Raw genomic sequence first — 67,297 nt, 5'->3', positions numbered from 1 at the left:
GTTTTTAGAATGAGTCCGGCAGAAGGGACTTTAGCAGTTTTACTCGTGACAGTCTGAATTTCGTTGAACTGTTGATTGTGGCTGCTGCTTTGTTCTGATGAGGTTGTTTGTACTATCTTGTAGAAAAAGCAGTAGATTAGGCTGATGAAGTCTGAAGTGTGAATGTGATAAGCATTAGATTTCGCTTAAGAAGTGGCAGCTATGGACTGTTTGTCATGGGTCCCAGTACTTTCTGGTGTTTACTTTTATGGATTCGATTAAGGATACAAGGGCGGTGGTTCCATGGTGAACTCCATGATATAGCACGCATCTTGAAGATTTTTCTTAATCTTGCATAAGTCCAGTGGCTTTGACCTCATCTTGTACTCTCTGCAGATTGTGTGGATGATAAGTTAAATCACCTCGTTTGATTCTCATATTAGTCATCTGCCCTTTGAGGAAAAATGTTTTCTCTAGCATCAAGTTGACCGTGTTAACTGCTCTGTTAGGCGCTTCTTCATTCTCAGTCTCCAAAAAAATGATGTTCTTTATTTAGAAACTTGTCTGAAGACTTTGGGCTGGCACATCAGAGTTTGACAATGTTACTTAAGCTGCAAGAGTTAGAGATGGTGATTGTTTTTGTGGAAGCCACGAGAAGAAAAGAGGCCTATGCTTTGTTTTTTATTTTTAGGAAACACGTGCTTATATTTTGTATGAGTTTTCAAAAGGTTCACATACTGGTCATATTCCCAATTTCTTCTGAAGAGCGTTCTAAGGAATCGTGGGCGGGGGTTGGGGGGTATTTTTCCCTTTATACAGAATAGATAAGGTTTTTGCAGATTTTGTGATTGAATGGCATACCTCTACTGGTTTTTGCTTTGTTCTAGCTGCTTATCTTCAGTTATCTTTCACAGCTATGAGCTGAGGTCTGATTTAAACTGGGTAATCTACCTTATGTATGCATTAAAACTACAGTTTAAAGGGAATTAGTTTCTGTTTAGAATAAAGATCAGCTCAGTAAGTGAGGGTTCAGTTTGCTGAGGCAATTGTTTCTGAAGAGACATCCTCAGAATTGGTCAGTGTGTAGGCTGTTGCCTTTCATTTGGTTTGGAGAGCTTTTGTAGGAGGTCAACAAGAACGAAGCTTCTGGAAGTTTCCCTGCTTCATCCTGCGGAATAACTTTGAATGTGTATGCTCAATGGGCGTTCTCTGTTAAGCATGTTGTTACTACTTTGCAAAGTGCCGGTATGATGCAAAAAGGGAAATATTTGGTGTAGAAAGCTTGTGCTTAGGTTGCTGTGTCTTCAAGATTTTGGTATTCAGGAGATCTAGAGCCAATATTCTTTCTTTGAGATCTTCTATAGCAGACAGGTCAAGTTCTTGAGACTTTAGGATGATATACAAGATATGTATGAAAGAGCAATCCTTCACAAAAGTGAACACCAGAGTTTGGAATCTCTATTTTAGTGGGGTTTTTCCACTGATTATCTATTGACAACAGAATGTGTGTTTAAGTAACTTTTCTGCTCATCCAGCCTGTTTCTGACTATAGTACTCATGCTGTTAATAATTGGAATGAATTGTCAGAGAAAATGGTCACTTTTCAGTTGCTATTCAGCACTTTATTTCTATATCATATTAAACACTGGAGTTAGTAACAAAATAAAGCAATAAATTCTGGCACAAATTTCAAAATATGTGGATAAGCCACTGACTGGATTCTATGAGTTAATTGCTGTTGGGAAGAGCTTTGAAGGTGAAGTTTTGTATGCAAAGGTTCTTGGACATGTCTATGAATCATTGAGCCCTTTCTTTGGTTGCAAGGTGAAGCTTTTTAGTGGCCTGTGGATTTGGTGTCCTGTTATGTAATTGCTTGAAATGCAATGATGCAGCCGTAAGATAAGATGTATTGAGTAGGGTACAATCAATATTAAGTGGCCTTCTGATAGATTGTCGTCTGATTAAGATTCAATCCTTGTTTGGTTGCATGATTTTTCTGTTACTGGTCTTTGTCTGCGGAGTTTGAGGCCTGAGTAAGAACTAATGTCAGATGATGGAATCTGCAATTCTGTGGATTTTCTACTCATGTAAGAGCTCCTTGCACTGTAAACATAGTATTATATGAAATATATATGGACTCTGCTCAACTTATCTTTAATGGCTTTAGGCATCTGTGGAACTAATGTGGCGAATTATAAACAATGGATAAATTTCCATTCTTTTGTTGATTTGCATGCTTGGCTTTACATGATTGCTTTGGAGGTTCTTGGTAACCTTATGTTTATAGTTAGCTTAGTTTCAGTAAATACTTTGTTGTTAATGAAGATTTTGTGGTTTAATTGTTTCATCGAACTTTTATTCCTTGATGTTCTATCTGTAGTTGTCTGTAGTTTCATTTGATGGCATATGCATTACATTCAGGTTAATGTTTGTCTAGCATTTAGAAATCCGGTCATCTGTGCCAGAAGGCAGTAACTTGTAACAAATGATTTTTCAGATAATTAGTTATGTCTGTGCATGAGATTTTGCTGAAAACAAATAAATCCAGGGGATGTGTCCAGTGTGGTGCTCAATTAACAAAACATCAGTTTGCGTTAACTTACATGTTTAAAGAGTAAACTCCAGGTATGCAGCTTCATAATCATGTTGAATGCTGGTGTGAAGTATAATGACCAATTGACAAAGTATTTAGTGTTGTTTATTTAATGGTAAGACTAGATAAGCGGAAAAAAACATAGTAAACTCAGTAGAACTTACAAAGCCAGTGAAATGTAAGAATTCAAGTGATGAGACTCGGGCAGATTGAACTGAATGGAACTTAGAACTTCAGACTAAAAAAATTATGGATTGTTCAGTGGTTTTTACTTAAGAAGTGATTAAAAACTTGGTAGAATGATCCATTTTTACATGAAAAGTTATGTTGTTGAGTGCACTAGTAGATATTAAGTGAGTGGATCTTTCCCCCTCTTATTGCTCATTTCATGCAATGAGGTATACACAACCAGTCGTTATGTGCATTATTCATTTTACATGTATTGGATGCATATTTATTAATATAAACTACAGAACTGATTTACATTAAAATCCTAGGAAAGATTTTGACTAAATTGATCTTGTTTTCTTTGGTGCACTGATTTGCATCTAACATCATAGAAAAGATTTTGCAAGTTGATTATGTTGATATCACTCCACAGTGATTCTTTCATAAGTTACACTGCCTCAGTTTTGTGGTGTTAAATCATGTTGATACACAGTTCATAGCTCGTGGTATTCTTTAATTAATTCTAAAATTCACATGTCCAATGCATTATGCTCACCCTTTTTCTGCTGTCTGTACTATGTAGGTATTAACAAAATCTAGTCTTCTTGTAGGTTATGCTGGAAAGAGATACAGGCCGTCCTCGTGGATTTGGGTTTTTGACCTTTGCTGATCGACGGGCAATGGAGGATGCTATCAGGGATATGCATGGTCGAGAGTTTGGAGAGCGAGTCATCTCAGTTAACAAGGCCCAACCGAAAATGGGTGGTGATGATCCAGGACATGGCTATGGAAGTTATTCATCAGGTGGGAGGGGCGGTTATGGAGGAGATAGGTCAGCAGGGCAGGATGATTGCTTCAAATGCGGCCGACCAGGACACTGGGCCCGAGATTGTCCATCAGCAGGTGGTGGCCGAGGTGCACGTCCATTCTCACCTCCACGTTCAAGGTATGGGGGAGCTGGTGCCCGTGGGGATCGCTATGCAGCAGATTATCGTGATCGGTATGAGGATGATCGATACGACAGGGGTCGTTATGGTGATAGAGATCGATATGAAATCAGAGATGATCGATATGGGAGCCGTGATCGATATGTTACCGACAGGTATCCTAATGTTAACCTAGCACTTTTGAGGGATATTAAGATGGAAATCTTTGTAGGACATCCTCCTTTTCCTGTGAGAAGTAGCAAGATCACTCAGTATACTTCTGTTCTGTTTGCTGTTCCTTCCCTCTCCTTTTAGTTTGAAGGAATATCTAAATCTAAATGTCAATTGATTATGGTTTACTGGTACTGGCATGAATTTCGGTTTAATCTTTGACTATTTTAGGAGTATCTAGTGTTTGCTTACTAATTTTGCCCTAAATCCATCTAATCAGGTATCCACCACCACCTGGAGACCGTTTTCCTGTAGATAGGTACGGGGCATCAGACCGGTACCCTCACAATGGATATGGCAAAGACAGGGCTTATGATAGGGATGGAGGCCCCAGAGGTAGCAGTGACAGGTATGGAGGTGGTGCAGGACTGGGGCCTGCTCGATATGAAGGAAGAAGCTATAGGGGACGGCCTGGCCCCTACGACCGCCCTAGGAGGGGAGGGCGACCCCCTTCCTTGGAACGCTATTGAAAGGTCTTGTGTATTTTCTGCTGTTTCAACAAAATTCTGCAGTCGTACTAACTAACAAATATGAATTTAAGCTTGCTCTCTGTAGGATTCTGCTGTTAATATGGATTAGATTCTGAAGTAGTACAACTTTCACTATGCTTTTATGATTATGTTTATGGATATTAGCGGTATGCCTATACACATTCCATTTCATTTGCCTGATGAGATCACTGCCGAGTAAACTAAAATTTCAAGGGTGGTTTACAATGGATTTTGTGTAGTATATATTACTTTCGGTGAATTGGAGTTTGGCAAGAATTTGGTACGAGTAGTTGGCTCATATATGATGTAGCGAGTAATGAAGAAACGAAAAGGAATGGTATCTTTGCCAAAAGGGGAATCATGATTCTGAGGCGTTGAGGGGGTTGACGTTTTAGTGCATGTATACGTCCCTGTACATCTTATGCTTATTACTTCAACCAATGGGATAAATAAGTGATTGATAAATTAGACAAAGGTACTTTAATGTTGTTTATTCGTTTTGTAGGTATAAGGTATAATAATATATGATCTCATTGTTGAGTTGGTTGGACATGAATAAGGATTATGTTTCAATGTTCAAAATTGCCTCCACGAGTAGATCAATGTTTGGTCTGTGTTTTATTCTCCACATTTGGCAGCCGATCAATTGATTAATACGTGTAAAAGTGGAGGATAAATGTGAAGGTGTATTGGGGGTTAATAGATGACGTGGACTGTTTGAAATAAATAAGTATGATGATACAAATATGTAAAAGTGCTATTATAAAGTTTGGTGAAGCAGTGTATCAATTCACCGATTGTTAGTGAGAATTGACTTTTCTTTTTTATATATTTTTATAGCCATTGTGGTATTTTATTTTTGCGTGCATACAATAAATAATTTTTATATTTTAAAATATATTATAATAAGAATAATATACAACCAAAGAGTAATGTCACATATCATTTTTTGCGAGGGAAAAGTGTTCTTTATTATAATAGCATAGACAATTATGTATATTATTCTTTTAATTGTATAAATTAGCCATTGTGGTATGTTATCCTTATGTACATACAACAAATATTTTTTCTATCTTAGAATATATTATAAATAAAAATAAAATATGCAAACTGACAAATCATATTTAAAAAAATAAAAAAATCAACGTATCGCCCAGATAACAAAAAAATAAGGATTATTTAAATAAAAAAACAAAACTAATGCAAACTTCAAGTTTGTAACAAAAATAATGTCGTTATTGTCATTAGCGGTTTTTTTTTTTTTTAGTGGAAGCAGTCAATTGTGATGATGACATCAATAATTTGTTTTGTCAATGGCGTTCTTTTGAAGTCGTCAACGTTATAATTTTTTTTCTTTTCAATTTTATTTATTATTCATTATAATTATTTATTAATTAATAATTATAAAAATTTAAATATTTCATAATTATAATAATTAAAAATTTAAAATTATGAGCTATTACAAATATTTACTATCTACAACCCCGGATTGACACATTAGGTTGGCTCGAAGTAGCTTCGCTTTGTCGATTTCGAATTTATTGTCTTTCATGCGCCTGTGGTAGTCTATGAATGCATGCAGTTTTCTTCAACCAGACAAGTGGGGATACAAAAAGTAATATAGTGGATCAACTCAAATTTCAGAATATCTAATTTCTCTTTCGCTATTAAATGATTGAAGGCTTAGAGTATGTATATAACAATTAAAAGATAATAATGATTAACCATTAATGTAGCGTTAAGCATGCAACGCGTACTTTTGAGCGTGTAAGCAAGAGATCCCAAATTGAGTTTATTTGCATCGCGTGCCAAATTTGAGAACATAGGTATTTAGCCACTGTCCATGATGACGATTTGTAACGATCGTGGCAAATTTTATGGACTAACTGATAGTTTTTTCTTTATAATTTTTAAAATTTTTTCATCCACTCCGTTCAATTTTTTTATAAGTTCTTATTTCTTAAAAAGATAAAAAAATACAATTAGAGCAAAGTTGATAATTTCATAGTTTCATCCAATTATTACATAATTTCTTCAAATATCATAGGGGTGTTTGTAATTTTTCAAACAATTATGGGATATTCGTATTTATAACAAATATCAAGGGTTGTCGTTCTAATTTTATTCTTTTTCTTATTTGTATGTAATTTTTAATTTTATTACTTGTTAAAATTAATTTAAAAATCAATATATTTATTAACATTTTTTAATTATAAAAGTTAAAATATTATAAAATTAAAAATAATAACTATTAATTAGTTAGTATATGTTATCATAATTAAGTATAACATGAATATAAATTTTAAAATAAAAAAAAGTGTGCCCAAGTTGTTAATAGTACTAACGACTTGGGCACAATTTTCACAAAAAAATAAAAATAAAAAAAGTGGGGAGTCGTTAATAGCACTAACGCCTTATTTTTGCAACTTTATCCATTTTGGGTATAATTGCAAATTATTATTTTTTATAATATTATTATAAATAACTCAATTGTTAGTAGCACTAACGATTTCCCTTAATTTTACAACAGTATTTATCTTGTGGTAGAGTTGCAATTTTTAAATTGTTAATAATATTTTAATAAATAACTCGTTTGGTACATTTGTTGTGTGTGTATAAATATATTTTTTAAATAAATAAAGAGGTTAATACATAAATAATATATTATTTGTAATTAATAGTTAGAAAGAAAAAAAGTAATTTATGGAAAAAAGAATAATACATAAAATATTTATGAAAGTGCCATTTTCTCACATTTTCAGCATAGGAATTAAAGGGCAATATTGGAATATGAATATTTGGTGTTGTGGAATAAAAATCGTCACTTGCTGCCTTCTTTTTTAATGTAGTACAGACTACAGAAGATAAAAGAAAAGATTCTATTTCATTTTACCAAACCCTAGCGTAGATTCGCACTACTGGTAACCCTAAATTTCTTCTCTGGCGCGGGCGCGCACGGATTTTTCTGTATATTTCTGTTTGTTCAGATTAGTTGGTCATATATTTTTTCGTTTCTTTTCGAATTTACTTTGATCTTTTACGTATTTCTTTATTGTGTTGATTTTAGCGGCTTTTTCTGAGGGAGGAAGTTCCTAAAGATGGCGGACAAGGATCAAGATAACCGTATTTTTGTGGGAGGTTTATCGTATGACGTCACCGAGCGGCAGCTCGAAAATGCTTTCAGCCGTTTCGGCAAAATTGTCGAATGCCAGGTTTAAATTTGATCAATTGTGTAATATGAGACCGTCTTGATATATGTATATATATGTGTGTGTACATATATGCGTGTGCTATCTTTTTGCTGGAAATTTTTGTTATGTGAGGGGTTCTGTGTTTGAGTAATACTAGACTGTCTAGTTGGAGTTATACGCCTGTTCCTCGATTGGTTTTACTTGTTGACTGTTGTTGGATATTCACTGCTTCAGTGTGTGTCTCATAATTTTTCTTTTGATAAGATGAAAGGTCCATTTCGGTTTTCTGTTGGGTTGATTTTGATTCTGAAACTCGTTTATACAGTAATTTAACCTTTTAGTGCGCACAAAATCTTGTACGGGTAGCGAATGCTGATTTAAGAAGAATATTATGGGGAGATATCTTTGGGAGTTTTATCAAAGGAACATTTTTAGCTGTTATTGCATCATTTACATATCAGGTTATGTGGTTCACATGATTTTGTGACTGGGCTCTTTGTAGTTTAAGTTGTTCGAAGTTGATTAAGGAAGCTTTTATTTGATTCAGTTTAATGGATGCTGCCATTCTCATTTTGTGAGGCAGTTAAGAATATACATTTATTTTCACTATTATCTTTTTTCTCTCTTGTCACTACTAATGTCCAGTATTCTGTTCCATCTTTATGTTGCTATGACTTCTGAAATGCTTTAATGGGATTTGGAGGAACTTTTGACTTCATTGGGATTTCGGAGAATGCTGAAGCATGAATTATATTGTGTTTTTGACAAGGCTGAGGTAGCTTTCTTTAATCGTTTATGCACAATGGCTTCAGCCGTTTTACTCAGGACTGGATGAATTTGTTGCTGTCCATCGTGACTGCTACTTTGTTCCAATGAGGCTATTTTTGACATCTTCCGAGAAAAACAATAGGTTTGGCCGTCTAAAAGTGCACATTGGATTGCCTTTAAGAGTGGTAGCTGTGAACTGTATGCCCTTGCTGCCAATATTTTGTGATCTATTTCTGTGGGATCCTGCTAGGGATGCGCTCATGATGATTTAGTGGCCAGGTTCCTCATGTAGCCCAATTCTTGAATCGTCTTACACTTGTATAAACGCAGTGGATTTGACCACATTTGGTAATGTCTACAGATTTTGTGGATTAAAATTAAATCACCCTCTTTGAGTGCAGCACATTTGGTCATCTGCTGTTTGAGAAAAGAATGGGGTTTTTGAGCATGAACTTGATCATGCTTAGTGCCTGTCATGTGCTTCTTCATTCCTCAGTGTCCAAACTTTTAAGTTGATATTTCTCTTATTAACCTGCCTGAAGTCTTCGTAATCTGGCACAGCAGTGTCTGGGAACATCACTTAAAATAAGCTGCAAGAGTTACAGATGGTTACTGTTATGGTAGAAGCCACAAGAAGAAAGCTGCATCTGCTTTGCTATTAAGTTTTATAGGAAGTTGTGGTTATCCCATGAATGAGTTTCAAAAAGGTTCAAATACCAGATTTGGCCCAAGGTCTTCTGGAGAATGCTGTCGGTGCTTGGCGGGGAATATTTTATGCCTTTCATCAGACTTCAGAAAGTCTTTTATTGTTTTCTTCCTGTGATTGAGATTGATGCCTCCATTAGTATTTGTTTTGTAAGTCAGTCCATCTTCAATAGTCTTTTAGAACTCAGAGCTTAGTGTCCTGATTAACCGGGGGAATCTGATCATTGCATCTTCTATGTGAAAGTGAAATTCCAAAGAATTTGGTTTTTATTTGAAACAAAGATCAGCTGAGGTCAGTGAACATTCAGTTGGCGGAGGCAATTATAGTCTTAGAAATATCCTGTTTAGTTGTTGTCCGTATTTAGGCTAATGTAGTTCATAATTGGGTCTAGCAGGCCTTTGTAGCTGGTGAGAAAAATCAAGCTTCTGGAAATTCCCCTGCTTCATGCTGCAGAGTACCTTTGACTCTCAATGTTGACCGGGTGTTCTGTATTAAGCCTATTGTTTACTGTTGAACAGAGCGGTTGTATGATGTAAAAGAAAATGTTTTGTGTGAAAAGGTTGCTTGGTCGCCCACTTGCTCTGTTTTCGAGTTCTTGTTTTTCGCGGAGATGCAGAGCCAATATTCTAGAAAAGTCTGGACAAATTCCAGTGACTTTTAGGTTGATGTGATGGCAATATTTGTATGAAGAGAAATTCTTCATGAAAGTGAAGACCACAATTTGGAATGTCCTTCTTGCTGGATGTTATCACTAAATATCCATTTAGAGAGGATATATGTTTAAGAAGCTTTTTCCGCTAATCCAGCCTGTCTCTGATAATATTATTCTGTGCCCATGTTTCCGCGTATAATTGGAGTAAATTGTCAGAAAATGGTCTCATTCTGGTTGAGTTCTAGCACTTTATCTCTACTCACATTAAATACTGGATTTAGTAACAAAACCATAATTTCTGGCACAATTGTCTTCATGTGGATGTACCATTGGCGGATCCATGAATTTGTTGCTTTTGAATGTGGCAAGACCTTTGAAGGTGGAATTTGATATGAAAAGATTTACAACAATATTAAGCTCTTGCTGTGGCTGCAAGGTCAAGCTTTTAACAGTTGGTGGATACTTTCCTGTTATGTTATTGCTGGAAATGCAATGGTTTACAGCCATGAACGGAAGTATAATGAGTACAATACGGTTATTATAAGAGAGATCAAGTGGTCATCTAATAGATTATATTCTGATTGAGAACCCATCCTTGTTTGGTTGCATGATTTTTCTGTTATCGGTCTTTGTTCTGCGGAAGGCCTGAGTAAAAACTAATATCAGACGATGATTCTACAATTCCACAGAGCTACTCATGTAAGAGCTCCTTGCACTACAACCATGCTATTTAATATGAAGTCTATGTGAGCTCTGATAGTAGAAGTAAAGTGGTAAATAAAGAGTACTATATTAACCTCACGTCTTCGGTTGTCTTGCATGGTTTACTTTTCATGGTTGCATTTTGTTAGTTGTAAATGTTTTCTTTATAATTAGTTTAATTTCCATTAATTTGTTTGTGGTTAGTTTAGCTTATTTTATGTGTTATTTCTAATTGTTTTACTTAATTTCTTATTTAATTTTCTATTTGTGCTTGCTTATATTTTCATTTCTAGCAATGCTTCTGTATCTTTGTTTAATGTTTGCCTGGTATAAAAAGCAAATTTAAATGAATGATTTTCCATATTATGGATTATATAATACCTATGTATCATTTTATCCTAACATCAAATATATCCAAGAGAGACTTAGGATGGGGTTCTAAGTTAACAAACAATTCAGTTTCTTATTTACTTAAATTTTATACATGTGAAGAAACAAAGAGTTATTATATAAATCTTAAGTGAAGTATGATGAGCAATTGACAAATCTTTCAGTGTCGGTTTGAATGATCAGACTAGACAAGTGGGAATTACCAGTGTGAAACTGAGTAAACCTTACAAAGTGAATAGTTATAAGAATTCAGGTGATGAGGCTCAGGCAGTTTGAAATGACTGGAAGTTTGGAACGTCAAAACAAAACTTATGGCATGTTTATGGTTCTGTTGCTTATAGAATGATGAAAGAGTCAAGTAGAACATTCTATTTGCACATGAAAAGTTTTATTGCTGAACTTGATCATTAGATGTTAAGTACTATAACTGACACAACATTTCGTTTTGCCCCGCTTTTTGCTCATTCCTCTCGATAAGTTATGCACTATACCAATCTTTATTTGCATTATCCCTGAAAGTTCATGGTAATTTATTTTTATGCATATGTACTAAAGTAATTAATGTGACTGATGTACACCTAACATCCTAGAGAAGATGCTTATGAAGTTGATCATATTTTCTTCTCTCAACTTATTACATCTAACATGTAAGATTTCTCTACTAAGTTGATTATGTTGAAACTCCTCTGTAATAATTATTTCTTAAGTTACGATACCTGAGTTTTGTCTGTTAAACACCATATAGATACATAGTTGCTAGCTTTCAATATTCTGTAATGCCATTTTCTTGTTTGCATGTATTATACTCAACCTTTTGAATTGGCTGTTCTCCTTTTTGGTTAGGCCTTCTGAGATCTAGTCTTCTTGTAGGTTATGCTGGAAAGAGATACAGGCCGTCCTCGTGGATTTGGCTTTCTGACCTTTGCTGATCGACGGGCAATGGAGGATGCAATCAGGGATATGCATGGTAGAGAGTTTGGAGAGCGAGTCATCTCAGTTAACAAGGCCCAACCGAAAATGGGAGGTGATGATCCAGGACATGGCTATGGAGGTTATTCATCAGGTGGAAGAGGGGGCTACGGTGGAGATAGATCAGCACGGCAGGATGATTGCTTCAAATGCGGCCGACCAGGACACTGGGCCCGAGATTGTCCATCAGCAGGTGCTGGTCGAGGTGCTCGTCCATTCTCGCCTCCACGTGCTAGGTATGCCGGAACTGGTGGCCGTGGGGATCGCCATGCAGATTATCGTGACAGATATGTGGATGACAGATATGACAGAGGTCGTTATGGTGATAGAGATCGTTATGACATCAGAGATGATCGATATGGAAGCCGTGATCGATATGTGACTGACAGGTATCCTTATGTAAATCTTAATATTTTTCAGGGATGTTACAATGAGTCTTTATAGACCATTTTCCTTTTTGTGTGAGTAGCAGTAGTAAGATCATGAGTTGATTGGATCTAAGAGTTAATGGTCAGTTAATTACTGGTCGATTGGTGCTGTCATGAGTTCAGTTTAAGTTCTAACTATCGCACAAGCATTAATTGTCTAGTTGTAAGCTCGCTTACTAATTTTGTCTTAAATCCATCTAATCAGGTACCCCCCAGCTGGAGACCGCTTTCCCGCGGATAGGTATGGGGCACCTGATCGTTACCCTCAGAATGTATACGGCAAAGACAGGGCTTATGATAGAGATGCGGGACCCCGAGGTAGCAGTGACAGATATGGAGGTGCTGCAGGTATGGGGCCCCCTCGATATGAGGGAAGAAGCTACAGGGACAGGCCCGGTCCCTATGACCGCCCTAGGAGGGGAGGGCGACCCCCTTCCTTGGAACGCTACTGAAAGGTCTTGCGAAGTTTCTTCTGTTTAACAAGATCATTTAGACATTCTGACATGAATTCAGTTTTAAGCTACCTTGCTTTAGCATTGTACCCTTGTTATCAATTAGAATTGGCGGATGAAGTAGCCTGTTATTTGCTTTCATCATAAACTATCATGGTTTACAGTTATATTTATGTGTATGGTGGCAGTTTGTGTCTGGATGCGAATTACACTCCATTTCACTTGCCTGGACTGTTGGTATTGAGTAGATTGTAAACTTCACAGGTTTCGTGTAGTTTGGAATAGTTAAAATATCAGCCTTTTTTCTACGCATGTGCGGTGAACCAATTATCTTATTATAAGGATGAAGTAGGATTTAGGAAGACTTGAAGATGTAGTGAGTGATAGAGACATCAGACGATAATGGTCATTGTGTCGAGGAGTTTCAACAGGGAACAATAGAACTTGGCAGTGGAGCGATCCAAGTCAGCCTCCTGGCTTGATTACTAGGTTTGATTGGCTGTGTTTGGCGAGCTCAATGTCCCAATCTTACTGAAGTTAAGCTGGAAAGAGGTGGAGCTGTGCTTTGTTGTCATTGATCTGAAAATCCTTAAATGAGGTGGCCTATGGAGCTCATGAGTTGCTCCACATTTCATAGTTATCTTTGCAATTTTAGGAAAGTATAAGCTTTTGGTAAAGTTCTTCAAAGGAAATTCAATCACGATATGTGAAGGACTTACCAATTTCTTTTTTTAAAGGCTAAAATGCATAAAATTTTCTCTGTATTTTAAAAAGTCGGCTAAAAATTTTCTTGTGTTTTAGATATAGCTTAAAATTCTTCCTGTGTTTTGTAAAATTCAATAAAAAACACCAATTCTGTTAGTAATTAATAGAAGTTGCAATATACGTGTCCTTTGTGCCTGTAACTATTTTTGACTTTTTTCTTAGGTGTTTTTTTTTATTAAAATGCTTTTTTTTGTTTGTATTTTGTTTTGTATTTGTTTATAATTTAATTAAAATATTAAATTAAATTATATTTAAATGCAAATAATTTTATAATTGTTAATTGTTAAGTCTAAAATTATTTCTAATTAATTCAAATATATATTTAATTACAATAATTATCATTATATTTGTTCTTAATTAGCCAAAATATTTAACTATTATAATTATTTAAGATATTTTTAATTAATTAAAATATATTTTGATTAATACAATTAAAATTAATTAAAAAAATAAAAAAAATAAAGATTGAAGTCGCTCCCCTTTTTGCCGGAAACTTGTTCTAAGTTTCCGGCGCCGTCCAGACGAGTTTCCTACCGTCAGTGGTATCATTATAATCCTATCTTTAAGAGGAATATTTTCATACCTTCAATTTGAGTTTTCGTCAACCGGAGAGACTGAGCTCAAGCCACGACAACCGAACATGTCTGCCATCGATTTATTGCCGTCCGGTCGAATCTCGATGCATACCACCACCATCAGACTTGTCTCTTCAAGTCGATTCTATATATTTTATAATTTTAAATTATATATATAATATGAGTTAAATAATTTGTTGAATCTATACCTTTCATTTTTTTTTAAAATCTAACGGTTGTGATTAATTGATTAGATCTAATGATCAAATATATAATCAAAGAAGATTCAAAAATCATTAAAATAAGAAATAATATATATTAAGGGTATAAGGGTCATTTAAAAAAAATTAACACTGATAGTTAAATTAATGGAGAAAGGGCGGCTACACTTAACTTAAGAAATACAGGAAACTTTTAGTCTATTTTAAAACAGAAAAGAGTTTGTAACCGACTTTTTAGAACACATAAAATTTTATGCATTTTAGTCGTTTTTTTAATGCCAACATAATTTACAAGTTCCGCATTCCATATTGACTGGGAGAGAAGTCCTAGGCGTATTTATACTATTCCCCCTCAACAATCAGTCTTTAAGGAATGATGTGAATCCGTGATAATTAATTTATTATTATTATTATTACTACTATTATTATTTTTCCAATCAAATTGTAGAATTTGTATTTTCCTTGTTGGGATGTACATATATATATATATGTATATATTTATATTCTTTTTAATATTAAATTTAATGCTAAGCAACAACTGTTATTTATTATTTTTGCAAGCGAAATCAAAATATTAGTTACAGTTAATAATTATAGCAAATATTTTGCTATAGATGAAACCATAACAAATATTGATCGACTGTGGTCAAAATTTATGTTTTTGTATCAATTTTATTTGAACGTGTAGATACTATTTTTTTGGTAATGATGTGATAAAATATCATAGTAGATTTTTCTCAGTTTTTCCTTCCAATATATATATATAATTGCTTTCAAATTTCGTCATCATCATGGATTTGTCTGCCTAATTTTGCGATCCATTTCAAGGAAAGTTTATCTAATCAATCAAAAAATTTAAAGTCTAATCAAAATTGAACTAATTATATTATGACCATCAGTTCGTTAGAATCAAACTTGATTAAAAAGTTTTTCCGATTTGAATTTAGTTCTAACAAACCAGACACACACTCCCTCTCTCTCTATATAGTGTGTGTACACTATTATGTATTCTTGTCTTTCTGTGGTTGCACGCAAACATCGTAAAGACAACACAATCTACATATTGTAGTTGTGCAAACAAGCCATAGCACCAACACAACTTAAACATAGGCCTAACACTAGCAATATTGTGAAATATACCTAACTACTACAACTCATAAATAAGTAACCCTCGTATCTATTTAATTTGTACATACATATATAGCTTGGAGAAATTACCAACACGAAGATGGTTCTTGCCGGCAACCACGTCCGCCCTAGGTGGCCGAGCACTCTAGCACTCACCTTGCAAGTCCTAACGGGACGGTGGTTCATGGTGTTCGCCACCACCCTAATCATGTTAACATCGGGGGCCACCTATATGTTCGGCTTGTATTCTACTGAAATCAAGTCCAATCTAGGATATGACCAAACCACCCTCAATATCCTCAGCTTTTTCAAAGACCTAGGCTCCAATGTTGGCTTGCTCTCCAGCCTAATCAACGAGGTCACCTCGCCGTGGGTGGTACTATCTATTGGCGCTGCCCTCAACTTTTTCGGATACTTCATGATTTGGCTAGCCATCTCAAAGAAAATCTCGAGGCCCCATGTTTGGCACATGTGCTTGTACATCTTTATTGGCGCCAACTCACAATCATCCGCGAACACTGGCGCCCTGATCACTGCCGTAAAAAACTTCCCGGAGAGTCGGGGGGCCGTTTTAGGGCTATTAAAGGGGTTTGTTGCCTTGAGTGGCGCTATAATAGCCCAAATATACCATGCAATATATGGAAACGATTCTAAGTCTCTGATTCTCCTCATAGGCTGGCTTCCTACAGCAGTATCATTGGTGTTCTTGCGAACGATACGGACAATTGAGGCAGTTAGGGTTGCACATGAACTCAAGGTTTTCTACCGGTTCTTGTACGTATCACTGGGGCTGGCCGGATTTCTCATGGCGACTATCATATTGCAAAAAAGGGTTACTTTTACTCGGAGTGAGCTTGGGGCTAGTGCAGCCACAATTCTGTTCTTGCTATTTTTACCAGTAGCAATCGTTGTCAAAGAAGAAATTCATCTACGGAGGAGGAAAAGAGATGATCATAACTTGGGCAATTTCTCTCAGTTAAAGTTTGAGAATCCCCCACCAATCTCTGCATCAACTACTAATGATCAGGCCCGAAATCAAGAAATCTCTTGCTGGAGTGTTGAGAGCATTTTCGGGCCGCCCGGTAGAGGAGAAAACTACACGATTTTGCAAGCCCTTTTCAGCATAGACATGTTGGTTCTGTTCTTTGCAACAACTTGTGGGGTTGGGGGTACCCTAACCGCCATTGACAATTTAGGGCAGATTGGGACTTCATTAGGGTACCCTACAAACAGCATTAGCACATTTGTTTCTCTTGTAAGCATATGGAACTATCTGGGGAGGGTGGTTTCGGGCTTTCTATCAGAGCATTTCTTGGACAAGTACAAGTTCCCAAGGCCCGTTATGCTGACTCTAATCCTCGTGATGTCGTGTATCGGCCACTTGTTAATCGCCTTGGACGTTCCAAACGGGCTTTACGTGGCCTCCGTGATCATAGGGTTTTGCTTCGGTGCTCAGTGGCCATTGCTCTTCGCCATCATTTCCGAGCTTTTCGGGCTTAAGTACTACTCCACATTGTACAACTTCGGGTCTGCAGCAAGCCCGATTGGATCGTATTTGCTCAATGTGAGGGTGGCAGGGTACTTGTACGACAAGGAGGCTGAGGAGCAGTTGAGGGCCTTGGGCCGGGCTCGGAAGCCCGGGGAGGACTTGAATTGTGTAGGGGTGGAGTGCTTTAAGATGGCTTTCGTTATAATCACTTTTGTAACATTGTTTGGTGCATTTGTTTCACTTGTTTTAGTGGTTAGGACAAGGGAGTTCTATAAGAGTGACATATACAAGAAGTTTCGGCAGGAGAAGGTGGCGGAGGTGGATGTGGCGGCGACGGCGGCCGCCGAAGGTGGGAATGATAGTGTTCATGGTAAATAACTGGTGACATTTTTGTATAATGATCATGAAATAACATAAAGAAAAGAAATACAAAAAATATATATAAGAAAAAAGAAATACAAAAAATAAATGTAGGAAGAAGGGATTGTAATATTTATACCGGAAAATTGTATTTTTAATCTTATATGTTAGGATTTTTTTTAATTTAGTCTCATTTATTACGATTTTCTTATATTATATTGCATATCTTGAAATGCTTATTAGTTTAAAATGGACATTAATAAATTTAAATGAGCATGGAAATTGTGATTCACATAAAGATGATTGTTGATTGTCATCTTTCATTACCTACATATATATTTTTGGAAATTCTCCTTTTTTAGCTTCTCTTGATCTTTCATAAATGGGAAAGGTTTCTTATGATCAAAATATCTAGTTTATATTTATTTTTTAATTTTTATTTTCATAGCAGCTAACAAACAAAATTAATTCATTAATTTGAGGCAATTCTACCAAATGATTCAAGAAAATTTTCATCTTTGTGACTTATTTAGGTCTTTTTGGAAAATTTTCTTTGCCTAACTTTAATTTAGGCCTAGATAGATTTTTGGTCCTTTAATTTTGACACTTTAATATTTTTATTTTTTATCTTTCTAAGGTTGCAAAATAGTATTATAACTTTTTTATATTTTGAGATTTTGATCCTTTCAATGATGGATTTTGCAAAAATTATCGGAACAAATCATGTGCTCCACTCAATCTTGGCATTTTTATCCTTTATTTTTCTAAAAGTTGCAAAAGACTCCTTTAACTTTGTAACATTTTGTAATTTTGGTCCTTAAGGTGCTGAATTTCACAAAAAATTTCGAAATAAATCATGTGCTATGTTATTAATTTTTTTTAAAATTTCATTCATATTGGCAAAAATAATTAAAGCATTTGGAATGAAATCCGGCAAAGGAAGCTCCAAATTTAAATGAACCACGTAAAACACACATGATTTATTCTGACGTCTTTTGCAAAATTCGACATTAGAAAGACCAAGTTTACGAAATATCAAAAAGTTATTAGACTCTTTTGCAATTCTAGAAAAACAAAGAAAAATTATCAAAATGCCAAACTTACCGAACCAAAAATATATTTAAACCCTTTAATTTATTGACCTTGCTTTTAATAAATGGGAAAATTTTTTAGTTGCTTTTAATGAAAATAATTCTTAAAAGGTTACTTTTTGTTATATATAATCTTTTATGTTAGAGTTTTTGAAGGGCAAATATAATTCAAATAACATTTGATATTTCAAGAAATCTTAGTTGGAAACTATTAATATGAATAATACTCAAAATTTTGGTTTTTGAGAAACAATTCTTACACAAATTCCATAAAATGTAATTAATTAATGGTCCAACAACCCAATTAATTAATATTTACAGAATCGAAGAATTGGCATGTTTATTATTTAAGATAAGAAATGGAACTTGTGATTAGGTTCTTTATTTTTCTGGCCAACTTTCAAATTTCTGCCAGACTATCCTAAAATAACAAAATTCACAAGAATAATAGTCCGAATCGCAAATTCCATTTTTTAAATGACTAGAATGCATGCCAAATATCTATAATTACAGGACAAAAATTATAATAAAGTCTTATTTTTAGTATCAATATATGATTGGTTTGTATAAACTCTTAAAAGATGTATATACGAAAAAAAAAAAATTAATTCTTATCCAACCATGTTCACTTAATTAATAAAAACCATGAAACAAAAAAGATTGTAATGGACATATATGTAACTAAAAATAGGTAAACCACTATTATAAACAACCAGCAATCCCAAAAAATCTAACAAGAAAAAGCCTAGTCACCAAACAAATTAATAGCTGAATGAAAAGTTAAATCTCTACATCCTATACATAACTATGACTATGACGACTGTTTTTTATCAGAATCACAATCAATGGTTTTCATCATCATCATCTCCTTCTCGTTAGCTTCCATTTCATCCCTAAACCTCTTGTAGATATCGGTCTTGTAGTATTGCCTAGTCCTCACCACCAATATCAATGAAACAAGGGCTCCAAACAAGTTAACTCCGGCCAATATCAAGAACGATCTCCGGTAACAGTCCTTGCCGATGCACGTCAACTCACGCACCATGGATCGGGTCATGCCTCTGCGACTAAGCTGCTTCAACGCCTCTCTATCGTACAATTTCCCCACGATTCTCACGTTGAGTATGTAGGATCCAAGAGGGCTCGCCAATTGACCGCAGTTGAAGAGGGTGGAGTAGTACTTCAATCCGAAGAGTTCCGATATGATGATGAAGAGTAGGGTTAATTGGACACCGTATGAAAACCCTATTAGCAACGATGCAATGTAGACCGAACCAGGGAAAGGGATTGCGATGAGTAGGTCACCGATGCTAGGTAGTAAGAGGGCAAACGTCATCATAAGGGTTCTTGGGATTTTCCACTTTAGTAAAAGCTTCTCAGAGACGAATCCTGAGAAAACCCTACCGAAATAGTTCCATATGCTCACGAGAGACACGAATGTGCTAATCGTGCGTTGTGGATACCCTAAAGATTCGCCGATCTGGCCTAGGTTGTCCACGGCCGTCAGACTACAACCCAGCCCACAGAACGTCGCCACGAACAAGATTAGCATGTCGATGCTCAAAAGGGCTTGTAGTATAGAGTAATCTTCACCCCTCTTTGGTTTGTTGCATATATTCGTGCAGCAACATGCGTCTTTCTTTCCATGATCTTCGCCTTTTAGTCCACCGGTCACCTCCACAATCTCCGGCTCCGGTTTGGAACTTACCAATGGGGGCTCCTCTTCAACAACAACCACCCTAGAACGACCAGCCCTAGCAGCTTGCTCTTTCAACCTCAAAGTGGTGAATTCTTCCCGGAAAGCTATGAGACATGGCAAGAAAAGTAGGAAACAAACAGCAGTAGCACTTACAATGTGACCAACATGAGAGAAATCGACATACTTTTGTGCAATTGTCAATCCCATCAAGCACAAAGCCAAGCCCACAGAGATGATCAGATACTCATAGAAAACCTTAACCTCGTTGGGATGCCTAGAAATTTTCATGGTTTTGATGTTAAACACGAACAATATAGAAATGACTGCCGGAAGCCATCCGATGAGAAGGATCAAAGACTCCGCATCATTCCCGTAAATTGCCAAGTAAAGCTGCGTGAAAACCGCCCCACTCAGCCCTATAAAACCCTTCATCAACCCTATCAACATACCTCGACTCTCCGGGAAGTTCTTCACGCACGTAACGAGCGAGCCCGTGTTGGCGAAATTCTGAGAATTCGCGCCCATGCAGATGTATATACACATCTGCCAAACAGAGGGTTTCGATATTTTCTTGGTGACGGCGAGCCATATCATGAAGTAGCCAGCGAAGTTCATGGCAGAGCCAACCAGGAGGACGAACCATGTCGGGGTAACCTCGGCCATCAGCCCAGATAGAACTCCGACGTTTGCGCCTAAATCCTTGAACGAGCCGAGGAGATTGAGGGTCGACTGATCGTAGCCGAGGGTGGACTTTATCACCTTCGAGTAGACGCCGAACAGGTAGGTAGCCCCGGCGCCGGCCATGATCAGGAAGGAGGCGAACATCATGAACCACCGTCCCACGAGGACCTGCTTTATGAACCTGCATGGGGAGAAGCAGCCGCTGGGCGGCGGAGGTTGAGGCGGCGCCGATTGCTGATCCATGTATGTATGTAGTAGAGTTTTTCTTGTTGTGGTATGATGCGTGGTGGATTTGAGAAGAGATCTAATGTTTGAATTTGGATATTTATGGAGAAACTTTTATGGTTTGTGGGCTTAGGGATAGGAGCATGCGAATAGGAGTATTAGGTATGACTGTTTAAGTGGATAACGTGACTAAGATTTGATCAAAGAGTTTGCATATGTAAGGAAACATGATCCCCAACATTATAGTATTTCTAGTAAGTAGTCTACATTTTTAGTCTTTCACTTTATATGAATTTAAATTTTTTATAAATTATAAATTTTTTTTGACACATTTAATCACATATACTTCAATTTCTATGCAAAAAAGAAAAGAAAAAAGATAACAATCACATGCAGGACAAGTTATTTTGTCGTCTATTTTTTTTTTTAATAAAAGTTGGGCTGACACTAAATATGTCGAACTTGCAATAAATGACAAAAATATGGATAAAATTAAATATTTAATTTTACTCTAGAGGTTGGTAATTTTGCAAAAAAATTCACCAACCACAAAAGTTAAAGATAAATTCTACCAAATTAAATCTCAATGAATATCAAATGTTATTTAGTTTCACCACTTTTTTTGGACCACTAAGGAACTTAAAAGATCCTCTGTTCCTGTCAAGAAACATTATTATATCTACGGATCCAAATAATATTTTTCTGCTATTTATTTATTTATTTTAATATATTTTAAAATAGATATTTATTTCCTATTTTAGAAAATTGCCCCCTTTCAATCCAATTTTAAGTCGTAGGAAGCAAATAACATATATATATATATATGTGTGTGTGTGTAAATATGCACAAATTTATAAGTTTTGAAAATTTTAATTTAAAATTTTGTGTCAAGTCAAATTTTATTATAAATTTAAACTCTAATTTTATTCTGGTAATATTAAATGTTTGTTTGGTTAGGACGAAAAATGAGTATCAATAAAAGTGGCAGTAAACATGATGTATAAGAAACAGTTTGGTATTTGGTTTAGGAACATAATTGGAGTGAAAATAAAACTGAATGTATACAAAACCCCTTCCGAGTCCAATTATATTTCACTAAAAATTGGGTGGAAAAATAAAAGTATAAGATCAAAAAAATAAAAAAGTACATATTTTATTACCTATATATAGTTTTTCTCCAATTTTCTTTTCTTTCCACTGGTAATACTGGTACATTAATTTTGGAAAAAAAATAACCAAAGAGCCGAAAAAATGTACATCGTTGATCATTGATAGTAAATGTTATTTCATTTAATTGAATAGTTTAGAATAAATTAACAATACTAATTTTGATGAAGAGAATATCTTCTAGTTAGGGATAAGAATGTCTTCCTGAGTTTCAGAGAGGCGGTTGAGGATACATCTTATCCCAGTTGGAGACCAAACTTTTAAGATTTATAGGTTACTTTTAGTTGGAGGTGCCACGTGTTCCCGAGTAGGTTGCTAGTACTTATCTAATTTTGTAAGCTGTGCCTCTAGAAATCATACGTGAATGCCACCTAGACCCTCGTGGATGCCATGCAATATGGACATTGACTTTAATTGACGGATTGCAAGTTCCTTGACTTCCTTGTGCGTCTGTAAGGTCTTCTTCGATTTGGACCCTCTCGAATTTAGGTCGATTGGGCTTTTTTGGGTGAATTTATTTTCTAGGGGCGTCTCCAACAAGACTCCCTGAGGGCTCTACTGGAACTGGACTTTCTGAGGGCACCTTGGGCCCTTACCCGAGCTGGGCCTCCTGAGGTGCATCTTAGGCCTTGCACCTTTGGGCTCTTATTCACTTTTTCCCTTTTGGACCGCTTGGACTTCTTTAGGCTAGCCCATTTTTATGGGTATTAAGTAAAATTATAAAAATTAGCATTTTCTCAATCTATTTTTCTCATAGAAAATAAATATAAGTATTTGAGATTTATTCATTTTCCAATTACAATTTGAAGAAAAACTATGATATTTTCTCTCCCTTACCATTACACTCCACCTCCCCCTATTACTTCTCATTTTCTCTTATTTGGACTAAACGAACTTAAATCTTGAACAGTGAAATAAATTTATGCATGCGACATAAGTATGGTGAAGAGGTATCATAATTTTATCCGGACAATTGAAAAAAATATTTCTTTAAATTACATGCACAATTTTATGATAACTTGAAATTAATATATCGATTTGTCAATATTTAATATTAATGTATAATAAAAAAATAAATAACATAAATAAATAATATTAAAGTGAACATAAAAGTTTGCTTTCGTGATATTCATTTAATTACCACATTAAATATTAATATTTTAATACATTCTCGCACGTGCAAACCTACAATACAATATTTTTTATTTTTTATTTTTATATATTGGGAGTGTTTGTGAATTTTAGGGAAAAAAAAAAGAAGGTAATTGCATAACACCTTCTGTATTTTAAGAAAATAGCGTGAAATCCTCTCTGTTATGTTTATAAACAGAAAACCTTATGTGTTATTTAAAAGACAACAAAATATCCCCTTCCCATTAGAAATTAACGGTGAGTGCATTTCACACATTTAAAATAAGAGTGATTTTTTTTTTTTTTTTTAACAATTTTTGACATTATTTTACATTTACAAATATCTATTTTACTCCTTTGTTTGATATATAAAAGAAAATCACTTTTTTAGTTCAATATATTTTAATAAACTATATATTATTGATTGATTTTATTTATTATTTAGTTTTGATATATGTAACAAATTATTATGTATTTATAAAATATATTAACTAAATAAATCACAATGCAAAATTTAATATACTAAAGTTAATTTTTCATGTTTAAATGTTTATATGAATATAAATAAAAATCAATTATCATAAATATATTAATAACAAAATTAAAATATTATTTAATTTAAATATATTTTAATAAATTATATTATTTTATAAATAATATTTAGTTACAATTACCATTATAAAAATTATTTTATTGGAACGGCTTTTAAATTAATTTACAACGACTTTTTCTTGTAACGGAAATGCCTACCACAGCTAAACGAGACATTACAAAGTATTTATAGCGGCTTGTTAAAAAACCTTTACAACTTTGTGACGGCTGCTTGTAGCCTTTACAAACCTAGTGATACGAAGAAAAATTAAATTAGAACAACTTTTGTAACAGCTTGGTTGGATTTGCTTTAATTGTTATTGTAATGGCCTTTATAACACATTTGAGTATGGATTTGCCAGATATTTGGGACAATATTTTGTAATACTTTGTAACTGTTTTGAATTATATTGTATCTATTTTTACCACTGTATTTGTAACTGCATTTGGTACTTGATTTAGTTACAAAAATTATTAGTCTTTAATATATTTTAATATTTATTTTTTTAAATTTATTTAATATATATTTTTGGAAAATTAAGTAAATGAATTTATATAAAAAATACATAATATGACAAAAAAAATAAATTTTTAAAAAATTAAAATATTATTACAAAATTATATTTTTATAAAATACAAAAATAAATCATAATCTATGTAAACTATAAAGATAGTATTCTCTTAACGTATTGGGATAAAACGATCTTTAAGAAATTAATCGTATTTTAAAAGTATATTTTTTATCATCAAATACTATTCAATTTAGTTTTTATTTCTTCTTAATACTATCCACTTCTAATTTTTTATAAAAATTATTTTTTGAAAGAAAAAGTTTCAGAATAACTACCTTATCCAAAAACTGAATCGATTAGGGAGAGAATGGTTTAATAATCATATTACAGTATTTTATTTGAGAAATAAGATTGAATTAATTATTTATTTGGTTGTTTTGAAAATTTCGCGAACGATATTATCAACAAAATTTCTTGCATCAGAAATAAAAATAATTCGTGCAGAGGTATTGTTCTCCTTCCTTCCCACCCTTTTCGGATCTTTCTTTCCCCAAAACGAAACACGCAAATTTGTTTCCCCACTCTCTCTCTCTCTGAAGGAAAGAAAGAGAAACTGTGTTCCCTCTGCCTGCGTAGATTGGTAACATGTTTCATGGCTGAATTTCCAGATTTTCATATGGCGCTCTTGAATTCTCAGCATCCCATCTGAGGTATTGATCTTTTTGTTGGAACTGTTTATGAGAATACGTACTTCTGTTATGTTGTTATGTGGTGATGTGTGTGTGTATGTATGTGGATGTGCGAACATGTTTGAGAAGCTGTTATTAGATCATGATTCGGTGTGATTTTATAATTTCACATTCGTTCCGCTTTCTGTCGTTTTTCAGGTTGTATTATTTGTTACCAACTGCTTTGATTAGAATTTTGTGGGAAAGTGGAAGACGAGGAAGAAGGGGAAATATAGAGAAAAGGGAAAGATGGGTGTTAACTAGGAAAAAGGAGTACTGGGTTAGTGTTGCAGGAAGTGGGTTTCCTGATTCTATATTTTTTGAGGTTTATGATTTTGTCATTTGGGAAAAAGTAACAATGTTTAACAAAATAATGAAAAGAGGGCAGAAAAAGCCCTCCAAATCGGAAGCAACTGAGCCTCCTCCAGTGGCTACAGCAACAGCAGCCCCCAATGTGGCTGCGGCCCCGCAACCGCTTCTGAGTCTTGCAACCATCCAAAACCCTGGCGTAGTTGAGGTCTTGCCAATGTTGAGGGATGTTGCTGTACCAGACAGACATGTAGTATTCATCCGAAAAGTCCTAGTGTGTTGTTTCTTCTTTGATTTCTCTGATACAATGAAGTCGGCCCGAGAAAAGGAGATCAAGAGGCAAACCCTTGCAGAGCTTGTCGATATAGTGCAGTCTGGATCGTGTAAACTGAACGAGATAATGCAGGAGGATATGGTCAAAATGATATCCATGAATATTTTCCGATGCTTGCCACCTGCACCGCATGAAAATTCTGGCGCGGATGGTGGAGATCCTGAGGAGGATGATATGTTCATGGACCCCGCTTGGCCCCACTTGCAACTTGTGTATGAGTTACTTTTAAGATACGTGGTGTCACCAGATACAGATACCAAGCTTGCCAAAAGATTTATTGATCACTCGTTTGTCATAAAACTACTTGAATTGTTTGATTCTGAGGACATGAGAGAGAGGGAGTATTTGAAGACTATTGTTCATCGGATATATGGAAGATTCATGGTTCATCGACCGCTTATAAGGAATGAAATTAACAACATATTCTATCGGTTTATATTTGAGACAGAGAGGTACAATGGGATATGTGAGTTACTGGAGATCCTCGGAAGTATAATAAATGGGTTTGCATTGCCAATGAAAGAGGAGCACAAGTTGTTTCTTGTACGAGCACTTATTCCATTGCACAAGCCTAAATCTATTACTACATACCATCAACAGTTATCCTATTGTATAACACAATTCGTCGACAAAGATTACAGGTTGTCTGATACTGTCATTAGGGGGGTGCTGAAGTATTGGCCTCTGACAAACTGTGGGAAAGAGGTTCTCTTCCTTGGAGAACTAGAAGAAATTTTGGAGGTTACACAATCTGCAGAGTTCCAGCGCTGCATGGTTCCCCTTTTTAGACAAATTGGAAGAAGCCTCAATAGCCCACATTTTCAGGTTTGAGAGTGCCCACTATTTGGTAGCTTTCGTCATGTCATATGTATTTTAAGCACAAAGACCTATGCCAGGTTTTCTAATAGTAGTAACTTCTATCTTATATAGATATATATAATATGTGTGCCTGTGTGGGCGTGCTAAGTTTATTATGGATGATCTTATCTCTACCTGAATCTAGATTAGGTAATGGTTTTTATGGCCCTGTATTTGATCTTGTGATAAAATCGTTTGTTCTAGTTCCGGATAGAGAACAAGTATCTGTATCCATCTGTTTGTTTTTCACTCCCATTATTAGTTCTCAAGTTTTATAAGTCAGCAGAAGCTCATAATGGTATATACAATCATTGGCCTGGAAACTTTGGGTTTGTTCAATTTCAGGAGAGTGTGGACGCAAATGAAATACAAGTTTGGTTTTGTGTGCATGATTAGAAATAGGGATAATTACATTTGCACCCCTTGATCAATGGCCTGTTTACACAAACCACCCCTATCTTTTAGATAAATACACATACACCTACCAAAATATCATTATCACTTACACAAACCATCCCTTAACTTTTTGTAAAATTACACAGACATCCCCTAAAAATGTTAGCATTATTACGCAAACTACCTATTTTTTGGCTGTTAGGGGTAGTTTCTGTAATTATGCAAAAGACAGGAGTGGTTTTTGTGTAAATAGACCATAGGTCAGGGGGTGTAAATGTAATTACCCTTAGAAATATCTGTCTCTCTCATAGTATATGATAAGAATCTTGAACTTGAGTAGCATTCTTCTGTTTTTTCAAATATATCTTTTCTTATTAACTGTAATTCCAGGTATAGTGGAAAATTTTTTTGGTCGTTGAGTTGATTCTCTGCATTTGTTTTCCGTGAAGTCCAGATTGTTTTATTTGATTTTTGATAAGTTACTGCTCTTATTCAAAACAAAGCGTAGAATGTGCATGTCCACGTGTTGCAGTTAATGGAGATCTTATTGCAGGCAAGCTACCTCAGGTCATGCCATTTTTACTGACACCATATAAGAAAACTACTTGCCTGGCATATTTATTTTCTTCCCAAACAACACTTAATCAAATATGTAGCCAGCTTATTTCTTTTATTGAACTGACAACTAACCTGTGGGTATCATGGACATCAAACCTGTACTTTATGACGAACTTGCATATATTGTCGTACTTTTCAACCTCTTTCGAAGCTAGTGATGAGGGCATTGATTTTTGGGCAGAGGGAGTGTATTAAAAAGTATCCTTGGTTATTTTTGTATTCCACTGTGAAAAGGTATCTTGATTTCTGATGTAGGTAAGAAAATCAAGTTAATCAATAATATAAGTATACTTGAATACTTACAAAAATGTTTTTGATAATTTACTGGTAGGAAAAATACCCTTCCAGTCTAATGATCTGCAAGTTCTACACAATTTAAACCGATTTGTGAAAGACTATTGCACTTTTCTTCAGTAAATCTCCCACAGGAGAATACATCTTTGTCAGGTTGACGGCTATTATTGGTTTTCAAATTTTCTTTTTCTTTACTTATTTTTCCATTTCTTGCATTTTATGACTGCGAAAAGGGGTTCTTGAGGATGCTCCATTGGGCATCTGTGTTTCAATCAAGGGGTTAATGCTGAAACTAACAGAGGCTGAACAAGTTTACAACAGGACGTAGAGTCTTAGCTCGCAGAATGGTTTAGGTGACTGAGAATAGAAGTCTTGTGAAGCAGATAGTTCTTATAAAGTTCAGTCGGAGAGTATTATACAAGGGTGGGAGATTTTTGCAAAATAAATTAAGGTTATAATAAAAGTAGAATGAATCTTCTGTGATGCTTGATTGATGACGAGCTCATTCAATTAATTCCCTCTCCTCTATAGATTATTGATATTAATATAAGATGGAGGATTTTATTAAGTTAAAAATGTTGAGGTAGAAAAGAAGCTTATTCGAGGAACTGGAAATGGGCAGCAGTTGGAGTCTGCTGCGAAATGAGACAGAACAAGAGAATATGAAGTGGACGAAAGGCGAGAGTAAAAGTTTTTTTTAGCTGAATGTGGAGTGAGATGGACACTAATTTACGTTTATAACCTGTTTCATTTCTGCCTCCTGGAAATTTCATAAATCATGTGTGAGATATGATGGTTTGATGAATCACAACTGATGTCTGTAAAGTGTCAAATTCCATGCTGATTATTTATGGTGAATACTTGGTAGAATTAAATGAAGTATGCAGTAATACGTTCTTGCCCCTGTAATTTTCATAACAGTCATGGTGCTTTGCTTCTTTGCCTTACACTGTACAAAGCTGATACAGTGCTGTGGCAGATCTTACATAAATGTTTTACTTTCTATATTGGCAGTGCCAAATTTGTTTCAGATCGGTATATTGCCTTCTAAATCGCAGTGTCGACATATGCTGGAAAAGTAACTTATAGCATTAATTATTGAGGTTTTCCTGCCAGGTCCTTTATCTGTCATCTTTGATTGTTTGTCTCCAATGCTTTTTAAGATGGTTGATGCCCCTGCGAAGGATGTATTCAACATTTACTTTATTTTGACTGTGCAAGCTTACTTTTATACACCTACTTTGTTTATCATGATCAGTGGTTCATTTTCTAGATTTGCTTCTTTCTACATGATAGGTGGCAGAACGGGCTCTTTTCTGGTGGAACAACGAGCACATAGTGGCCTTGATTGCAGAGAATAGGCATGTTGTTTTACCCATCATATTCGATGCGCTAGAGAAGAACATACGAAGTCACTGGAACCAGGCAATCAATGGCTTGAGCGCGAATGTCCGACGAATGTTCCAGGAGATGGATGCTGAGCTATTTGACGAGTGTCAGAGACAGCACGCTGCAAAGGAGGCTATGGCAGGAAAACTGGAGGAGCAACGCGTCTCAACTTGGAAAAGACTTGAGGAAGTTGCTGCCCGTACCATGGGGAAAAACATGGTTCTTGTTTAGTGATCTTTAAGTTTTTCTTTTTTTTTTTTTCCTTTTTCTAAACGTATTTTCAGGAATAGTGATGTGACTTCTGCACTTGGCAAAGCTCTATGGATTAGATGCTCAGGATCAAATACTTGAAGAAGTTTTTGCTATCTTCCACTTTAGCAGCTTAACTAGTACTCCAAAAGGGCGTAGGAATGATTACAAAACAAGCCGAGAGCTGAAGGAAAAGAGCCTGAAGAAAGGAGGTACGAGTACTGTAGAAATCCGCTTTCCACGTCCTTTCTTTGTCGGTTATATTTTCCCACTTTTCTTTTCTTTTTTTTTTATCCTAATAATTTCATCAGAATTTGTAATCTTAGAATATTTATGGTTGAAAGTTTGAAAGTTTCCCAAGGATTTCCCTTCTCCATGAACTAATGAAGATGAAAAAAAAATCAAAATGATTTCTTTCATCGATCAACATCGTGCAGGAGCTTTGTAAATTTTCATTTGATCATAGAATCATATCACGTAATTATGGTTTTAAATAGCTTCATTGCTGAAGATGATATTCCTTGGCTATCATTTTCATAGACAATATATACCAATATGATGATGAATTTCATCAATTCTTTAAATGTTAAGCACACAACTGCAATTCTCTTCAGAAAAAGTGCTGGTGAAAATACCATCCCAATAACTCATGCAGATTTTTGAACCTGTCATCGAGAGCTTGTGCTGCGTGTATGCTTTTACTTCTGCGCGAGGTGCCCGACGCTCGTTCTTGCTTCATCATTTGTTGCTTTCTTGCCATTCTCTTACAGAACATGTATATTCTCAGTGCTGAACGGTTCTTTGTGCTTTGACATTATGATCTAAGGCCATCTCTTCTGAGAATTATACTTAAAGCTGTGAGTGGTAATTGTAATAAATCCAGTTGGGATTATGAGCCTGTTTGATCTGATGCGTATATAATGTCACAATGTTGGAAGACGATGTGATCATGCATGGTCAAGTAAGTTGTGAATCTTTTGATTGACATGGTGACGATATAAAGTGAAATGTAAATGAGAGAAAAGAAGTTTGTTTTTTCATTTATTTCCACATGAGAAGATAGATTCTTAAAAGCATTTGATTCTTTGGACGGTTTGGCCATTCTTCCTGACTTTACCAGACACACACACACACACACACATATATATATATATATATATATATATATAGAGAGAGAGAGAGAGAGAGAGAGAGAGCGGGTGGGGTGGTAGTGGTAGTGGTAGTATGTTATCCTATGGAAATAGTTGAGAATGCTGTACGCTTTGAAAGTGATGTGCTAACTAAAGTATCTTGCCAAGAGCCTTTCATATCCTATCTCCTTTTTCTCGAAATCACTACCTTTTTAGTGTGTATGCTTCAATAATAAATTAAATTATTGGATACTCCATTCAAATTGATTGATATAATTCTTTTAAATAAAAAAATCAAATTATATTTAAACACAACATTTTAAATTCAATAATAATTCAAAAGATGTTTAAGCCACCTAATAATTACAAATTAATTTTCTAAAAAAACATATGTAGAAAATAATTAAAAAAAATTCACTTTTACAATTATTCCTCTAATAAATAAAATAAAAGAGATGGTTAGTACCTCACATCAACAATTGATTGTATATATATATATATATATATATATATATATATTTGTATTCCACCCCCGAATACATACAAATACAACCTTAAGGTCGATTTTATGTACAGAAGTGGGACCTTCATTAATTTAGAATTTGAACTTTCTTTTTTCTTTTTTTTTTTGTGTCTAATTTTCCAAATGTGTTTAGTTTGTGTATAGTCATAATGAGGGTAATGAAAGCATACCACACAATATTAAAATAATTACAAGAGACAAAATCATGGTGGTGGGTGGCGATAATTGAGTTGGTGGCGCGCCGCCGCTCCCAAATATCATACCAAAGAAGTCACCATCACCACCGCCTCCGCTATTGCTGGACCCCCCAGTAGCTGGTTTGGTTGCTCCAGTGGTGGCCCCACCCCCATATGATATGCTCACACTATTGTCCCTGCATTTCCACAACCATCGTCACCAATCAATGTACCTATGACCGCCCAAACACGTACATCAAACATAGGATTGAAAATTCAATCCTTTCTTGACACTTTAACAAACCAAATTTGAATTCCAAAAGTTTGTTACACAACTTTTTAAATCCGATTCGAGTTGAATCCAATCAGTCCAAAAATAATAAAATACGTTTAGAAATATTAAATTATTCGAACTCGACTCATATTTGATCCAATTAAAATTTATTTGAGCTCGATTCAAGCAATATTCGAATCAAATTCGAATTCAAATTTTCAAACTCGATATCAATTCAAACAAATTTAAACAGTAATACGTTCGATTCGATCTGAATCATTTACCAACCTAATCAAACACTGTAGATTGTGTATAAAATGGACAAATCGTGAACAAATAGGGAGCAAATCCTATAATCGTCCCATCACTAGTCCATAATCTCAAATTTTACACGTATAAATTGAGGAGCTACAAAAACTTTTATGTGGTTGATTACTTCATTAAAATTGTACACCAATCCCAAAATAATTAAGACAATTTTTTTATATAATTAATTCAATTTGATCATACTTAATTCGAATTAGAATTTGTGGGCTCACGTGTTAATTCACTAGAAAGCAGCTTTCTTAGTGGTTGCAAAAGTCCATGCAAGAAAAGGGCAGCCCAGCTGAAAGAGACATGGGATTGGAATAACTTTGGGAAAGATATGGACCACCATACCATGGGGGAAATGCATGTGGGAGATAGTTTCTTATGACAAAGTTTTCCCTCACATCATAGGACAAAAGATTTGAGGACTTTTATCTGCAAGAGAAACACTTAATTTACAGTCCAAGAATCTCATTGCACTTGTGCTTTTTCCCTTTCATTTGTTGGTTGTGACTCTTGAAGACTTCACTATTATTGTTTCTAGGTCATATAACTTGGGGATATTGATTAGGTTTGAAGCTTTTCATGAGATAACATAGACTAGTTTGTGGGGTTATATGTTGTGCTAAGGCCAACCAATTAGTGGAAAAGTAAAAGTGGGGATAAGGTTTCATATTCTTGCTTGGTTGGTGGCTTAGGGTTAACTAGAACAGAGTGGTTTTGACACTGTATTTGGTATTTGTATACTGTATTATTCATCGTTTATAATAAACGAGAAGTATTAATATCTGAAGCATCGACAAACCCCTGACTGGTCTTAACATAGACTATTAAATTTTCATATAATGTAATTCAAATTCAAGAATAGACCTTTTTTTAACAATTCAAATATTCTGATATCAGTAGGTTTCGAGTTGTAGAACCATCTTAAAATCTGAAAAGAACAAGTCAATCACTAGAAAGAAAAAGGGGTAAATAGGTCATTCTACCTCCAAAATGTCTCAATCAAGTTTGAAGATTATAAATTATGTAGTTAGACAAATACTATACTAGAAATAGAAAAGAGGGGGTAAAAGTGTCTTTGTATCAAAAAGAGCTTGAGATTGGGTGCAGCGCATGGGCCACAATGAAAGTCCATTTTCCCACTGGGTTGTCAAGTGGGCCAAAAAGTTTAAGCATCAGGACCAGGGAACTGGGCCCACACCCCCGAATTTCTAACTAAATGGACCCACATTTGGCTGAAAGCATGGGGGAGCACAGAATATAACCTGGGGTGTCCCACATTATCCGGAACTTTTGAGGAATAAAAACAAAATTAATAATAACAACTTGTTTTTCAAGTATGCTAAAATATACAACACATGTAATGTTTTTCTTACATCCATCGAGTATGAAAATATCCAACATGAAAATTAAATCACATCATCAGTGAGACCTATACGATTTTAAATATGGTATAATATGTACTATTTGATATTTTTACAGTCAATTCATGTAAAACAAAAAAGTCCTTAAAACTAGAGCATCACGATCAAACTTTTCAGATAGTTAGAAACTCAATTTTCCTAAATTTTGTAATAAAAGGATAAAAACATGTACAGGACTAACCATAAATCAAGATCGAGTTCAACAAGAAGGTTTGATCCACTTTTTACCGCTAAATCATAGTGTTTCGGTCCTTGGACAACAGACTAGACGCATGTCTGATTGTCGAATTATGAACTTGTTGAATCATACACTGTGATCTAATGGTGAAATGTGAATCGACCCTCTTAAACACACCCATACGTCGTACTTCTGATCAGTTTGTATTCAAATTTCAATTCGAAAAGAATTATATTCCGCTTTTATCCTCACTTAAAAAAAGCATGTTGGAGAGCGTCTTAGATACCTACTTTGTTGTTAAAGTCGTGTGACCCCCTATACCCCAGAAGATAGTCGACCCCCACCGTTCCCTATTGTGGATATACCAACTGCTGCTAAAAATATAAAAGACGACTTCCTAAAAGTGCTAAAAGCAGAACTACGTGAAAGCGCTAAAAAGACAACTCGAAACCATTAAGACTTGTAGGGTTGGAGTAGATTCTTAAAGAGAGCATCATCACGTGGGGATCAATGTACCCTATTCTTTTACCATGCTGTTCTAATAGTTCCTATTCCTACATACTAACTATGGAGTGTAATTCTTGGATCAATTGATGGATGCTACACAATCGATTGATCGACCATCGTTTGACGAGGGCAGGTTAATCCTCCTAAATCGGAATAGATTACTTGCGTTGTATCCAACCCGTAGTGGAAATGACTCTTTTGGGTTGTGTGAAAGGACAAAAATACCCTTGAACTCGTAGACACGTTTTCATGACAATAGTATTGAGTTGAAAGGTAAAATAGTATTTACGCATCAATCAAATAGACAAGTGTGTTTGTGTGTGTGTTTCAAGATTTTGGGGTCTACTAAATAATGCTAAAATTTATTTGGCGACGAGTAAAATATTAAGGGACTGTGTGCTTATGTACCTGGGGCCACCAAGGACGCCGGCGTTCATGGTGAGTTGGTCGATGAGGGCAGCAGACTTGGGCTCGACACTAGAGGCCTTGGCATATTGCATGCTGAGGCCTTCACCTGATGGAACGAAGAATGCACCGTTCACCATTATGTCCCCGTCTGTCCTCCAATTCCAGTCCGACCACTCCCTCTCGTCTGTCTCCACGCGCTTCGTCACCTGTTGTAAGAAATCCGACCAATTATCAGTCATCTTTTGCTGTGACATTGCTTGGTAAATCGAATATGTTTGCAAAAAGTATAAAATGAAAAATAAATGTCTTGAAACACAAGGCCACCAAGCACGGATCGGTTTCGACTAAAATAGTTTTTGCATGTACGAAAACCCAAGGCCACCAACCACGCCCCTAGCATATAGTGAAATTACAGTTTTACCCTCAAGAAAAGTCCTTTTTAAGTCGAATGTTCTTGTAATCTTAACCTTTATTCCCATGTCAAAAAAACAGTCGATGACTGTGAGCAGCCCCACTGTCATGCCACACACAGAGAAAGAAAGTACAATAACGAAAACATTGGTCGACTACACACAAGGCAATAGGTTCATGGGATTTAGGACATCATTTAAACGCTATAGCAATGGAAAGATGCCAAAAATGCCAAGTATGCAAGAATATTACCTCCTTGGCATTGGGGTCCATCGGTGCCGTATAACGGTTGCCCTGACTATTGATGGTCGGATTAGCGCTTCCTCCGATAGCGTACATTTGCCATTCGGTGAAATCATTGTTCACCACATGAATGTAACCCCTCCTGCACCTTGGCATCCTCTGCACTAGCCCCTCCCCGAAGTGATTGAAAGCTATTGTTACCTAGTAATCAAGACATCATTTGAATAACAAACATATTAAGACAACAAATGACCATAACAAACCTTAGTTCAAGAATTCTGACCTGCATTCCCGAGTCGGCCAAGTACTTATCATTGTGACCGAGCAACATAACCTCGTCATGGTGTGTAAAGTAGCTGTTTGAGATGGTAATGGCCGTAGACCCCAAAATGGCATCTATCAAGCCATCAGTACAATGAGACAAAGCACAATGGTCGATCCATATGTTCCTCGCTGCAGATATGGATATCCCATCGCCATCTGATCTGCCCCTCCACCCGGAATGCGTTGGAGTCGATCGTATGATAGTGTTTCCCGATGGCAAACAATTGTATATATGCACATTATGAATGATCACATTGGTAACAGACTGCAGAGTGATGCATCCATTTCCCGTTATATGCACGTTGGCCCCTCGGCCGTCGATTGTCTTGTAGCTGTTAAAGATGAGCTCGTGCTTAAGCTTGATGACCATGCTGGACTGGAAAATGATCCAGAGGGGCTCATCTTGGATGACAGCATGGCGGAGGGTGCCTGGGGTGGGGTTGACCATGTCGTGGTCAGAGGAGTCGGTCACGACATAGTAGCGGCCTCCTTTGCCACCCATTGCAGCCCGGCCGAAGCCAATGGCACAGTCGGCCAGGTGCTGGCGGTTGGCAGCCCAGTTGGGGTCGCAACGCCAGCAGTCGTCGATGGGATTGCCGGTCAGGCATTGGGCCTGGCCGATGATTGGCGGGCCGGGGAGGAGTTGGCGCCTTCTTGATATTGAAGCATTTACACTCCTGCGGGAAAACAAGACATGAAGGAAATGTCAAGCGTGTGATGAAGAAATGTTCTTTTCTACTCTTTTTTTGGATGCAAATTGCAGACGTGAACATCAAGGCCCAAAGTAATCCGAACTTAGATCAAACACAATGCAAAGTGAATTATACTTATAAGATAATTACGAGTACACACAATCTTTACCTATTCATAAATGTGAATTACCACTTATGTAAATTGCCAAGAATGAAAAATAGCATTTTATTTGGAGAAATATATGCAATTAAAGAGAAGTCCCACATTGGATATTGATTACCATAAGTAAAAGTAAACATAAAAACAAAAACAGGGGAGAAACTCATTGAAACAGGGGAATGTGAGAAAATCAAATTGAGTGAGTTACAGATCTTGAAATGCCAGAAAAATCAAGTCCAAATCAACATAACATTATACAACTCAAAAAACAACATTAATAACAAAAAAAAAAAAAAAGAAAAAAGAAACACAGACACACATGTGGGTGGGTGTAGAAAGACAGGGGAAGTCCAATGCGACAATGCAAATGCAAAACCCAGAGGCTGAGTTTCTGCGTTTGATGCTAAATTTCTCTACCAAAACCAGAAATCCCAACTTCTGAAAGCTCTTCGATAGCAAAACCCAGATAAAAAGTTGCAATCTTGAGCAAAAACCAGATGGGTTTTCTGCTCTGTTTTCACAATGCATAACAAAAATATACATATATATATATATAGTGTGTGTGTGTGATGGATTTCATTATGATGTATACCTTTGAACTTCTTGAACCACAGCTTCTGGGTCGGGATGTTGATGAGGGAGGGTGAGGTTAAAGAAAGCAGCGGCTGAAAAAAAGGAAGAGAGAGAGACGGTGAGGAAGAAGAATCCAAACAAGAGAATGCTGGCATGAGGAAGCATCCTTGGAGGCAAGAAAAGAGAAACAATGGAGGGTGGAAGAGTATATGATGTGCCTTGTTTGGCTGTCGTTTGTTTATTCTGCAAAGAAAGGAAGAGATTTCTTGCTTTGCTTGCTGCTTTGATTTGCAGAAATTGGGAGAAAATGTGATGAAGATGGTTTATATAATAAATCACACTGTTAGCCGCCTGTAATAATGTTGTTAATGTTCGCACAAACAGTGACTGAAGAAATGGAAATTGTGTGTTGCTTTGTTGGTAGGGTTGTGTGGGAGGCGTTTGTTCTTTCTTTTCTTGCAATTAAATTTTCAAACACGAAGGAAAGAAGAGATTTTTGGAGGGGTGTGGCGGCTCTGATGGAGACATGGAAGAGATGAGAGAGAAAGAGAAGAAAGAATGGTATTTCTCTCTTCCTTTGCAGGCTCCCTCAGCCTCTTCACATTCCAATCTTGCTACCTAAATATTCTGTGGGGGAGGAAAGAAAACTGATGAAAAATGCAAGAAGAAAAAGAGACGAAGATTTGTTAAAAAGGCAGATTTTTAGAGAGAGAGAAAGAGAGAGAGATGAGAGAGAAGAGTACTAAAGGCATGGCTCTTATCCAATCAGCATTTCACCTTTCTTTTTTTCCTTAATCTCTCTCTCTCTCTCTCTCTCTCTATATATATATATATATATAAATTCACTGCTGGTGAAGAACAACATTTCACCTTTCTTTTTTTCCTTAATCTCTCTCTCTCTCTCTCTCTCTATATATATATATATATATATATATAAATTCACTGCTGGTGAAGAACAACATTCTCTTGGGGTTTGGCTGCTGATTCAGAAAAGATTCTTCGAGGGTGGAAGGAAAAAGCTATTACTACTGTTATGAGCTGTCTGTAACAGTGTGTGCAGAGAGTTTCTTTTTCCTCTGACTTTTTCACATAATCGTGAAAAGGACTTGGGAGAAATTGGGAAAACTGAATCGCGATTTTGCTTTTGTTTTGCTTGTGGTAATTGGTAAAAGTGCCTTTTTATAATTCTGAGTTTTCCTGACGCAGGTTTTGCTTGACAGTGCTGTTTACAGTTTTCGTATCTTGCTCAGGCAGCAGTCAGACTGACTGGACTATGTTTTAGTTTTCATTTCATTTTATGATTCAGCAGTCCAATTTTTACTTTAATAGTAATATTTCTGCACATGAAATATTTTTCATATAAATAGTTGGTAATGAATAGTTACACGTCCGTCACAATAAGAAGAATATTCGTAATTTTTTAAATAACAAAAATATATTCGAACTTCGGACAAATCCTAAAAAAAATAATTATAATTTATCCTAATTTATATGTACCCATCATTATCTTTCAAACGAAAAGCCAACCCCTCGTCGCAACGAGCAATAAATAGTCATTGTTGGTCGCGAAATTCTTCCTTATAAAATAGGCATTAATGAAGTCACATAATGCTAAAAGTCAAAGAGTGGTTGAATCTTGTTTGGTGGGTAGCTAACATAATTCCTATGCTCAAATTTCACATTTAGTGAATCTCTTAAATACATTTCAAACACTAAAAAAAATTTAAAAAAATAATATATCACATCAATACCATTGTCACATTTCTTTTTTTTTTACTTAATATGTTTTTCACATTACTTTAATTATTATTATTATATTTTAATTTTAGATTTAATTGATTGCACACTCGGAAAAAAGTCTGATATCAACCGAAACTCATTTTATTTCGATTTTTTCTCATTGAAATGAGATAAAATTACAAAGAATCAGAACATTAAAATTCTTTGTGTTGAAGTAACACTCAATTAATTTGGGATAAGCATTGATTAGTGTAAGGTACTTTTCCCCTAATTGCACCCCAAAATGGTTAAGGGCCGTTTGCAAAAGTTTTTATTTTTGTAATGGAAATAAATTAGGGAAAAATATACTTTTAGTTTTATAATTTAGGGGTGGCATTTTTTATTCTGTATAAATTGATTTTTGTAATTTAATCCTATAATTTTAAAATTTTGACAATTTTTTTATCGGTTTCCGGTCGATATGGCTGGAAAATTGCATATGACATGCATGTGGTCTAATTAAATTGTAATTTTTTTCCTGAAAAATAATTTGCGCAGGATCAAAAATATCAATACTTCACAAGTTACAGGACTAAAATTACAATTTAATTCAATCATTTACAAGTCACATGCAATATTTCGACCAAGTTAGTTGAGAAAAAACTAATATTATTGAAATTTTAATGTTACTGGACTATATTGTAGAAATCAATTCGTGCAGAAAGAAAAATGACAACTCTCATAAGTTTCAGGATTAATATTATAATTTTTCAATAAATAATAAAGAATGTTATAAGTTAAGCACTAATAAAAATTTAGAGTATTTAAAAATAAAAGTTAAAAATTAAAAAAAAATTGAAGTTGGAGTGTATGATAAAAACAATTTAATATTTGCAGTTCATAAAGAATGCGTATGTGAGTTTTGCTGATTGTTGGGCATCTTTTAGGACATATATAACATACCAACTTGTATTAACTGAAAGTAGATTTTGGATTTCAATGGTATTCCGAGAAATATGATCTAATTAATTATTATAAATAAAAGTAAAAAATCACAGTGAATATTAATTATTATTACAAGAAAATATATTAGTAACTATAGTTTTATTGTTTATGGATTAAAATTGTGGTAAATAATTATTATTAATTACTGCTAATTAAAAATCGATGCAAAAGTTTAAATTATCTATTATGAAAATTATTTTTGCCATGGTTTTTAAAACACTCGCAAAAATCCAACCAAGAATTGTTGCATAGTCGTGGGTTTAACAATTTACTACAACTATTTATTTTTAACAATGACAGTTAGCCATATTTAAGTGTTGAATCTTTTAGTGTACTATGGTTGCACAATTATTATTAGTCATTAATTTTACTGACGGGGCCAAAACATCTGCCATGATTTAACAAATGTTAAACGGCCACAACTTAAACCACGACAAATATTGATAAACTGAGCATGGCATGAAATATTGACTTGTCATGATTTTTAAGTTGTAATTATCTAAAATATATTGAATAATTATTTTTTAATTTTTTGGCAGTGTTCCTTGAATTATGCTGAGAATTGATGATAAAATTAGGTAGAAACATAATTATGTAATAAAGTCATAAATCAATGAGTGATGTTATGTAGTGTTAAGCAATGATTTTGCTGAAGAAATCAAATCCGGATATAATGTGGAAATGCAAGTAGCAAAAAAGATTTAGAGCCAATCATTAGGCAAACAAGAAATTAAAAAAAATATTCATAATTAATCTTTAGTTCCTAATATTGGGCGTTGCGATAACTTAAATTAAGTACTTTTTAAATCATGGCTTAAATGAAATTAAATGTAAGTATATAGAAATATAATTTCTGGTCAACGAGACCTAGCTCAATTGGCGAAGTTGAGGCCTCATGACTTAAGGTCATGTGTTTGAACCCCACTGATGTGTTGGATGTAATCCTACTTTAATAATAAGCATTCTTCTATTTTAATAGTAGTTGTTGATTAGATATAATTATCCGATATTGATGATTAATTAGTATATATAGGTGATATAGTTGTCGGTTGTTGTTAGACATCAATATTTGATATTGATTATTGTAATTAATTTATTCAAAAGATAAATAGTTCATATTTTTTGTAGATTATTATAATTACATTATAATTTTTTAATTGTTAATAATTATATCAATTTATATAGTTATACCATTATCACTATTTAGCAATATTTATAGTGACCAGTAATTATTATTACACACCAGACGAAGTATAACATTTAACGCAACTAATTGTCATGATTAAAAAGAATAAGTATAGTAAATAGTTATTTACCACTGTCATGCAACGTTTTATTGGCCATGATTTTGGCGAGGGCAACTGAGAGCCACGACGAATACTTTTGCCATGGTCAATAAGGTAAGTTTTTTGCATCGATTTTATTTGACTATGGATAATAATGGTTATCTACCACGGCTTTTAGTCCATAATAATCAAAATACAGGCAACAATAATTTTTTTTTCAGTGACAATCGACAAATAACTATTACTAAAGTAAACAAATAACTACACATAGGTGAGATTTGAATTCATAATTTTATAACTATAGAGTTTCATCTTCTTTACCAGCTAAATTAAGCCTCATTTACGTCGTAAAATTCCGCGTCTTGCGCGTCTCTCTTTTTCTTGGATGGCTAAGATTCAAAAAAAGTAGAAAAGTAGAGAAAAAAACAACTGCTTTACAGTTATGGAGATCCAAGTCACAAGCATATGGGAATTTTGAGATTTTAGGCAAACATCTAGGCATGTTATCACATGTTAAAAGCTAAACATGTTTACCCTCATTTTTATCATATTTTAAAGGGCGAAAATAGAGAATATATTATTTCTTTTGCAATTGTTTATTTTATGAAATAATTTGCATGATATTTTTCTTGATTTCTTTAGTTCAATATTAAGAATATTATATATTTTATTTTTTTCGTATTTTTTTCTTATACGTACTGCGTATGAATTTCACTAGGAACTGATACATAGAAAAATAAATAAATAAAAATTCTGGTCACTAATTTAAAACCGGCCTTATGTAAATGTGAGGTATTTTTAGATCGAATTACATAAATAAGTATTTTAGATAAGATACGTATGAAGTATAAAAAAGTCGATAATATATTGCGCAAATTAATTAGCTATGTATTTTAAGTAGATTGTGAAATTTAATTGTGACGAAGGTACAACTTATTTAGCAGAATCTAAATAAAGGACGATCTAATTACATAATTTGTGACAACCCTTAATTTTACACGTCTTAAAGAAAGTGTATAACGTGCTAAAAGGCAAAAACAAGAAAGAAATGGAAAAAAAAAAAAATAATAACATTGATTTTTGTTTCAAAGTCCTGTAATACTAATTTACATATAGCTTGTTGGCAATATAGAAATATTATTTAGGGAATGTTTGCTGCAAAAACCTGTATTTTGAATAATGTGATACATTTAGAGAAAAAACTAAAGATTTGAATAAAAGTACGTAAAAGTGGAGTATCTGTAATATATATTGAAAAAATAAAAATTTAAAATTGGAGTGCTCGACAGAAAATTGAAAAAAGAATGTGTATAAAAACATAAAAACCCAAGTGATAGTCCATTGTAGGGGATATTTGTTAAACGATCGTCAATTCTCGAAGGACTTTTGTAGTTTTTTCAAATGGCTAAATTCCATTTTATCGCACTGTATTTTGTTAAATTAAAAAAAAATGTCCTTATATTTTGAAAATAGACAAAACCCCCCCTCATATTTTCAGAACCCAGCAGAAAATCCCTATTCTGTTAACAATTGATGGAATGTGCTATGCACGTGCGGGTGGTGTGCTTCGTTGTCGGTTTCTACTGTTTTGGTCAATATTTTAGGTCATTTTGGATTAAAATACCCTTTATATGTTTAGATAAAAAAACCCTTTATATGTTTGGATTAAAATACCCTTTGGGTGTAGGTTTTTTTTTTTCAAATTATTTTTTATAATATATATTTTAGAATGATAAATGTAATCCTTAATTTTTTTTATAAATTTAAAATCTAACGGTTAAAATTAATTGATTAGATTTGACAACTCTCATCTAATCAATAAGGATCCAATGGTCATTAAAAAAATAATATGTAATATATAAGGGCATAACGGTTATTTTATCAAAAAGTTAATGCCGTTAGTTATATTTAACTGAGAGAGGTGATTGAGCTGAACTTTTAAAATACAAGGGGGTGTTTTGCCTATTCTTAAATCAGAGGAAGGTTTTTTACTAAAATTTTAAAATACCAGGGGGTTTTATGCAATTTAGCCTTTTCCAAATAATGAAAAAATATTTATAATTATGAAAAACTTTAGGAGAGTGATTTGTAAATTACTCTTTTTCAATTTATTATTCAAATAAAATAAATTTGAATTGGATTTGGTTTTAGTTTTAGTAGATTTCAACCATGTATTTTTTTTTAATAGTATACGTACAATTTATTACATCATTTAATATGTTTTAAATTTAAAAATTAATTCAATAAATTAATAAAAATAGGTATGGACCATTTTTTTTTTTGTATAATCAAAGTGTGTAAGGACAGATTTGTTCCTACATTAATCCAATGTATTGAGATCTTTCAGTGTTATGAGTCTGTTTAATTCAACATCTGCACATGCTCTACAAAACCAATGAGCATTGTGAACACCAAATTTCTCTTCTTCTATGAAAATGTTCAACAAACACACAAACACACGCACGGAATAATTAATTTTATATTTTTTCAGAAAATTAATTATTTAAAGGACGAGCCTGTCCTTGCGGTTCTGTTAGAGTCACAGTCGAGCTACTCAATGTATCAAAATTTTTTAATTTAGATCATGTCCGATCAAATTTGAATCAATCACATAATAAGTATATTTTATTTATTATATTATTGATGTAAATTTTATAAAAAATTATCGTCACACGATAATTTCCTATCAAAAAAGAAAAGTTAGCAACAAAAGGAAAAAAAAAGAAGGAAAGACTAAGTGACAATTCTAATATGGTCACTAATTATATGTATTTAGTAACATGAATTTTTATTTCATCGCAATAATGAATTTTATAGTTTTAACAGTGACTATTATTTAATAAAATTATTAGTAGCGATGAAAATTGTGCATAACATTGTCACTAGAAAAAATAGTGACACAAATATAATGACAACAAATATAATAAAATTGTCACGTGACTATATTAAAATTTAATTGTATATATGTCACTAATACATATAATTATTAATGAAATGGCAACTTTATACTTTGAATTATCAATACTACTTAATATTCTATTATTAATATTATCTTTTATTATAATTCCTTAAAACATGTCAAAAATTAAATTATACAATAAAACAAGTGAAGGGAAAAATCCAAAAGAACAAAAATAATGAAATCATGACATCATTTGATTGGCCTTTGAAAGGAACCAACCAGTCTTCAAGTTCTAATCTTTATTGCTTTTGAGTCTTAATGATTTCAATTATCTTACTTTAATTTTATTATTTTATTCATTCAAATAAGTATTTGTCTTTTTTGGAAAATTAATATATAATTATGGAGAAATCCAAATGCTTTGAAAATAAAAATAAAAAGATCGATGATGATGTAAATTTACGTTTTGATTTAATGCCTTTCGCAGACACTTAATTATGTTCGCACTACCTTTCCACAACCATAAATAAATAATAAAAAATAGCTGATGAAGCCTAATCTAATTTACGAATCTCACGAGGCTTCATGATTTTAAAATTGTTGGGTCGAAAATGTGTGAAATATTATTTTATTTTAATAGTATCTGTAATTTTACTTTAATAATACTAGTAGTTGTCGCACACCCACAAACATAATATTTTAAAATATAGATATAACAATAAGTATAAAAATTCGTTAATTTGTGTACAAAAGTGCACATAATTTGCATATTCATAAATTTTTAATTTCAACTCATTTTTAGTTATATGATATTTGATAAATAATATATTAATTATTATTGTTGTCCATAGTTATTAAATATTGATGATTGTAATCGATTTATTGAAAAAAATAATATTCAATTGTTTTCATTAAAAAAAGGCCTATAGAAACTTTGGTGCCATTGAATTGCCAACCGACTCCCATTAATTTGCACCCATACTATTCAAGTAATGAAGTGTATCCATATATGATTATATTATTAAATCATACTAAAAAAATTACAAAATTTAATTATGGTTAATTGTCAAAGTTAAAAATAATAAATAGTCATTGACTACGAGCATGTAATGGTTGTTGGCCGTGGTATTTACGAGATAGCAAAAACATTTGTCATGGCTAAAAGTTAAGGCAAATATTTTTATCATGACTCTTAGCCATGACAAATAACTTTTTCTTGATGGAAAATATATATTTTTATATCAATTTTATTTAACTGTGGTCAGTAAAAGTTATTTACCATAATATTTAATCCATAGCTATTAAAATTATAGTTAATATTTATTTATTTTTTAGTTTCAATATAATATAGAATAAGAGATGGATGCATATCGAGAATATCTTTTGATCCACAAAAACCCCAAATTCTTTTAGTGCTCAAAAAGTCGTTACTAGAAAAAAATTATTATTGCCTATAAAATTGCTATGAACTAAAAATCATAGTAAATGACTATTATCAGTTATGGTTAAATAAAATTAATGCAAAAATTCATCTTATTCACCATGACAAAAATATTCGCCATGACTTTTGGCCATCCTTGCAAAAACTACAGCCAATAGACGTTGCGAGGTTGTGTCAATAATTATTTACTTTGGTTATTTCTTCTTAATCATGACAATTAGCTATGATTAAATGACATACTTCTTTTAATCTATAACTTTTTATTTAAAAAGAGTTATATATGAGATAATTTACCTATGCATATATGCAACTGTCTTTTTGAGGAGAAACTGACCTCTTGCAACTAATATTGTGAGCCGTTGTTGATCGTTACAAAATTCATTCGTTTTGACTGGTGTTCTAGATTTTTCCTGAAAATTTTTCATTTTTAGGGATTTTCTTTTTAATTTTTTCAGGGATGTTAGTGCAATGATTTTTTATAGAGTGTTTGCGTAAATTTTGCCTTTAAATAGAAAGTATAGTTATAATTATAATTATAATTATAACTTTTGGGAATATATTTATAATTTTACAAAAAAAAAAAAAAAGTATTTGTATATTTTAATTTAATTTCAAAAGGTTAATTTATCCTTACTATAATTGCTTTGTGGGTCTTATATTTTACGCACCGTTATTTTAGGATCAATGTTTCATAGTTTGTTAAATTACCTCCAAATTAGACAACCTATTCTTTTTAAATATAGGATTCTGTCGTTTAACTATTATAAAAAACTTATTATTTTTTTTCTAATTCTTTGGAGATATAAGAAGAGTTCTTCAATTTACGTTCAAAATTTATTACTTTCCCGTCATATATAATAGGATAGATTACAACGGACTTTCCTAACATTTATTATATTATAAATACTCCCTTGTTGTTTGAAAAATCACAGATACCCCATTAAAATTCATTAGTGCGTATTTGTTAAACGAACATTAATTTCAAAAGGGTATTTATAATTTTTCAAATTTAACAAAAAAATATTTGTAATTATGACAAACTTCGAAAAAACCCTTTGTGATTTACCCTATATAATATAAATTAATCTATTTGATCTCTCATCATGGCCTATAGAATGAAAAAAGTAGTTCAATTAATTCCATCCATAGAAAATTAACAAATAACAATTAAATAAAGACAAATATATATATATATATATATATATATATATAAATATATACAGCAAAAAATGTTCTTCGTGACCATAATGAAAAATGAAGAAAACAACAACCTGTTTTCTTCCTTTTGCAGTCATCTTTAGCAAGTTGCACATAAAAAATGATAAAAATTTACATTAATTTTGAGTCTTAGAGAGTGCAGAATGAGAATCTGATGACTTGGGAAGTCATCAGCATCAAATGCACAATTATGCTTTAATTTGTCCCATTCACACCAAAACTCAGTTGAATCAAATTTGAAAAATCCAACTCAGAAGAGTTTCAAGTTGATTTTTGTATGTATATTATGATAAAAATGGTAGAGGGAATAAATTGTTCATAAGTATGGTATTTAATGGTAAAAGATTTTATCCTGGAATACATATTCTTACCGCGAGAGAGAACAAGATAATTGCATTTTTAATCTTATAATTATATATTTTTGGCATTTTAGTCGGCAAGAAACTCGAAACGGATGTAATTAGACTGGTTCTGCACAATTCCACGATTTCATATGAATTACATGCACAAAAATGATGGGATAATTGTACTAAGGTTTTCGATTGTATCGCGATCGGGTCGTAAACATCCTAAATTGAATAAATGGACCCAAAACTTGTCTGAAAATTATAAATATACTAGGAGTACGTAGGTCTTGATATATACGATTTTGATCCTCGCAGCAGGCGCGAACGAACTTGAACTGAGGATGATATTTTCATTGAAAGTAATGAGTCAGACTAGTTGACCATCACTTTAATAGTTCGACAGATGCAATATAATTGCATGTGAAATTAAGAAAATTAGGTATATGTGAGTAGGATATGTTAGGGTTGTGAGTAGATAATGATAAATCTACGTATGTGTGTGTATATATATATATATATATATATATATATATGTTTTTTTGTCTGATCAAGAAGCAATGCTTTTATGCATTGCCTCGTGACACAGAAATTATATTATGAACCAAAAAGACAGCAGCTGATCAAATTAAGTATACATTATCCGATCGTTCAAGAAAAGGAAAAAAAGAACTATCTCTTACTTTGTCCCCACAACAAAGTATCATGCAACTTTCTGTCCTAATAACACACACAGACATATATATATATATGTAGCCATCAGAACCCAAATTATATATAGGAAAAATACACACACATATTTATATACTACGAAAGAAGGAAATTAAGAAGGGTTAAGGAGAATATATAAAAGCCGAAAGCAAAAGGATGACTCTCAAATATGGCTATATGTTAACTTATGGATTTTATTTTATTAATTTGTCAAATTTTATTAGGTCATTAATGGATCACACCTTTGTTGACATATTTGTACAAAAGATACAAGAAAATTGTAACTAAAGAAATTCTTTTGCTACCTATTGGAGAAAGGATATAAATTAAGGGTTTTTGCGCACTACAATAAAGATCAAGAATTAATAAGGCATGGGCTCGAGCTCGGCTTGTTTGTACTCCTGATGACAATAAAATATAATATTAACAATAAAATATCACATGACAATTTTCAAATTTTCACCGAAAATATACATTACGCGAAAATAATTTTGATAGTGTCAGAAAAATCACATTTTTGGTTCCATATGTTAGGGTCTTTTTCAATTTCGTCCCATTTGATAGTGTAGTGTCAGAAAAATCACATTTTTGAATCCATATGTTAGGGTCTTTTTCAATTTCGTCCCATTTTTACCACTTTCTCACATTACATCTGATAAGATAGAAAAATTTCATTTACATTCCCCTACCAGTTTGTGGTTTGCTGTCTTCGGATAGTTTTGAGTAAAAGAAATTGCTCATTTCTAGTAAAAAAAAAAAACAGTAAGGTGAGAGAGACTGAAGGGGTAGTGGTATAGTTAATACAATATATATATATATATATATATATATAATTGTGAGAGTACTAAAAATATTAAAATTATTAATTTGATCAATTTTTTTATAAAGAAAACAAATGAAATAAAGGGTGAATTTAATTGTTTAAATATTAGTATGATAAAATATTTTTTTTATAATAGTATAGATAAAAATATAAGATACGAAATCTCTTGTAGTTTATCGGAGGCCTTTTTTTATCCAAGTACATGACATTAACTTCACATGGGCTGTTTTCTTTCCATGATTCATCATAGGGCCTAAGAGTTTAGCAAATAAAATAGTATGGTATCCTTCTTTTTTGTGCGTGTATTCTATCTATTCAAATGTCTCACTCAATCAATAATGTCTTATCTTAATAAGTTAGAATGAGGTAATATAAATAAATTGGGGAAATAATATTTTTCGTTTTCATAATTAAGGTTTGTTATATATATCATTGGTTATAAAATATTTATTTTGATCCCATAATTTTTAAAAGTAATACTTATGATCACATGACATCTTTTTGTTAGATATTAAAGAATGTTGTTAAGTGTATGAGATCAAAAGTACTACTTTTTAAAAGTTAAATGACCAAAAGTGAAAAATCGTAACCAATGAGAACAAAAGTGTAAAGACCTTCACATGTTAAGCACGAGACATTTTCTATTAAAATATCTGACGAAAAGGTGTCATTAGATAAAAGCGTTACTTTTTTAATAATTACTGGGCCAAAAGTAGAAATCCTGTAAATAATAGGACCAAAAGTGAAAATAACTTAAGTTATAGGATGAAAAATGATATTTTCTCAAATAAGTTTGAGATCATGCGATTCGAGTATGAGCAAACGTGTACATAGACAATTTTAGGCTAAGATATATATATATATATATATATTTAATATTTCAAAAGATTATTCAAGAAAATGATGATACATCATTGGGAGTAGCTTATAACAAATGATAATAACATTTTTGAACCCCTCCCAGAATACAAAATAAAAGCTTTAGTGTGGATCCCTCTCAAATGCGTGTGAGTTTTGCAGTCATTCTCAAACAACGACTTTAGATTGTTGTCCATAAGTTCAAGCCATTACCCCGTTGTTCTTGAAGTCGCACTTTGTTGTCCTAAAGGTTTGCAAAAGGGTCCCAACCTCTTTATTGAGCATCTCAATCATTATGTTCATATCATATCTAAGTAATAATAGTTAAGTAGATATGAAGAAAAATGAATTAATGCGACAAGTTTTAATTAATAAATTTAGCCTTACCTGTAGGAAACTCCTTCGTCTACGCCCCTTGCTTCGATTGATGGTAGACTATCAGATTGGTGATGAGAATTCATTTTATCTGTGGCATGATCCATGGTATCACCTTGGTCCCCTTATTGAGAGATTCCCACAGGGTCCACGTATGCTTGGGCTTCAGACGACGGACAAGCTCAATAGTGTTATTATAGAGGGGCAATGGCATTGGCCCCTCGTTATGGACATTGAGTGCTTGGAGATTTTGCATGCATTGCCAATAATTCATGGCGAGACAGATCGTATTATTTGGCGATTTGAGACTGGACGACCTACAATTGCATCTCTTTATAGGCTATTGGACCCACCGGGACCCAAAGTAGGTTGGTCTTCACTACTCTCGGGTTCTCTGAAGATCCCCAGGCATAATTTCATCTTATGGCTTGCGATTTTGGGGAAACTATCCACAGCTGATAAACCATGGCTATCATATCTAGGCGCCTGTATATTATGTGATGAGGGCGCAATGGAGACACATACTCATTTATTCTTTGGATGCCGTTATGCCAGAAGTTGCCTGACAGCGATTCGGCGGATTGTTCGGTTTGAATAGCCTAATAGAGAGTGGTCACGAGACGTTGAGTGGGCTGCAAGGAAACGGAGAGGAAAACATATGATTAACTTGGTTTATCGTGCACTCCTGGCTGCTTGCATGTACCACATTTGGAGGGAACGAAATTTGAGGCGCTTTGAGCATACGGAGCGACCACCGAATATAATAGCCACCATTATCGTGGAAAATATTAGACAGAGGATTATCAGTGTTAATTTATCTTGTTCTGTTAGTTCATGTGCGTTATATAGATTATGGCGTATCCCTTGGCCTGTCGAGGGAGAAACCACCAGTTGAGCACTGTTGTACTGTACGATCTTATTTTATTAATGAAACTTACATTTACCAAAAAAAAAAAAATTTAGCCTTACCTGACAAATAATATTGATATTTATATATATGAAAACGACTAATTTGCCATTTCGATTGATTTAAACATACATCAATTTCAAGCCGATGTAATCTATCCTTATTATAAAATATTTATGGACGTCGATGTATATATATATATATATATATATATGTAGCATGCTATTGCTTAATGACTTTCTATAAATGTGTCGAATCAACTCGCATTCTGTGATACTCTGTTCCATATCAATTGTGAATTAATAAGATTCAAGTACAATTATTGAATATTTTTTTTTTCACCAGGTATTTATAATAAAATTTCAAGATCTATTTGGTAAGTTTGGAGGCAATTCTCACACTCAAAGGGCTTGCAGCCTGCGGGGCATCCATTCATTTTTTTTGGGTGAATTTTATAGATTGTATAGATTACAACAACAAAAATTTACTTACTAATTAGCTCAACGCTAATTTTAGCATCAAATTTTTTCATAGCTGTTGATTCATTTTCTTATAATGATATTAGAGGCCATTATGTCGCGTATATTAAATTATTTGCAATTGGACCCATAACAAATGACAGCTGATGATGATGATATTGAAATTCTTTTTCTCTTTGTCTATATATATTGAAACAATACCACATCTTTTTCTCGTACCAAGTTTAAATACTATTCACTAGACAAATTAATTATACATATGTACATACATATTATAAAACAATTATTGCAGTATAAGTAACTTTAAGAATAATTTCTCATTGTCTGATATGCATAAAACTAGAAGCAAATAATAACCATCAAAATTTGTGATTATAAAATAACTTAAATATCTATAATTTAAGTAAAGAAAGCGCATTAGAGAATTGTTTTCATCTCATGTATTATTTATTTTAAGTGAATAGTTCGTCTCTTCACACTAGAAAAAATATAATTTTTTCATTACAGTTAATTGCTATAATCAAAAGAAAAAAAAATCATGGTAAATACAGATTAACCACAGCTTCGCAACGGTCCTTAGCTATTGTTTCTACAAGTGTGGCCAAAACATTAGTTATGGCTAAAATCAAGCCAAATTTTGTGGCTATAATCATGGAGAATATTCATTAATCTTAGTAAAAATTTTAATTTTTACTTTGATTAATTTTATTTGGTCGTGGTTAATAGTATTGATTTGAAAATAATGGTCATTTATAATTTACTGAATTTTTCTTTTGTAGGGTAACTAGGTTAATTACTAGGATATTTATAGAATTTTATGGTGGATTCATATTACCATTATTTAACTTATTAACAAATAATTATGTGATTGGATTAGGAAATATATTTTGAATTTACTTATCATGAAAACATATATATTATCTTATGCTTAGAATCAGACCAAGACCACAATATTAAAATTTCAATGAAGAAAGAAAAAGAAAAAACAAATAGATACGCAAGAACGCATGAAAATTTTATCATTCAGCCATTGATTGGATCTATACTAAAATAATTTATAAATATTTATTTATCTCACAAAATCCAATATTGTTATGCTTTACATCAGAATAACTATATACCGATGACATTATATTTAGAATATCGTTCGACAAAAATAATTAAAATATATTGCATAATATAACACATATATCTCAACAATGAATTTCAAATAGTGTTGTGTTCTTGTAAATCCACTTTCATTCTATTTGTTACACATACAAACAAAAATAATAAAGTGAAACTGTGTGAAAATAATCACTTCAGAGATACACTTGATTTAAATTTCTTACATATATGATTCAATTTATTAAATGATTTCTTGAGTCATGTATGACTTCATGCTACTTAAGTTTCCCAATTGTACTTTTTGTCCAACGATTGGGTGGCATTAACATTAGAAAAATAAATACCATCACTCTTCGCTACCCAATAATGTAATTGTTGACGTGGGCCCCCCCATTTTGATTTAAAAACAACAAAAGCTTTCTGATTCGAACCCCACCAAAGATGACAGAAGAACAAAGTAGTAAGAGAATAGTTTTCGCAGAAACCCCAGTGAAAATCTTCAGCATTTGCAAGCGTATGATATCCAAAATCATCATTTTTTGACGCACAGTGCAACTTTAATGGTGCAGAATTTGGGGGGAGATAATTAACTACATGAATCTCGAATTTATACGTGAAGTAACAATCACTCCACACAAATGCTGGGATGTTGACTAGTATGAAGAGGAACAATAGGAAGACTTTTGTCATGATATATCTTTATGTTTCTGTTGAATGTTCTAGTTTTTGTTTTTGTTTTTTCTTTCTTTGTGTGAAGTTCTTTTATAGAGTATATATAAATGTGATTGTCTTCAATCTTTGCTATACAACATAAATTGAGAAGGATTGGTCAACCAAAATATTACCAATATCATTGTATCATAAATAGAAACATTATAGGAGTATCAAAATCTAGAAAGTGAACAAATACATAATGAGAAGCTTATGTTGAAAACCTTAGAGAATTAACCATTCGATAGTTAGAATAGACTTATATTCATGTGCATATTATGAGAGAAACAAAACAAGATTAGCAATATAATTTGATGCAATTAAGAGACAATATGACATATATTAGATCGATTACATTTGAATCCAATTCTTAGAAACCCTTGTGATTTTTTGCATTCGTCAACATAAATCAAGAAACTTACAAAGTTTATGATGAAATAAGTTAACTGTAAAATATAGGATGGAGAAGATTTTGACAAAGGCTAAATTTGGAAATGATTTTTCTCACTAATTTTAGTACTTTAGTAATATATATATATAATCTCATCCAATATGGATTAATAGAGGGACTTTCATATTACTATATATGTGAATGAATTATATATATTTTGTTTTGCAGGTTGTGTAGTTAACAACTTTTCTAAAGCACGACTATGAATCGCTTCCTATTTGTGATTATTATGGTACCAAAATCATATTATTGTGAAATATAGCGCGAGAAAAATGTACTGAAGTTAACAATGAGAAAAGCTTGATTAGTAAATGTGTATGTTGGAAAATTGGCCAAGATCAAATTCGGTAGGCCTAAGATCGCAATCCCAACCCACCAACTAGAAGGCCTAACCCGATCCACCCATTACCTGACCCGGTTCTCATTTTTTTTTATGACTAAAACCCTTTGCATTCTTATTCTTTTCCTTTGGCCGAATTTATTAACCCTCATCGTATTCTTCACTCTTTCTCGATTTTTTGCACCATCATCAATGGCTTCTCCCTATTTATTCACCACCTTTGGGAAGAAAAAGAAGAGAGAAACAAGTAAAGAAAAAATAAAAGAGATAGATAAACCTGAGTTCCCACAAATCCTAATCCCCAAATTTTCTTCTACATTTTTGTTCTATTTCATTCAGAAATTGATCAAAAACACTTGATTTTCCGCATTTTAAATATGATACAAGACTGTTGGCCGGTCCATTTTGGACTTTATTTTTGGATAAGTGTGAAGCTGAATCAAAGAGTATGATTAGGAGAAGACTCTCATATGAATGAGGTCCCTCAATATGGTAGTCATATATATACACACATATATATATATATTGTATGAAATACGAAGAAATTCAAGTTGAAAGAAGGGTTTGTGATGTTTGTGAAATTTTGTTTCCTGGACATATATTTGTTTATTTCTGAATTTCTGAATTTGTGAATTTTCGTACCCTAAACATATGTTTTCTTTTTTTTGTTTTGTTTATGTATATCTAATTTCTAAAGCTACATGTGTTAAAATATGTGAGTTTTATTGGTAAATTATGCTAATTTCACTATTTGTTTGCTATTTCACCAGGTTACTCAATCATCAAGAATTAACGCTTTATCGTAAAAGGAGGGATGAACTTTCTCATTTATTGAACAATTAATGTTGTATTAATCCAGTTTTCAGACATGATGGTTTTGTTGAATAATGTAGTAATCCAAATTTTCATGTTCCAGTTGTTAGTGTTGAATTATGCATGTATTCTAATTTTCGTATTTTGTGTTTTTGCATGTTTAGGGGGATGAAAAGATTGATTTTCCTTTAATGCAACCCTTACAAACCTCTTTTATGTATTTATGTATATGGCTGCCAAATATAGCCTTTTATTGTTGCAATCCCATCTAATTTTCTCTCCAATTTGGTTCTCTCCGTTAATTTTAACGGTCAACTAATGGAGGGTATCGAAATTGATGAAATTAACAAATATTAGGAACCAATGTTGATGAGGTCAGAACATGAGATGTCAAAATTGATTTAGTACCAAAGTTGAGGTACCAAATAAAAAAATTATTCCATATAAACAACGTGAAACTATCATAAGCAGGATAATTTTAATTTTGGTCTAGTAAGTTAGTTATTACACATCTGTTTTGGTACCTAATATTCCGACCTCATCAGTTTTGATTCCCAAATTTTCAAATACTAAGCAATTCATATTATTCACTAGACAAATTAGGTATTATGCTTACTCCTAAATTTGGATAATAATTTCGATTGATTTAATGTATGACTTAAACATACATAAATTTTAAGCCTGTGTGATCTATTCTTGCATGTCATAAAATATTTATGGAGGTCGATATATATATATATATATATTTATATGTAGCATGCTATTGCTTAATGACATTCTGTAGATGTGTCGAATCAACTCGCATTCCGCGATACTCTATTCCATATCGATTGTGAATTAATAAGATTCAAGTACAATCATTGAATATTTTTTTTTCACTAGATATTTATAATAAAATTTCAAGATATATTTTGTAAGTTTTGGAGGCAATTCTTAGACTTAAAGGGCTCGCCCAGCTTGTGGGGCATCCATTCATTTTTTTTTGGTGAATGTTACAGATTGTATAGATGACAACAACAAAAAATTTACTTACTAATTAGGTCAACACTGATGTTGGTATCAAAATTTTTATAGCTGTTGATCCATTTTCTTACAGTAATAACTGAGGCCATTATGACACATATATTAAATTATTTGCAATTGAACCCATGAACAAATGACAGCTGATGATGATGATATTGAGATTCTTTTTCTGTGTCAATATATATTGAAACAATACCACATCTTTTCGTTCATGGGTTCTTGTAAATCCACTTTTATTCTATTTATTACATTGTGTTATTGTAAATCCACTTTTTCATTCTATTTATTACACATACAAACAAAAATAATAAAGTGAAACAATGTGAAATTAATCACTTAAGAGATACACTTGATTTAAATTTGTTACACATATGATTCAATTTATTAAATGGTTTCTTGAGTCATGTATGACTACATGCTACTTAAACTTCCCAATTGTACTTTTTGACCAATGACTCGGTATAATTAACATTAGAAAAATAAATACCATCACTCTTTGCTACCCAATAATGTAAATTTTGACGTTGGGCCCTCCATTGTGATTTAAAAGCAACAAAACTTTTCTGATTCGAACCCCACCAAAGATGACAGAAGAACAAAGTATTAAGGAAATAGTTTTCGCAGAAACCCCAGTGAAAATCTTCATCATTTGCAAGGGTATGATATCCAAGATCATTATTTTTTGACGCACAGTGCAACCTTAATGATGCAGAATTTGGGGGGAGATAATTAACTACATGAATGTCGAATTTATACGTGAAGTAGCAAGCACTCCACACAAATGATTGGATGTTGACTAGTATGAAGAGGAACAATAGGAAGACTTTTGTCATGATATATCTTTATATTTCTGTTGAATATTCTAGTTTTTGTTTTTGTTTTTTCTTTCTTTCTGCGAAGTTCTTTGATAGAATATATATACATGTGATTGTCTTCTATCTTTGCTATACAACATAATTTGAGAAGGATTGGTTAACCAAAATATTACCAATATCATTGTATCCTAAATAGTAACATTATAGGAGTATCAAAATCTAGAAAGTGAACAAACACATAATGAAAAGCTTATGTTGAAAACCTTAGAGAATTAACCATTCGATAGTTAGAATATACTTATATTCATGTGCATATTATGAGAGAACAAAACATGATTAGCAATATAATTTTATTAATGCTACCAAAACATTAGATCGATAACATTTGAATCCATTTCTCAAAAACCCTTGTGATTATTTGCATTCTTCAACATAAATCAAGATACTTACAAATTTTATGATGAAATATATAATATCATTGTAAAACATAAGATGGAGAAGATTTTGACAAAGGCTAAATTTTAAAATGATTTTTCTCACTAATTTTAGTACTTCAGGAAGCATCATCATAATCTATATATAATCTCATCCAATATGAGTTAATAGGGGGACTTCCATATTTTTATATATGTGAATGAATTATATTTTGTCTTGCAGGTTGAGTTAGTCAACTATTTTTCTATTTCACGACTACAAATTGCTTCATATCTATGATTATTAATGCTACCAAAACCGTACTTGTAAACATATAACGCGAGAAAAATATACCAAAGTTAACAGTGAGAAAATTTTAGTTTAAAAGAAGTTTACTCTTTCGACGTCCATTATTATAGGCAGAGTGTCTATGCACTCAAACAGTGCCAACATACACCTACAAAGAGCCCCTGGCCCGAGTACTATACGAAATTACAAATACAAAGCAAGACTAATAGCTAGATTTGAAATATATTTGACTAAGAAACTTCCAGGAGATAGTTTTTGGTCAAAGGCTCCTTGGACATATCACCCTTAAAATAAATATAGTCCTCTTTTGCAATCCAATAACACGTTAGGCTGTTGCAGAAACTTCGAAAGATCTTTCCAATTTACCCCATCAAAGATGATAGATGAATATAGTGTTCGGAATTAAGTAGATATGAAGAAAAATGAATCAATGCTACAAGTTTTAATTAAAAAATTTAGCCTTACATGACAGATAATATTGATATATGTATTCGTGAAAACAACTACTTTGCATTTCGATTGATTTAATGTATGACTTAAACATACATAAATTTTAAGCCGGGTGATCTATCCTTGTAATAAAATATTTATGGACGTCGATATATATATATATATATTTAGCATGCTATATCTTAATGACATTTTATTGATGTGTCGAATCAACTCGCATTCCGCGATACTCTATTCCATATCAATTGTGAATTAATAAGATTCAAGTACAATCATTGAATTTTTTTTTTCACCAAGTATTTAAAATAAAATTTCAAGATATACTTGGTACGTTTGGCGGCAATTCTTAGACTCAAAGGGCTCGCAGCCTGCGGGGCATCCATTCATTTTTTTTGGTGAATTTTACAGATTGCATAGATTACAACAACAAAAAAATTTACTTACTAATTAGCTGAACACCGATTTTAGTATCAAATTTTTTTATAGCTGTTGATCCATTTTCTTACAGTAATAACAGAGGCCATTATGACACTTATATTAAATTATTTGCAATTGAACCCATGAACAAATGACAGCTGATGATGATGATATTGAGATTCTTTTTCTCTGTCAATATATATTGAAACAATACCACATCTTTTCCTTCATGGGTTCTTGTAAATCCACTTTCATTCTATTTATTACACATACAAACAAAAATAATAAAGTGAAACAATGTGAAATTAATCACTTCAGAGATACACTTAATTTAAATTTGTTACATATATGATTCAATTTATTAAATGAGTTCTTGAGTCATGTATGACTACATGCTACTTAAACTTCCCAATCGTACTTTTTGACCAATGACTCGGTGGAATTAATATTGGAAAGATAAATACCATCACTCTTTGCTACCCAATAATATAAATGTAGATGTTGGGCCCCCCATTTTGATTTAAAAACAACAAAACTTTTTTGTTTCGAACCCCACCAAAGGTGACAGAAGAATAAAGTATTCGGGAAAAAGTTTTCGCAGAAACTCCAGTGAAAATCTTCACCATTTGCAAGCGTATGATATCCAAGATCATCGTTTTTTGACGCACAGTGCAACTTTAATGGTGCAGAATTTGAGGGGAGATAATTAACTACATAAAGGTCGTATTTCCATGTGAATAAACAATCACTCCACACAAATGTTTGGATGTTCACTAGTATGAAGAGGAACAACAGAAAGACTTTTGTCATGATATATCTTTATGTTTCTGTTGAATATTCTAGTTTTTGTTTTTATTTTTTTCTTTCTCTATGTGAAGTTCTTTTATAGAGTATATATAAATGTGATTATCTTCAATCATTGCTATACAACATAATTTGAGAAGGATTGGTCAACCCAAATGTTATCAATATTATTGTTTCATAAATAGTAACATTATAAGAGTATCAAAATCTAGAAAGTGAACAAGTACATAATGAAAAGCTTATGTTGAAAATCTTTGAAAAATAACCATCCGATAGCTAGAATAGACTTATATTCATTTGCATATTATGAGAGAACAAAACATGATTAGCCATACAATTTTATGCCATTATGAGACAGTATGACATATATTAGATTGATAACATTTGAATCCAATTCTCAGAAATCCTTGTGATTTTTTGCATTCTTCAACACAAATCAAGATACTTACAAAGTTTATGCCGAAATATATAATATCATTGTAAAACATAAGATGAAGAAGATTTTGACAAAGGCTAAATTTGAAAATGATTTTTCTCACTAATTTTAGTACTTCAGGAAGCGCCATCATAATTGGATACGTTGAATAAAAATTAGGAAAAATAAATTCTGTCTTGTAGGGTAGATCAGTTTATATTTCTCCTCTTAATTGGTTTTTTAAAATGTGAGTATATATGACCACTTACATATATCAGTTTTCAAATTCTTTGGCTCATTTAATCCAATTTAATTAGCTGGAAGGTCTTATTTACGAGAAAACATTGAGGAATTTGCTTTATTGGTTAATTTTTTTCTTGTTGTTTTTCTATGAAAAGTCTCCAACCCCTTTGAATTGAAAATCTCCAAACTGAAATTTGAGTTGGATCAATCCAGTTGCAAATTGTAATAAAGGTTTTTGTCGTTTCATTTCTTTTACTAGAATAAAATTAGCATAAATAATTAAAATTATATTTCTTTTTCTCAAACACAATTTAGAATTTAATATTGTTCTAATTTTACATGTCATATATATAAGTGTTCCTTAAATGATGGACAATGGTACTAAAAGTTGATTAAAACTTCAAATTTTTATTTGAAACTAAATTTTATTCATGACATTATGTCAATATGATTTTATAGATGAAGAAACATTTGGGAATGAAATTTCATCTTTGAAGAAAAATCTTGGGGTTAAATGCAATTTACCCCAATGTGTTAAGGGAAATGAGCAATATATGCCTTTGTGAAAAATAAAACAGCAATTTACCCTCCCGTGTTATCAGAAATAGAGCAAAACACCCTCCTGACGGGTTTCGTGAATTACACGTGTGCTTTTTTATTTATTTTTATTTTTTTAATTTAAAAATTAAAAATAACATTTCTGCCCTATTTAAAAATCGTTGGATCTTGATTTTAATCTAAGGTCCAAATTTAACTAATAGATCAATATGGAGTAGATTTTATCTAATTTGAATCAACGGTTAAAATTTAACTAATTAATAATAAAAATTCTATAAAAGATATATATAAATAAATATAGATATGTTTATATATATATATATATATATAGAGAGAGAGAGAGAGAGAGAGAGAGAGAGAGAGAAGGGGAGTTGTTTCTACTATTTTTTTCGGTAAAGAAGGGGACAAGAGCGTATCTTGGAAAATCCTCAAAATTCGATTCAGTTTGCTTTAAGGGAGGAGAATGAGGGGAAGGGGAGGGGGTTGGCGGCGGCCCGCGGTGAGAGGAGGAAGATAGAGAAGAAGGTGTATATGTATGTATTTATATATATATTATTAATAATATATTTTTAATTTTATAAAATAATTTTTTTTTGTATTGATTGAAAAACAATCTCAAATACAAAGATATCACGTGTAATACATTGCTGGGTGTAGATACAGAGGGTAAATTACATATTTTTTTTAACATAGGGGATAAATTGCATTTTTTTCCAAACTCTTGTATGAATAAATATTAATTTTACATGGACCTTTTACACATTAAAAGTAGCGAAGAAAGCTACCTTTGACTATAGCATACTTGTTTGATATATTTAGCATACTTAGCATTCAAAATTCTGAGTATTCAAATATGAATTTGTAGTGATATAAAATAAGAAACAAAACCTCCTTGGACATAATAAGTGTTGCTAAGGATATATTTTATTTTGTGCTTGCACAAATGATTCTAATACCCTACACTTGAAACATTAGTTTCAAAACTTGCTACTTAGAAGCAATAAATGATGCAATTTAGAGTGTTCAATTCTCATGTAAATGATGAAAAATACTCATATAAAAGGTAGTTCAAAATACTCATTTAGATTTTGTATAAAGTTTTCTAACAATTTAGAATGTTCAATTCTCATGTAGATGATGCAAGACTGATTCACGACCTAGCTAAAGCGAAGATCATGTTTTTTTTGGCTAATGCGGACGACAATTAAATTCCCTATCATTCTTCAAAATCTGCTAGATTATTTTCTTCATGAAATGATGCTTGTAATTTTATGAAAAAAAAAAATAGTCTTGAAAAGGATGTATAATTATATATCTTTTATTTTGTATTAATTGGAATGTTTTATTTGTGTGTATACACATATTGAATTAGATCACACAAAATACCTATTTCATTTTTACTCTTCAAAATGATCATATTCAAATGCGTGGTACGTAGTGATTTTTGTCTAATAAAAAGACTTAACTTGCAAAGAACATTTATTTTTTCAACTATGTAGTGAGAGCTTTTGCATTCACAACTTGTATCCACTACTTTGCATAGCCCATCTAAAGAGATATATGTTAAACAATTGGATAGGTCACCTAAGAAGCTTCCCATACATATGTTAGGGCCAAAGGCTCGTTGTACTTGTCACCAGAAAAATAAATACCCCCTGCTTTTGCTACCCAATAACATGCAAAACTTTTGCATCTTTCCCTCCAACTTGCACTAAAAACAACAAAAGCTTTTTGCACTTTTGGACCCCACCAGAGATGACAGAAGTACAAAGTAGTAGGAAGAAAGTTCCGGCAAAAACTCCAGTTGAAACCTTGATTTGGAGCAAGAGTGTGATAACCCAAATCATCGTCCTTAGATGCACAATGCAATTTTAGTGGTGCAGAATTCGGAGGGAGATTATTAATTATATGAACCTCATATTTTTCGGTAAACCAACATTTGCGTTTTTCATGGGCAAATGTTTGGAGAACATTAGGTACTACACAAAGAAGCAATAAGATGATTCTCATTGTTATATATCTTATTTCTCAAATGTAAATGATGTGTGGTGGTGAAGGTGTTGTTTTCATACACAGTGATCCTTTTATAGAGTTTGAACCAATTGGAGTTACTATATAATAAATAAAAGTGGTGTTCAAAATCCAATAAAATCTAGTGATTTGAAATATTGATAATTAATAATTTTACAAAAAATCTAGTGATTTGAAATATTGATAATTAATAATTTGAAAATACATACGTAATTCAAATTAAATTACACAATTTGAATACCATTATATTATCTCAATGTAGAAATTGCTAAGTGATATTAAATACATTAAAAGAAATATACATCAATATGATTGCCATATATTAGATGAATATTGCATGCCACGGAAAGACAAACACAAGATCCGGTTTCATAATTAGATTTCAATTGCCAAATAAACTTAAATTTCAGATTCATAGTATATGTAAATTTAATTTGATATTCAATATTTGACTTGAGATAGATAGTGTAAAAGTACTCAGTCACTAATATGAAAAATGTTAAGAGAAAATAGACATTGTATGAACATACAAAGGAGCGAGGACTAATTTTACTATTGCCATTCAAAATCTCCATGTTTTGCAATAGTTGCAGTAATATAAGATTTAAAGATGTTAAAAGTGCTTCTTACTTCTTTCGGACGTAGGAAAATGAAAAAGAGAAACCACCCAAACACATCTCTAGCGCGTGCACGTACCTTCTGTTAGTTTTTATTGGAAGGAGGGTTTCACGCTGAATTTATTAAAATTCGAGGGATTTTTAACTTATTTTTAAAAGAAAAAAGTATTACTTTAGTCCGCTAAATATGCCTAATTTTAATTTTAATTTTAATCTTTTGGAGGGAAGAAAGGTGATTTTTCTTCTCTCCAAACTTGCACAAAAGATGATCAACTTATCTTCCACATCATAATTTTAGCCATATAGGATTATAAATCAACAAAAACACATCTAGGTGACATGTCATGTCACTTTTTCGGCGCAAATTATAAATCCAATGGTCCAGAGGACTAAAACTAATCAATTTTACAAGTTACTGGAGTTAATAAAAAATGGGCATACTTATAGGACTAAAACTAAAATTGGGCATACTTAACGGACTAAAAAAATATTTTTCTCTATATTTAGATACTTAGCATTCAAAATTCTGAGTATTCAAATATGAATTTTTAGTGATATAAAATAAGAAACAAAACCTCCTTGGACATAATAAGTGTTGCTAAGGATATATTTTATTTTGTGCTTGCACAAATGATTCTAATACCCTAAACTTGAAACATTAGTTTCAAAACTTGCTACTTAGAAGCAATAAATGATGCAATTTAGAGTGTTCAATTCTCATGTAAATGATGCAAAATACTCATATAAAAGGTAGTTCAAAATACTCATTTAGATTTTGTATAAAGTTTTCTAACAATTTAGAATGTTCAATTCTCATGTAAATGATGCAAGACTGATTCAAGACCTAGCTAAAGCGAAGATCGTGTTTTTTTTGGCTAATGAGGACGACAATTAAATTCACTATAATTCTTCAAATTTTGGTAGATTATTTTCTTGATGAAATCATGATTGTAATTTTATAAAACAAATATCTTGAAATGACCTTGAAAAGGATGTATAATTATATATCTTTTATTTTGTATTAATTGAAATATTTTATTTGTGTGTATACACATAGTGAGTTAGATCACACAGGATACCTATTTCATTTTTACTCTTCAAAATAATCATATTCAAATACATGGTACGTAGTGGTTTTTATCTAATAAAAAAACTTAACTTGCAAACAACATTTATTTGTACTATGTAGTGAGAGCTTTTGCATTCACAACTTGTATCCACTACTTTGCATAGCCCATCTAAAGAGATATATGTTAAAAGCTTCATTCTTATAGAATGTACCAGCATTATCTGTGTAAACATTTTGACACGACGGTACTGTAAACAATTGGATAGGTCACCTAAGAAGCTTCCCATTGATATTTTAGGGCCAAAGGCTCTTTGTAGATGTCACCAGAAAAATAAATACCGCCTGCTTTTGCTACCCAATAACATGCAAGACTTTTGCATCTTCCCCTCCAACTTGCACTAAAAACATCAAAAGATTTTTGCACCTTTGGACCCCACCAGAGATGACAGAAGTACAAAGTAGTAGGAAGAAAGTTCCGGCAAAAACTCCAATTGAAATCTTGATTTGGAGCAAGAGTGTGATAACCCAAATCATCGTCCTTAGATGCACAATGCAATTTTAGTGGTGCAGAATTCGGAGGGAGATTATTAATTATATGAACCTCATATTTTTCGGTAAACCAACATTTGCGTTTTTCATGGGCAAATGTTTGGAGAACATTAGGTACTACACAAAGAAGCAATAAGATGATTCTCATTGTTATATATCTTATTTCTCAAATGTAAATGATGTGTGGTGGTGAAGGTGTTGTTTTCATATACAGTGATCCTTTTATAGAGTTTGAACCAATTGGAGTTACTATATAATAAATGAAAGTGGTGTTCAAAATCCAATAAAATCTAGTGATTTGAAATATTGATAATTAATAATTTTATAAAAAATCTAGTGATTTGAAATATTGATAATTAATAATTTTAAAAAATCTAGTGATTTGAAATATTGGTAATTAATAATTTGAAAATACATACGTAATTCAAATTAAATTACACAATTTGAACACCATTATATTATCTCAATGTAGAAATTGCTAAGTGATATTAAATACATTAAAGAAATATACATCAATATGATTGCCATATATTAGATGAACATGGAAAAATAAACACAAGATCCGGTTTCATCAATTGCCAAATAAACTTAAATTTCAGATTCATGGTATATGTAAATTTAATTTGATATTCAATATTTGACTTGAGATAGATAGTGTAAAAGTACTCAGTCACTAATATGAAAAATGTTAAGAGAAAATAGACATTGTATGAACATATGAAGGAGCGAGGACTAATTTTACTGTTGCCATTCAAATCTCCATGTTTTGCAATAGTTGGAATTAGAGATAATATAAGATTTACAGATGTTAAAAGTGCTTCTTACTTCTTTCGGACGTAGGAAAATGAAAAAGAGAAACCACCCAAATGCCTCTCTAGCGCGTGCACCCACCTTCTGTTAGTTTTTAATGGAAGGGAGGTTTCACGCTGAATTTATTAAAATTTAAGGAATTTTTAACTTATTTTTAAAATATAAGAGATTTTTTAGCTAGTTTGTGAAACATATAGGGTAAAATGGAGTTCAACCTAAAATAAAACATGCCACTTGCAAATCACCTACTGTGAAAGGAAATATATATATATTTTTAATCCATGGTACGAAATAATTGTCGACCAAGTGAAAAATCCCCAACTTTTATTGCTCACGTGCAACACATGCGAGAGATTTTGGCCAAATTAGGGTTTTTTTTAATTGCCCCAGTCTTGAATGGCTATTGTAATGAGCCAAGACTAAAAATTTCATCGCCCCTGAAAATTTGGACCATCATTGTATTTATCCTAAATTACATATTGATAAATTTTGTTTCCTTTTCTAATGATTATAGGTGCACTAAGACTCTTCTAAGTTAAAAAATTATTGAACTATAACACTCATCTTAATATATACTTTAATATTATTGAACAGGTCCTTTTAGTGTCTTCAAACTTTGGTCTGCTATTTTATATTTTAATTTTAATTTTTAATTTTTAAATACTATGCCACCAAATTCTAAAATTTTCTCCCTCTTTCTTTAATTGTTAGGCTGTCCACTCTTCTCAACTTTCACGTAACTTTAATAACTTAAAATTATTTTTTTTTTTTCCTAAAACTTTTAAAATTTCTTCAATTAAAATACATTCTTAAAAATAAAAATTATTTTATTATTATGCTCTGTTATTTAAGTGTGCCATACACATCCCTGTGAATTAAGCATATTACATAACATCACTAAAATCAGTGAGCAGACAATTAATGTGACAAGTTTTAATTAAAAAAATTTAGCTTTACGTGGCAGATAATATTGATATATGTATCCGTGAAAACGACTAATTTGTATTTTGGTTGATTTAATGTATGACCTAACATACATGAATTTCTAGTTGATGTGATCTATCATTGTAATCAAATATTTTGGACGTCGATATATTTAGCATGCTATTGCTTAATGACTTTCTACAGATGTATTGAATCAACTCGCATTCTGCGATACTCTAATCCAGATCAATTGTGAATTAATAAGATTCAAATACAATCATTGAATATTCTTTTTTCATGAGTTATTTATAATAACATTCAGGATACACTTGGTAAGTTTGGAGGCAATTCTCGCACCCAAAGGGTTCGCGGCATGCGGGGTGTGACACATTCTTTTTTCTTAGGTGAATTTTACAGATGGTATAGATTATTAACAACGAAAATTTTATTGATTAATTAGTTTGATGCTGAATTTAGCATCAAATTTAAAAAATGAAAATAATTAAAATTGCACAATATAACACATATATCTCAACAATGAATGTGAAATAATGTTGTGTTCATGTAAATCCACTTTCATTCTATTTGTTACCCATACAACAAAAAATATTAAAGTCAAACAATGTGAATGAATCATTTCAGAGATATGCTTGATTTAAATTTAAAATTACATATATGATTCTATTTATTAATTGATTTCTTGAATCATATATATGATTACATGCTACTTAAGTTTTCCAACTGTACTTTTTGACCAATGACTGGGTTGGATTAACATTAGAAAGATAAATACCATCACTCTTTGCTACCCAATAATATAAAGATAGACGTTGGGCCCCCCAGCTTGATTTGAAAACAACAAAAGCTTGTTGATACGAACCCCACCAAAGATGACAGAAGAACAAAGTGTTGGGGACAAAGTTATCGCAGAAACTCCATTGGAAAGTTTCACCGTTGGCAAGTGTATGATATCCGAGATCATCATTTTTTGACGCACAGTGCAATTTTAATGGTGCAGAATTTGGAGGGAGATAATTAACTACATAAATGTGGAATTTCCACGTGAGGAAACAATCACTCCACACAAATGTTTGGATGTTGGCTAGTATGAGGAGGGACAACAAGAAGGCTCTTGTCATGATATATTTTTTGTGCTTCTATTGAATACTATAGTTTTTGTTTTTATTTTTTCTTTCTTTCTGTGAAGTTCTTTTATAGAGTATATATAAATGTGATTTTCCTCATTCTTTGCTCTACTACATAATTTGAGAAGGATTGTAAAATATTACCAATATCATTGTATCATAAATAGTAACATTATAGGAGTATCAAAATCTAGAAAGCGAACAAATACATAATGAAAAGCTTATGTTGAAAATCTTAGAGATTTAACCATTTGATAGTAAGAATAGACTTGTATTTATGTGCATATTCTGAGATAACCAAACAAGATTAACAATAGAATTTTATGCCATTAAGAGACAATATGACATATATTAATTATATTGATAACATTTGAATATAATTCTTTGAAACTCTTGTGATTTTTGGCATTCTTCAACAAAAAT

General features: G+C 32.6%; 8 protein-coding genes across 15 annotated transcripts in view; 5 read left to right on the top strand and 3 right to left on the bottom strand.

Annotated features, from left to right (window-relative positions):
- Positions 1-4,610, top strand: part of LOC105166575 (glycine-rich RNA-binding protein RZ1C) — a 5,702-nt gene extending 1,092 nt beyond the window's left edge. Inside the window, exons 1-3 of one of the 2 annotated variants that reach the window (XM_011085974.2) lie at positions 7-2,066; positions 3,352-3,842; positions 4,118-4,610. In XM_011085974.2, coding sequence (XP_011084276.1) covers positions 3,355-3,842; positions 4,118-4,367 — 738 coding nt within the window. In that variant the 5' untranslated portion in view covers positions 7-2,066; positions 3,352-3,354 and the 3' untranslated portion in view covers positions 4,368-4,610. Of the gene's footprint in view, positions 1-6; positions 2,067-3,351; positions 3,843-4,117 lie in introns of those variants that run through there. The other variant, XM_011085973.2, reaches the window with a different exon arrangement.
- LOC105166574 (glycine-rich RNA-binding protein RZ1B-like) lies at positions 7,210-12,907 on the top strand. 4 transcript variants are annotated; one of them, XM_011085971.2, is made up of 5 exons: positions 7,465-7,600; positions 8,392-9,344; positions 9,448-10,404; positions 11,668-12,155; positions 12,400-12,907. In XM_011085971.2, exons 3-5 carry the CDS (start codon positions 10,375-10,377, stop codon positions 12,644-12,646), a joined length of 765 nt encoding a protein of 254 aa, XP_011084273.1. In that variant the 5' UTR covers positions 7,465-7,600; positions 8,392-9,344; positions 9,448-10,374; the 3' UTR covers positions 12,647-12,907. The 4 variants fall into 4 exon arrangements, with proteins under 4 accessions (XP_011084272.1, XP_011084271.1, XP_011084273.1 ...); XM_011085970.2 differs by lacking the exons at positions 8,392-9,344; positions 9,448-10,404 and adding an exon at positions 7,210-7,309 and having other exon boundaries at positions 7,456-7,600; XM_011085969.2 differs by lacking the exons at positions 8,392-9,344; positions 9,448-10,404 and adding an exon at positions 7,218-7,355 and having other exon boundaries at positions 7,456-7,600.
- On the top strand, positions 15,421-17,202 carry LOC105166653 (protein NUCLEAR FUSION DEFECTIVE 4-like). The gene has a single exon (XM_011086093.2). It carries the CDS (start codon positions 15,436-15,438, stop codon positions 17,200-17,202), a length of 1,767 nt encoding a protein of 588 aa, XP_011084395.1. The 5' UTR covers positions 15,421-15,435.
- LOC105166652 (protein NUCLEAR FUSION DEFECTIVE 4-like) lies at positions 19,087-20,898 on the bottom strand. The gene has a single exon (XM_011086092.1). It carries the CDS (start codon positions 20,896-20,898, stop codon positions 19,087-19,089), a length of 1,812 nt encoding a protein of 603 aa, XP_011084394.1.
- LOC105166573 (serine/threonine protein phosphatase 2A 57 kDa regulatory subunit B' beta isoform) lies at positions 24,744-30,395 on the top strand. 3 transcript variants are annotated; one of them, XR_002287417.1, is made up of 4 exons: positions 24,744-24,991; positions 25,169-26,477; positions 29,115-29,668; positions 30,112-30,395. XR_002287417.1 is itself a non-coding variant. In XM_011085967.2 (3 exons), exons 2-3 carry the CDS (start codon positions 25,368-25,370, stop codon positions 29,436-29,438), a joined length of 1,434 nt encoding a protein of 477 aa, XP_011084269.1. In that variant the 5' UTR covers positions 24,744-24,991; positions 25,169-25,367; the 3' UTR covers positions 29,439-29,819. The 3 variants fall into 3 exon arrangements, 1 of the variants encoding a protein (XP_011084269.1); XR_002287418.1 differs by having other exon boundaries at positions 30,071-30,395; XM_011085967.2 differs by lacking the exon at positions 30,112-30,395 and having other exon boundaries at positions 29,115-29,819.
- On the bottom strand, positions 31,177-37,480 carry LOC105166572 (probable pectate lyase 12). 2 transcript variants are annotated; one of them, XM_011085966.2, is made up of 5 exons: positions 36,811-37,480; positions 35,326-36,043; positions 35,052-35,243; positions 34,389-34,594; positions 31,177-31,482 (listed from the first exon to the last, which is right to left on the bottom strand). In XM_011085966.2, the coding sequence occupies exons 1-5, from the start codon at positions 36,954-36,956 to the stop codon at positions 31,254-31,256; spliced, it is 1,491 nt and encodes a 496-aa protein (XP_011084268.1). In that variant the 5' UTR covers positions 36,957-37,480; the 3' UTR covers positions 31,177-31,253. The 2 variants fall into 2 exon arrangements, with proteins under 2 accessions (XP_011084268.1, XP_020550987.1); XM_020695328.1 differs by having other exon boundaries at positions 31,432-31,518; positions 36,811-37,478.
- LOC105166651 lies at positions 49,526-50,071 on the top strand. Its single transcript, XM_011086091.1, has one exon. The coding sequence runs from the start codon at positions 49,526-49,528 to the stop codon at positions 50,069-50,071; it is 546 nt and encodes a 181-aa protein (XP_011084393.1).
- LOC105166650 lies at positions 58,109-58,519 on the bottom strand. The gene has a single exon (XM_011086090.1). It carries the CDS (start codon positions 58,517-58,519, stop codon positions 58,109-58,111), a length of 411 nt encoding a protein of 136 aa, XP_011084392.1.

The sequence above is a fragment of the Sesamum indicum genome, linkage group LG7 (assembly GCF_000512975.1).
Source record: "Sesamum indicum cultivar Zhongzhi No. 13 linkage group LG7, S_indicum_v1.0, whole genome shotgun sequence".
Taxonomy (NCBI): Eukaryota; Viridiplantae; Streptophyta; class Magnoliopsida; order Lamiales; family Pedaliaceae; genus Sesamum; species Sesamum indicum.
Note: the sequence above shows the minus strand (reverse complement) of the source record. Positions and strands in the feature narration are given on the sequence as shown.

Excerpts from the sequence above, each read along its gene's own strand:
- LOC105166574 (XM_011085970.2), top strand. The coding sequence starts at position 7,487 with ATGGCGGACAAGGATCAAGATAACCGTATTTTTGTGGGAGGTTTATCG. Across the intron at positions 7,601-11,667 it reads GCAAAATTGTCGAATGCCAG|GTTATGCTGGAAAGAGATAC; the intron begins GTTTAAATTTGA and ends GTCTTCTTGTAG. Across the intron at positions 12,156-12,399 it reads GATCGATATGTGACTGACAG|GTACCCCCCAGCTGGAGACC; the intron begins GTATCCTTATGT and ends CCATCTAATCAG.
- LOC105166652 (XM_011086092.1), bottom strand. The coding sequence starts at position 20,898 with ATGGATCAGCAATCGGCGCCGCCTCAACCTCCGCCGCCCAGCGGCTGC.
- LOC105166651 (XM_011086091.1), top strand. The coding sequence starts at position 49,526 with ATGGTAGACTATCAGATTGGTGATGAGAATTCATTTTATCTGTGGCAT.
- LOC105166653 (XM_011086093.2), top strand. The coding sequence starts at position 15,436 with ATGGTTCTTGCCGGCAACCACGTCCGCCCTAGGTGGCCGAGCACTCTA.
- LOC105166650 (XM_011086090.1), bottom strand. The coding sequence starts at position 58,519 with ATGACAAAAGTCTTTCTGTTGTTCCTCTTCATACTAGTGAACATCCAA.
- LOC105166573 (XM_011085967.2), top strand. The coding sequence starts at position 25,368 with ATGTTTAACAAAATAATGAAAAGAGGGCAGAAAAAGCCCTCCAAATCG. Across the intron at positions 26,478-29,114 it reads TCAATAGCCCACATTTTCAG|GTGGCAGAACGGGCTCTTTT; the intron begins GTTTGAGAGTGC and ends TCTACATGATAG.
- LOC105166572 (XM_011085966.2), bottom strand. The coding sequence starts at position 36,956 with ATGCTTCCTCATGCCAGCATTCTCTTGTTTGGATTCTTCTTCCTCACC. Across the intron at positions 36,044-36,810 it reads GTGGTTCAAGAAGTTCAAAG|GAGTGTAAATGCTTCAATAT; the intron begins GTATACATCATA and ends GTTTTCCCGCAG. Across the intron at positions 31,483-34,388 it reads GGCGTCCTTGGTGGCCCCAG|GGACAATAGTGTGAGCATAT; the intron begins GTACATAAGCAC and ends GTGGAAATGCAG.